At 42.8% G+C, this 72,089-nt stretch overlaps 3 protein-coding genes across 7 annotated transcripts in view; 1 reads left to right on the top strand and 2 right to left on the bottom strand.

The window, feature by feature from the left end:
- LOC131468315 (leucine-rich repeat-containing G-protein coupled receptor 6) overlaps positions 1–32,544 on the bottom strand; it is a 56,958-nt gene extending 24,414 nt beyond the window's left edge. The window contains exons 1-2 of one of the 2 annotated variants that reach the window (XM_058642405.1): positions 31,655–32,544; positions 9,372–9,443 (exon numbers count right to left, since the gene is read on the bottom strand). In XM_058642405.1, coding sequence (XP_058498388.1) covers positions 9,372–9,443; positions 31,655–31,884 — 302 coding nt within the window. In that variant the 5' untranslated portion in view covers positions 31,885–32,544. Of the gene's footprint in view, positions 1–9,371; positions 9,444–12,980; positions 13,120–31,654 lie in introns of those variants that run through there. The other variant, XM_058642406.1, reaches the window with a different exon arrangement.
- Positions 32,545–37,950: 5,406 nt separating this feature from the next.
- zgc:194242 (uncharacterized protein LOC100005854 homolog) lies at positions 37,951–40,608 on the bottom strand. 2 transcript variants are annotated; one of them, XM_058642408.1, is made up of 4 exons: positions 40,492–40,608; positions 39,569–39,825; positions 39,309–39,489; positions 37,951–38,341 (listed from the first exon to the last, which is right to left on the bottom strand). In XM_058642408.1, exons 2-4 carry the CDS (start codon positions 39,821–39,823, stop codon positions 38,142–38,144), a joined length of 636 nt encoding a protein of 211 aa, XP_058498391.1. In that variant the 5' UTR covers positions 39,824–39,825; positions 40,492–40,608; the 3' UTR covers positions 37,951–38,141. The 2 variants fall into 2 exon arrangements, with proteins under 2 accessions (XP_058498391.1, XP_058498390.1); XM_058642407.1 differs by lacking the exon at positions 40,492–40,608 and adding an exon at positions 40,036–40,482.
- Positions 40,609–41,223: 615 nt separating this feature from the next.
- On the top strand, positions 41,224–71,834 carry pnpla1 (patatin-like phospholipase domain containing 1). 3 transcript variants are annotated; one of them, XR_009241671.1, is made up of 9 exons: positions 41,224–41,386; positions 41,488–41,547; positions 42,401–42,565; positions 42,640–42,789; positions 43,096–43,245; positions 43,946–44,088; positions 61,323–61,423; positions 65,671–65,920; positions 68,346–68,420. XR_009241671.1 is itself a non-coding variant. In XM_058641934.1 (9 exons), exons 2-9 carry the CDS (start codon positions 68,358–68,360, stop codon positions 70,913–70,915), a joined length of 1,158 nt encoding a protein of 385 aa, XP_058497917.1. In that variant the 5' UTR covers positions 65,830–65,920; positions 68,346–68,357; the 3' UTR covers positions 70,916–71,834. The 3 variants fall into 3 exon arrangements, 2 of the variants coding, with proteins under 2 accessions (XP_058497917.1, XP_058497916.1); XM_058641934.1 differs by lacking the exons at positions 41,224–41,386; positions 41,488–41,547; positions 42,401–42,565; ... (2 more) ...; positions 43,946–44,088; positions 61,323–61,423 and adding exons at positions 68,659–68,891; positions 69,454–69,519; positions 69,586–69,798; ... (2 more) ...; positions 70,637–70,660; positions 70,744–71,834 and having other exon boundaries at positions 65,830–65,920; positions 68,346–68,565; XM_058641933.1 differs by lacking the exons at positions 41,224–41,386; positions 41,488–41,547; positions 42,401–42,565; ... (2 more) ...; positions 43,946–44,088; positions 61,323–61,423 and adding exons at positions 68,659–68,891; positions 69,454–69,519; positions 69,586–69,798; ... (2 more) ...; positions 70,556–70,660; positions 70,744–71,834 and having other exon boundaries at positions 65,830–65,920; positions 68,346–68,565.
- Positions 71,835–72,089: the final 255 nt, after the last annotated feature.

Raw genomic sequence — 72,089 nt, 5'->3', positions numbered from 1 at the left:
CAGTCAGTCTTGGTGGATATTACATTACATGTCATTTAGCAGACACTTTTATCCAAAGTGCAATAAGTGCAGTATTTTGGGTACAAACAAGAGCTAGAAGTGCCTCAAGTAAGCCAAGCTATAAAGTGCTAGTCATAAGTGCGATGCACAAGTAATTGCTTTTTTTTGTCGTTGTCGTCTTAGTCGAGGTAGAGTCAAAGAGATGTGTTTTTAGTCTGCGGCGGAAGATGTGGAGGCTTTCTGCTGTCCGGATGTCGATGGGGGGCCATTCAACCATTTGGGAGCTAGCACAGAGAAAACGGTTGTGAGTTTGGCGAATGCCTCTGCAATCCTCTCAGTGAGGGGGCAGCAAGCCGGTTTGCCGATGCAAAGTGGGCTGGGGTGTAGATTTTGATCATGTCTTGGATGTAGGCTGGACCGGATCTGTTTGTAGCATGGAACACAAGCACTAGAGTCTTGAAGCGGATGCGAGCAGCTACAGGAAGTGAGTGCAAGTGGAGGAGCGGTGTAGTATGAATGACAGAACCAAGAGAGTTGGTGTACAGAGAGAAGAGGAGAGGGCCCAGGACAGAACCCTCAGGGACCCCAGTAGTTAGAGGACAGGGTTCCGACACAGATCCTCTCCAGGTTACTCTGTATGTTCAGTTTTGAAGATAGGATGAGAGTAGGATAAGTGCAGATCCTGAGACACCTAGTTCCTGAAGGGAGGAAGTAAGGATCTGGTGGTTAACTGTGTCAAACACTGCAGAAAGGTCCAAGACGATGAGCACAGAGGAGAGAGAGGCAGCCCTGGCTCAGTGACAGCAAGAAGTGGTGAGATCAGGAGGTGGGGTTGAGAAAGAAGAGCGTCTACTTTTTTTGTGAAGTAGTTGACAAAGTGAATTGGTAGAAGGGAGGAGGGAGGAGGGGGAGTGGGGGGTCAAGGAGGTTAGAGAAGATCAAGAAAGGTTTTTTGGGGTTAGAGAAAGAGGATTGAATTTTAGTCTGATAGAAAGATTGTTTGGCTGCAGAGATCGAGGCAGTGAAGGTGGAGAGAAGAGAATGATAGGAAAGCAGGTCGTATCGTGGCTCTCTCAGCTCACAGTCAGACAACCACGAGGCTGGGGAGGACTTACGAACCCGATGTGAAGTAAGAGGACAGAAAGAGTCGAGAGAGGAGGACAGAGTAGAGAGGAAGGTGTCTGTGGCAGAGATTTGGGTTTTTCTTGCCAAAGTCCTGGGTCACATGTCTCAACTAACCAATCAGCAGCTACAAAGATAATTGGCAAATAAAAATGATTAATAATTGAGCTTTTTATGCAGGTCTGTAGATTAGTACTGTAAATCTGCTTCTTAAAATCAGAGGGTGTCCCTTTATTGTGGCTTATTTTTGCCATATTTTATAATCAGTAAAAGCTTTCTCCAATTTTATAGTGTGTATCTCAGAAACTTGAAGTTGGTCATTAAAATTGCAAAAAATTGGTTTTTTTCATCAAAATTGTCAACGTTTAAATGATTAATTACTCTTTCCATGTTTAATATTTATGATGATGATGATTTTTACTTAAAAAAAGTTAAAATCTCAATAAATAAGCAATTTTGTGTATAATTTAGTCTCGTAAAATGATTGCATTTGATCAGATAGATACAACAAAATTGGTTAAACATCTATTGGAAGAACTCATCAGTTCATCTCTACTTAAAATGAATATTTGAAGTTGTCTGAGAACATATATCTTTTGGAGACTGTTGATCTGCAAGTACAAATGCCAGTGCGACCTTTTTCACCCCGGGTCCATCAATAGAAATGTCTTCCCTCCTCCTCCCGTGTAGAGGTCAGGCCTCGCGGTCGACCACTTAACCTGGTGTTAACCTCTGAAATGACTGCAGTAAAATACAGACCGGTGGAAAGGGTCTGTGTGCGGGTGCATGTTTGCAAGAGAGAAAGATACAAAGCAGAGGAAAAACCAATGTTGGCAACGCAAAAAAGGAAAGTTTTAATTGGGCTAGATGGTTCCAGATGTGTTGTGCACCTGGAGAACCAATACAGCCAATGTTTTTAAGCTCTTAACCCTCACCGACGTCATCGCGCTGGACTATCAGCAGACAATCTTATCACCAGAGGGAAGACGAGCAGGGCAGCGCTGGCCTCCGCTCACCACTTCTCTCCTCTCACATTTGGATTTCATTTGTCTGATCGTTGGATCGTGTTTTTCTCGCGCAGCACTGGAAAGGCATCAGGCAGTGTCGAGGTTCTGAAGACAGCGGCACGGATTTATCGCAACTTCACTCCTGAGCTGATAACAAGAGCTACAGGCATATTCTTAACCATGCAGTGTGAACACAATTAGAATAAACTAATAACTGGATACATTTGATATCAAATTTAAGAACATATATTGAAAATCAAGCATAACTATTGTATTGAACCTTACGTTGAAGCAGGGGCCTCAAACTCAAATGACCTGGGGGCCACTACTGTGGTCAGGAGGTGGGGCTGGTCAAATGAAAAAAAAAGTTTATAAATTATATATATATATACATATATATGTTTGTCTGTATACATATATATATATATACAATATATGTATAAATACACATATCACACAATAAAAAAAATCCCAGTAAGGAAACTTGGCTTGTAATTTACTTGAAGCTCTTACTTATTTCTAGCTCTTATTTGTACCCAAATGTTTAAATGCACTTATTGTAAGTCGCGTTGGATAAAAGCGTCTGCTAAATGACATGTAATGTAATGTAATGTAATGAAAGGTTGCCAGTTCAAGTCAAGGGCTGGGGTACCCCGAGCAAGGCATCCACTCTCCATTGCTCATTGTTAATTAATTTGACACTCTAATTTGACCCCAGCCACAGGGGGGCGCACATCCAGTGTACTCCTAGAGCTGGTCCCAAGCCCCGGATAAATGGAGGGTTGTGTCAGGAAGATCTCAGCCAAATAAAATATGCAAATCATCCGCAGTGGCACCCCCTAGAGAGGAAGAAGCCAAAATATCAAAAAAGAAAAATCCTTAAATATTAAAATCCAAAACATTTAAGGTGATATTAAGAAATAGATTGGGGTGGGACACAAGTTTGAGACCCCTGCGTCAATGTAAATGTATCAAGAAGAGTCTTGAAGGTGACCCAAGAAAAAATGGACCACATGGTGACGGATGACATACGTTTGAATGTTAATCAGATAACCAGCGCTGTACGTTTGGCTACATCTTTGGACCCCTGAAGCACACCAGGCCGGTCATGTCAAGAAGAACATGGCACATTTTGAAGCTGATCCAGCCGTTTTTGAGCATTGGGTCCACCACTTCAAGCCATAGACAAAAGCTGTGTTTCCACCGTGAGAGGAACGGCTTCCATTAGAGATCGTACCAAAATAACCTCCCCTTGGCTCGGGGTAGCAGAATACCATGCCGAACCGTACCATGATGGAAACGGGCAAAGCATATGCTGATCAGGATCAGGATGAGGATGAAAGCTTCTAAACTGAGGGCTTCCAAGTGCTGCAACACCAATGGAAGAAGTATGTACACCTTATTTGGTCCAATTCGACGACTGCATCATGGTCAACGCTTTACCCCAATAATTCAGAATTCAGTGCCATTAAAAGCATTTCATTAGGTACCCAACACTCATCTCTTCACTATTATGTCTCTACTGATGGCGATAATAAGAGACTCGCATTGAATGTGTGATGGCTGAGGTGACACGTACAAACTCCCTGGACTTTGATACTGAAGAAAGGCGGAAACAGCTCCTGGAGGGACGGTTTTACTAGAACCAAGCCTGGGTATTAGTCCTTTGATATCAGAGCTGAACACTTTGGAGAGCGAGGATGTCTTTGATTTGTCAGGTCGATGAGTAACCAGAGTCAGAGCCTGTTTGTGAGCGCACACATGAGGCGTCGCTGCCCTCTCATTAATCTCCCGCCGTGCGGCGAGCGTCTCCGTCCTGTCGCCTCTCTCTTCACGCTCCGCCTGACTGACACTTGTGTGCAGGTTTGTGTGTGTGTGTGTGTTTAAGCTGAGATCAGACGGAGGCGTAATAAGAGGGAGATGTGAGATCAGTGAAGGCAGATTTACTCTGGGCGGGATGATTGCACTTAGTACGTCTTTATCAATATGAATGTGGGGGGGAGGGGTTTAGCCTAGAGAGTTGGAGACGGAGTTGAATAGCTTCATTTGAGGATCAGTGTGTATCAGACAACCTTTATTTATAGTCGGTAAAGTCATTGCAAGGATCATTGTAGATGTTAAACTCATCTACAACGAAAATGTCCTAAACTAACCAAACATTTTGACTTATAAATTGTTGAAATCGTCTAAGAAATGTTGGAGATATGTTGGCAAAGAAAAAACCAAAGGCATTAAAAGACATTAGTTTAGCTCAAAACATAGCATTTTCTTAATCTATTGTTTTATTTCTTACACTCATCTAAGCTTTTATCTATTTTTGTTCCTGTATTTTGTAATTAAACTTTTTTTATATGTGACCTGTTGAGCAGATTTTATTGCACTCTTGGCACCATATAAACAAGTTTGATTTGATTATAGTTGGAATTAATTAAAACATTTTGGATCACAATAAGTTGGCAGATCTCTAAAATGCGTCATTGAAACCTGGAAAATGTAAAAGTTAAAAACATTGCAATTATTATGAAGCACTTTCAAGTTGTTCCAGAAGTTGGAATGTTTAAGATCCTATTTCTAAAACGTTCAAAATGAGGAATTGCACTTCATTTAAGAGAGTGCAGGATTTCTTTTTTCTCCATGATTCAGCTTCTGCTGTAAAAACAGAAACCAGTTCATCCAAATTCAGAATTAAGTCATGGAACATGTAAAAAAAAACAAAGACATCTGACTAGTGAAGTAATATTGATATTCTGGTCGTTACCCAGATGAAGTTTTATATATAATTACATTCCGGCATAAATCACAGTTCTCTTGAAAATAACCAGGTCAGGACACGGGATTATCAATATGATATTTAAAAGTAAGTTTGTCCGGATGCCAAAGTATTTCTGCTCTGAAACCTTCTCAATCCTAAAACTATTAAAAGCATAAATTTGAGATTCATCGTGTCTAAACATTTGGCTCGAGAGAAGAGCGTAAACTTTGTTCTGTCAGATTTTGATTAAGGTCTGAGGCCTTTAAGTGCATTCTGCAGGATGCTAAAAGAACATTGTAAAGTACCAGCTGCTCAGAATCAACACAATAAAAGATTGTGTCATCTCCATATACGTGCTCATGACAGTTATCCACGGATTAAATCATACTGTTCATATAAAAAGTGAGGAGGAATCATAGGTTATTTATAAAAAATAAAATTGAAGCCAAGGACGTAGCAGTTAACCACCAGGGTGCTTGAATGGAAGTCTATGTGAAAATGAGCTTCTCGTTGTCACTTGATTAATAACATTAGTAAACATTTTCCTGATGAGTTGATTGTCTCCATCACAAGTCTCAGCTCTTCTTTACGAGAACATAATGTGAAGTTTGTATATTATGTTCGGCTCAGCTGAACCTCGTCAGAGCAGGAGCTAAAAAAACAGAAAGAACGAAGAACGAACACTAAGTGCTAGAACTGGATAATGTAAAAGTGAAATAAATGTGCTTTTCAAGTGAATATTGTAAATGTTTAACTGCCAGATGCACAGAATCAGCAACACAGTATAAGGCGGTGTCGTCTGCATATGAATGCATTTGAAAGTCAGACAGGAATGAGGTGATATTGTTGACATAAGTAGTGACGAGGACAGATGATTGAACCTTGTAGAGACATTTTATGAAAGTCATTCAAAAGATGTTGTTTCCTCTTCTCCCCGTACTGTAAAACAAGTTGAAAGCTGGACTCTCTTGTTTTGGTTTGGTAAGAAAAACTACTATCAAAGGTTGTGTCTACAGGCTGCAGTAGCCTGAAGTAAAATAGAGATGGGGAAGAGAAATGAATTTGAAAGGAGTGAGATAGAGGGAGGGAGGGAGAGAAGGGGAGGGAGGTTCCAACATCAAACAATTTATCGCTCAACCAGTCACAACATGCCAAGCCTTTGCCTCTCCCTGCACTACCAACAAGTGCTGCTGACCCACATCAAACAAGCTTCACGCAACCCGAGCATGTTTGAGTTCAGAGCCTCGCTTTGTTTTTCTAAGCACCGTAAGTTGTTGTAATTATAACGTGTTTACCATAATCTGCCCTGCCTCGTGTTTCCAAATATCACATGTGGCCGTTCTCGGAACATCGTCACCACCTCAGCAAGTCTCCAGAAAAATGAAAAATCAAAGTTTGTTTTGGGAGCAGGAACATCCTCTTCCTCACCTGGAAGAAGAACAGAGCAACAGAACATCTCCATCAAATGTCCGAACGTTAGAGAGACGCAAAGGAAACGAGATCAGCGTTTTAATCTCCAGACAAACCACTGCAGGTGGAGCTCAGTCCAACCAACAACTACCACTCACACAATCACTACTTTTACATGACGTCAGAAAAGAATCAAATTATCATTTTGAATCCAAATAAATCCTGACTTTTAAAACACAACAGAAGCTGAGATTGAATTTATGCTGAGTCATCTTAAACAAGTAAACATTTTGAAGTTAAAGGAAAAATCCAGACTTACAGACGTTCAAGGTCTATTTTCAGACAATAAAGAGTTCATATTTTGAATTATTATCATTATATTTTGAAATGTCATGTTTTGTGATGTTGACTGAATAAGCTACTGAACAACAGTGTGTCGCTATTTTTACCCAAAGTTGTTTTCAAAGTCCCTAAAAGTTGATTGTTGCGCCAAACTCTCAGTGGACACCAGTGCAGGACAGTAGAGGACAAAGGTTTGAAGGAAGCGTTCATGATGCTTTGAAGATGGTGTCACAGGAAGACAACTTCAGGTAAAGTACTGCTTCATAAACAGAATCTGTACTCTACACTAGCCCTAACCCACACAAGTGAAATGTTTTAAATAATGATTTTTGCCCCGTGCACTAATGTTTTAGCTCTTTCAGTCGAAATAGCAAAACACGACATTTCCCAAAAATCATCCGAAAATATCAACTTGTTATTATCAGCAAATAGACCTAGAATGTCTTTAACCCTCTAATGAGCATCATGAGGATTTATTAAGATTTTATGGCTGTGGAATTGTCAGAAAATGTTCAATAAGTGAGTTCTTTCTGCTCCTTTTTCCAAAAAAAAAAAATATATATATATATATATTCAACCGTTTAAGAATTACAATACTGAGAAGCTGATGTCACAAACGTGTGATGGTGAATCTCGTCACTAATGACAAGTTTATGAGAGCAAAGCTCTATTTCTCTGCTTTCTCTGACACAGTCACTGGTCTGTGATCAGCAGTCGCTAAATACACCAGACTCCTCTGTTCCCTGGACGTTGTTGGAGATTAACCCACGTTTTTAGGGTTAAGTAGTTTTAACTGATCTACAGTTCGGCTTGATTTCTGTGTCGGACGTCTCTGGAACCTCGCCAGAGCAGGTTCTAGAAAAAGTACCTGGTACCAGGTTCTATGCTAGTGCAGACACGACTTAACCGTGCCGTGGCGAGGTGAGGCGAGGCGAGTAGAGCCAGTGGAAACACGCCATCATTTACGTGCACAAAAACGTAAGTGCTGATTGGCCGATTGATCCAATGCAGGGATTCAAATGAAACAATACAAATTCAAATTTAGTTTTTTAATGCAATTATTCAAGTTTAGCTATTTAAATTCAAATATAAATGATTCAAATTCAGTTTCTGGTGGCACATATTTCAGCCCATAGCACTGAGTCAATCTCAGCTGACACAGGGGGATAGAGATTTTCTCTGTTGCATATCTGAAAATGAGTGCAACTAACTGCGTCTCCATTTCTGCCCGTCCTAACTGAAGCAACCACGGAGTTTTCCAAATAAAATAGCGTTTTTGGGCCTCGGCAGGCGTATCTGAGCAGAGTAGCCTGATGGCTCCACTCGTCACATGCAGTTTTCTCTCTGTGATTCAGAGTCGACTTCTCCGGCTCACCTTTGACTTTCAGCATCAGCTCATGCATCACAGGCTGCAGCTGCGAGAATTAGCAAAGAAAACAGCCAACTACTCAAACACACACACACTGCAGGCGTCAGAGTCAGGTGAAGGCTGACATACACACAAACTGTAATCCCCCTTCAACTACTACACACTTACACACATTCACACCCTCGGGGTAAATCTGTGGTCGGCCTTTGTCAAACTGAATTCTGCCGAGTGGTCGGATCAAATGTCGATGAGGTCGACTGAAAAACATGTTCAAAATCACTTTCTGCGATTCCTCCATGAGCCAGTTCTTAGTCCGGACCAAACCGGGTCCAAGTCGCGACTCGTGTTTGCTTTTGTTGCGATCAAATCACATTCACGTCAATTTTACGTATTATAGTCTGGCAACATATTTAAGTCACAGTTATAAAGCATAAAGGATCGTGTCTGTTTTATCAAAACATTTCAACTTCTATCCTTTTAATCACATCTTTACTTTAAGGGATAGTTTGGGGTTTTATATGAATCTGTCTCACATTCTGCTCCTATAAAGAGGAACTAGATTTCTTTGGTTTGTGTCGGAGTTAACATTTCTCTCTTTCCAATATCACCTCGAATGACTTTGACCACATATCTGTCACTTTTCTCATCCAAACAACGTCAAAGTGGCCAGTCTGATGTCCTGAGTGAGTCCCCTGTCTCATAGGGGACTCACAGTGAGTCCCCTTATAGTGAGTCCCCTGTCTCATTTGTAGCCCGTCAAGCAAACTGTTGGACAGTTGTGTCAAGAGAGACATTTATTGATGAGCTGTGGTCCTATATCTCTGAGTAAGTCACCTGCCAGGTTTGAAGCAGACAGACAGACAGAAAGACAGACAGATGTTGCTGGACGTCTATCAGAACCTGGAGAGAATTTCAACAAATAAGTAAACCTGCCATAAACCGCGAGCCTTTGCTTATTTAATTTCCCCCTCAGTGGTGTCCTGACGTCCTGACGTCCTCCTATAGCGCCTGTTTGTCTTGGCGCCGAGCGCCCGTGTCTACGTGTGTTGGGCTCCTGCTGCGCCGCGCGGCTGAAACAGTCGAGAACTCAGCAGCTCGGAGGCCGCACACAAATCCTGCTCTCCAAACACTTAAAGGACCATATATGTTTCTCTCCGGGCGAGTATCGGGTTCCCTTCGCCTCCCCTCTTGTTTGCAGACATCCCACGATAAACTCTCGCGTCGCTGCAGGCGGCTTCTCGGTAGGAGAGATCAGAACCAGGCCAGAGTCATCAATTCCCATCACCGGGGCCTGTGAACGTCAGCGACTCGCGGGGATGATGGATCTTTATTATGCTTATCAACTGGTTGTGTGATATTTTGTACTCACAGCTCTGAGAGCAGGTGCAGGCGGTGGAAGGCTCTGGACGGGATCTCGCTGATGTTGTTCATGCTCAGGTCCCTGTAGAGACAGAACACAAGAGCTGCATCACTGCGAGAGTATCAATCAGCCAATGTAACGGATCCACTTTCCTGTGGTTGAAAATTGCAGATGTTTTAAATGTTTTTCACTTGGCGATCAATCACGCCGAGTGGGAGTAGGAACACGGACAGAGGTTAGAGGGTTAGGTAGAGAGGTTGTACGAGAAAGGGAGGAGAAGGAGATATAGAAGAGAATTTTCCCCAATGAATCATTGCTGGGCAGCTGTAATTTCCTCCTCAATCCCAGTCACTCTTTCTCTTTTCCAGATGTCTCACTCTACCTTCTCTTAGATCTGACCCCTCATATCTGTCTCTCTCTCTCTCTCTCTTTCTTTCTTTCTTTTCTTCCTGCAGCTTCCTCAGGAGACCTGCCTCCTTCCCCTCTTTTGTTCAGAGCTGTAACGCAGACACACTCCATTTCTCCCCTGTGTCTTTGACACACACACTCCTGACCTGAGAGGGCGTGTTTTTGAGCGTGTGTTGATGCAGCTGCGTTGTGGTGTGAGGGTGAGGGTGAGGGTGAGGTGCAGGATGCTCAGAGACACACACACACACACTCACACACTCACATATCTAACCTTCAGCCTCAGTCATGTAAGGTCGTCCTCTTTGATAAACACAATGAAAGCGAGGAGGTGTTACGTCACCCCTTCTTTGCTTTCACAGCCCTTGGGGTCTCGTATGTATGAGTCTTCAGGAGTGAGTCTTGTGTGTGTGTGTGTGTGTGCGTGTGTGAGACACTAACCATTGCTCATAAAGCCAGACCACCGGGCTCGCGAGTGTAAACTCTGCTCTCAGAAGCCCTTTGCAGTTGGGAGTTTTGACACACTGGCTGTTTGTTTGTCAAAGCAGCCGAGCTGACGGAGGCTGGATGGATCTGTGAGGAGCAGTGAATGATGTGTGCGGTGGAGTCTGTCAGAACACCTCGTCAAAAAGATAAAGGCCAACGCTTGGCTCTGAGCTGCCACGTCAACACGTAAACATTATTTATTATCAGTGTAGGTTTAACAGATGGTCAGGTGGAGCTAACAGCTAAGCTAACAGGTGTGTGTCTTTGCCATTTATGGTGTAGAAGCCTTTAACTCATGTCCTCCATTATGGGGCTAGGAGGGCGTTCAACTGGAAACTGGAAGACAACAGGGTTCCCACGGTCATTGAAATCGTTAGTTTGTAAATTTGAGAAAAAAAAAAATTCAAATCCCTTCAAGGTTTTTTGAAAATGATCCCAAAATCACAGGATCCCACATACTGTATATCACATGCTTTACTCTTTTAGCTGAGTCATGTTTGGGCGCTGTATTTCTTTTTTTTTTTACTGCATGTTGTGCAGTAAAGAAGGGAAGTTGATATTTAGGTAAATGTCTCCCTTGTTTGTTATGACGCCACCTACTGTTTGATGTACATAGCTGAGACGGCGCAGGACAGACGTGGAGACATCATGACTCACTGTCCACTGTCTCTCTTCCGTGCAGAACAATGAGCGAGTAAAGTCAAGAAAGAGAGAGAAAATGACGACGTGATGTCTGGAAAATGAAAGTTTCTAGACGGTCCACGGTGAGATGGACGTGAGATGTGTTGTGGATATTTGATTATTAGGTGAGCTGACTGAGGATGGAGTGTCTGGACCACCACAGTTTAGACTTTGTCTCCTTCTACTTCAGGGTCAAAGGAGGACAGTTTGGTGCAGTAATCAGACTATGAATCACATTATCCAGGTATGATAGTCTGACTAAGACAAGCTCCATCATAGTCAGAATTACACGTTTACGGACTTTGAACATGGATGTAAACACACTGACTGTAGCGGGTTAGTGTGATATTAGTATCATAAAAACCACTAAAAAAACATCCTTTTCTTCTTCCTGTTGAAAGAGACGTACGATGAGCTCGCACTCTTTACCACGTCAGATCATCTCTCAGCCTGACATGGAATATTTTCCTTATGAAAGCATAATAATGGCACGTTCAGTTTCCTTTCCTGTTACGATGCCCTTCACCCCTCACCCCTCACCCCTTCCTGGGAGGTCTGACTGTGGGGAAAGAGAGAGAGCGGGCGGGCGTTCAAGGTGTTACTCAAGGACACAATTCCACACATACAAGTGCACTTACTGGGCGGATGCTTTCAATGAGTGTTGATGGAAAATGGTTGTTCAGAACAAAGTAGGAGGCCTGTGTTTCTTTTGTCTCTATCGCTGCTGACCTCGATGTATCGTACGTTCTATTATCTGCTCTCCTGGGAGAACATGAGCACAGGTGCTGGGATTGTTCCATGAAACAGGAAACAATGGACGAATGAAAGAGGCGATGAAAGATCTGCTGTTAAAGCTCGGGTCAGGAAATGTCCCTTTGGAAGAGAATTCCACCACTTTCTCGTAGGCCCTCTGGATAAAGCTCCGCCCCCAAAAACTTGGGTTGAATTTGTGTTCTTTGCTAACAAAAGGTATGAAAATAAGTGTGAATATTTTCATTAAAACTGAATCATTTTAGTTTGTAAACATTTCAATGACTCAATGTATCAAGAAATAATCTTCTCAGTTATGAGCAACATTTTTAGATTTTAAAATTGTCACAATATCTTTATGCAAATGTTAGTCACGCATTAGTCATCGAACACCTTGAAAAGCGAAATAGTCAAATAGATTTAAAAATTGACCCAAAAACCGTGGAGGTTTTATTTGTTGACGTGTGTGTGGAGACCGACGCTGAGATACTGTCACGGGACCTTGAGTCAGATTCTCTGCAAACTCACTGCGGTGATGTCATGTAAATTCTACGCCTCGTGTCAGTCCCAGGTTTGGCTCTGCGTTCTCTGGCTCCTGGCGGTAATTTGGGAATAAATACAAGTGCAACGCACTACTGCTCTGATTAAAGTCAGAGGTAAATACAAAGTGATAACAAAGTTGCCATGGAGACGTGAAAAGCAAACAAATTGACATAATGAGGACTGGGTGACATACACACACATACAGCTTAAAGGGATAGTTCTGGATATTTAAGTGCAGCATTACATGATAGTCCGACGTTCAACGGTGCAATAGAAGCAATCATGCCACTAGAGGGCATTCTATAAGGGTTAACGTCCCCTCAATGTCCAATTACCATTTCAATACGTTGTTATAATTGTAATTAAAGGTGTGGCTGTGACCGTAGACCACAGGAAAAACAGAATCTCATAGAATCCACACCAGCTTAAGCCCATGGTATCTTAAAAATGTCTTCACGTTTTTCTTATTTTGTATATTTGGCATTTCTAAATCTTCATACAAATTGATCTCAGTGACACAAAGTGACCACACGAGGCAGCAGAGGACCAGCATCTCCTGTGTCCCTATTTTCTCTATGGACTTTGGTGTGGGACAGTGAGTGGTTTATAAATGAACCAAAACCCAAAACTCAAAAACAAATCCCGTGTGTTAATACACTGTTAAGTAAAGTACTGATTGAAGTGTTCAAGTGGGAGCTTTAAAGCAAAGCTACACACACACACACACACACACACACACACACACACACCAACCATCTTGGACCGGATGAGTCCTGGGATCACGAAGACATCGCTCCACTATCTGGTCCTGATTAAAGACGCCATAAACAAACGTTGTGTGAAGTCCATAACAGCGGCCGCACTCAGACAGAATAAACACACAGGGAGGGAGAAGATGTTTAAAAATAAAGACACACGGTCGGCAGTGAGTCATGGGGGAAACGGGAGAGAGAGAGTGAGAGTGAGAGTGAGACAGAGAGAGAGAGAGAGAGAGAGAGAGAGGGAGAGGGAGAGGGAGAGAGAGCTGTATCTGCTGTGCAGGCCAAGGCCTCCGCTGACAACTTGACGTATCGTTGGAAGGCGCCGCGCTATGGCTTGTTTTTAAAATCAAATAACAGCTGTGGCTTTTTTAAACCATGATAATTATGATTGATGACTACCACATGTGCATTGTGTCGGCCGGCGCTGCGACGTGCAGATATTCTCAACGCAAATAAACGCCACAAAAAAGAAATGAGAAGGAGAGCGTTTGGGATTTCTGCGTCTCTGTTTTATGGGCATCTGTGTGTGCGTGTGCGTGTGTGTGTGTGTGCGTTTGCATGTGTGTGTGTGTGTGTGCGTGTGTGTGTGTGTGCGTGTGCGTGTGTGTGTGTGTGCGTGTGCGTGTGCATGTGTGTGTGTGTGTGTGTGTGTCTGGCATAAATACTGACCTTGTCAGGACCAGGGAGACCAAAACCTGGTCCTAATGAGGCCAGAACCTAATTTCTGAGGAACTATTAAAGATGTTAGGGATAAGGCTTTATTTTTTAACTTTCCTGTGTGGAGATGCAGGCGTTTTTAAATGTGAACCCAAATCGCATTATAAATGGAGCAAAGAGCAATTTTATTTTTCATGCAGTTACTCATTTGAAGTCATTTTGAGGTGTTTGGTACATCAATTAAAACTTAATGTGGCCTCAATATTCTTATTAAATATTATTATATTCAGGATGTTTTCACTGTGCTGGTCCCTGCGCAGGTACCATATGGTTTTCAGTGAAGTATAAACCATGGAAAATGGTGTTTGATGATCTTTTATCCACGTTCTTATGTCTCATTGACATGTATCTTGTCACCACGTTGAGCTTCTATGTCTTTTATTTATGATTGTGTACAGCACTCTGGTCCACTGTGGTTGTTTTAAAGTGCAAAAATAACCCTTATAACCCCACATGGACATGCTGCCTGGGATACATGTGGTTTAAAACATATACACACACTTAAATTCTGACTTTAAGTTTGTGTAAAATTTGGCTAATTCTGTTTTGGGGAAACAAAAACGCTCATGTGACCCATGTGGGGTTCAGTCTTTGGGAAGCACTGGTTTAGTGTGTACATGTGAACACGCCTGTTGATGGATTGACTGCATGTTTACAAGCGTGTTGCTTTGTGCTCTTCCTCTGCTGAGAGTATGTGTGTGACTGTGGTTTTATCCACCACTAAAATCCACACCAGCTAAAGTCTACAGTGTCTTTATCTCACTGTCAGACAGAAGTTTGTGAACCACACACTCTCTCTCCCCCCCCACACACACACACTCACTCTCTCACACCAAAGTCCATAGAGAAAATGAGTGATTTTAACATCACACACACACACACACACACACACACTGCTGCCTCATCACTAAGTTCAAATGTCTTATTTTGTCACTTCAGTGTTTGAAATCCAACGTTCAGATTGATCCTGTTGCAAAAAGACGTGTTTATAAGTGAGATGAATGTGTTTTCAGGAAGTTTCCTCTGGATCAGTGACAGCCGTCAGATTATAGCTGAAGGATATCACTGAGAATGGCTCTAATGCGGCTTATTTAAGAAACCTAAACAAGTCCGAGTCTTCAATCTGCGACTTCTGAACACGAGAAGCATCACGGTGACACACAGGAGCCCCGATGCCGCTTCCACAGAACAACACATCTGTCATCCGACACAGAGTCACAGAGGCCACATCCATCTCCTCCCCTCAGATCTGCATCTGCTGCTGAATGACGGACTAAAGACTCCCGAGCAGCTCTGGGAGCAGCTCTGGGAGCAGAGGACGCAGCGAGACACAGAGAGCCGTGTTCATCCCTCAGCAAACACGCTCTCTTTTCATCCTCCTCTGCTCTCAGTCACTGACAAAGCCCGCGGTGATCCCCACGTCTCTCTCTCTCCCCCCGGAGGGGAATTTTAGGTTCTTCATGTGCTCGCATGTAATTCGTGCGTTTAATCACGGTAGCTTGTGTGAAATGAGGGCCAATATTTAAACAGTTGCAGAAGAAAGAGAGAAAGAAAGAGAGAAAGAAAGAAAGAAAGAAAGAAAGAAAACAAAAAACTTAAATTTTTCTGTGACTTTTCTGTGAAAAACACAACATGCTGTGATAGTGTTTCTCGTCTTTGGCTCAGCATGAAGGTAAAGCCCTGGATATTTGACTGATTGATGCTGTGATTAATCGAGTAATCGTGGCAAACAGCAGGTCTTAAAGGGATCGTTTGGGGGGTTTTATAAGCGGGGTTGTGTGAGGTGCAGAAATACCCACTGTACATTTCTGGCTTTCTTTTAAAGAGACAAAAATGTACAATAATTGTCCAAACAATCATTATATTTTGACCATTCATTTGCACGAATAACAAGCTAAATCATGTGGTCAACTTAAAAAGGAATAATTATGTGGGAATGCCTTTGTGATTTGGGAACAGTTGAAGTGTTGTACCCCTGTTTTTGAGTGTGCAACAGTTTTCGTTAACGATAGATTAATATTTCTTTATTTTCTCTGAATTTAATCCAAAATTGAAGGTGAGAAAAGTCTTTGATTAGCAGCGAAAATATGGTCATCAACAGATCAATGAAATGATTCTGTATCATGTCAGACAACTTTATAATTGTTTTAACCAAAACAGAAACAGGAAGAAAACATCATTTTAGCTACTTAACAAAAGACTCAGTTAATAAAACCTACGTCAGTTGAAGGCTCTGATATCTAAGTCACATGTTCACGTCTTTATCGTTAGAGTGTTAGACACACTTTTCTAACAGGAAACTGAAGTTTGTAAACCACTCCCCCCCCCCACACACACACACACGAGTTGTTGATCCACTGCTGCCTCCATCACTAAGTTCAAATGTCTTATTTTGTCACTTCAGTGTTTGAAATCCAACGTTCAGATTGACCTCAGTGACACAAAGTGACCACTTGAGGCAGCAGAGGACCAGCAGCTAAAATCACTGATTTTCTCTCTGGATTTTGGTGTGGGAGAGTGAGTGCTTTACAAACGTCTGTCTAACCCATCTTCAAGTAGTGTATAGACTTAAAATGAGATAGATTATATCAGGTGAATCTTTTATTAAGTTGCCAAAAATCTGTTGTTGTTGTTGTTATTGTTGTTGTTGTTGTTGTTGTTGTTGTTGTTGTTGTTGTTGACTATACAAACCTCACACAATAACCACTTCAAAAACGAATGATCCCTTTAAGGCTGGTGGAACAGATGCATGACGAAGCAGAGGTTCACGTTCGTTCACTCTCACACTTTCCCTGCATCTGTGTTTCAGCTTTCAGCTGGAGCGTGTGTGTGTGTGTGTGCGTGTGTGTGTGTGCGTGCGTGTGTGTGTGTGTGCGTGTGTGTGCGTGTGTGTGTTACACAGTCCAGCAGTTACAATAATGCGATTCATCGCTGCGTTTCCTCCTCGCCGTCAACACGACTACTGAAGTATGTTATCAGCGCTGAGATCAAAGGAAATGTGTGTGTGTGTGTGTGTGTGTGTGGGTGTGAATGAGCCCGTAGCTCCATTGTAGCCAGTTTCAAACTGGAAGCCCGTCACACACACACACACACACACACACACACACAGGCTGCAGGCCTCTGGCTGGGATCTGTGCGGTGCTGTACAGTATGATGATGATGGTGATGATGATGGACCACCCTGGTGAGTGAATGTGCCCTGAGAGCAGCACAGATGTGATCAGCGCTCAGGTGTCTGACAGACACGACTCAATGTTTCACCTCAGACGAGGAAAATCTTTCAATCTAAAGTCAAAAAACAACAAGAAAAGAAGTGTTTTTGGAGAAAAGTTCCTGTTGTTGGAGCGAGAGCGTGGAAACAAACAGCATTACACTGTTTCTCATCATTATCTCTCTGACATATACCACACACACAATCATTACACCCCCAGGTCTTCCTTCCTTCCTTCCTTCCGTCCTTCCTTCCTCCTCTGCTCTCTCTCTCCTTCACTCAGGTGGAGACAAACATTTCAGTTTCCTCAGAACTCGAGAGTTGGGGTTAATCTGTGGATTCTTCTTTCAGCTTCTCTCTTTAGGGGTCGCCACCATCTGCCTCCATCTTGTCCTCTCACTTGTGTCCTCTTCTGTGACACCATCTGTCCTCTCACTTGTGTCCTCTTCTGTGACACCATCTGTCCATCTTGTCCTCTCACTTGTGACACCAACTGTCCTCGTGTCCTCCTTCCCAACATCCATGAACCTACTCTGTGGTCTTTCTCTGACCAAACCATCTCAACCTTGACTCTCTGACTTTAGAATGTTTAGAATAGAATAGCTCATTATTTGGCAGTCAGTCTGTTGGTGGATATAAAGAATAGCTCATTATTTGGCAGTCAGTCTCTGTGTCCAGACTTGTACCGCCACCTGATGGTAAAGTAAGATACTACTACTAATACAGTGTTGATGAGTCCAGTGTTCAGTGTTGATGAGTCCGGTGTTCAGTGTTGATGAGTCCAGTGTTGATGAGTCCGGTGTTGATGAGTCCGGTGTTCAGTGTTGATGAGTCCAGTGTTGATGAGTCCGGTGTTGATGAGTCCGGTGTTGATGAGTCCAGTGTTCAGTGTTGATGAGTCCGGTGTTGATGAGTCCAGTGTTGATGAGTCCGGTGTTGATGAGTCCGGTGTTGATGAGTCCAGTGTTCAGTGTTGATGAGTCCGGTGTTGATGAGTCCAGTGTTGATGAGTCCGGTGTTGATGAGTCCGGTGTTGATGAGTCCAGTGTTCAGTGTTGATGAGTCCGGTGTTGATGAGTCCAGTGTTCAGTGTTGATGAGTCCGGTGTTGATGAGTCCAGTGTTCAGTGTTGATGAGTCCGGTGTTGATGAGTCCAGTGTTGATGAGTCAAGTGTTCAGTGTTGATGAGTCCAGTGTTGATGAGTCCAGTGTTCAGTGTTGATGAGTCCGGTGTTGATGAGTCCGGTGTTGATGAGTCCAGTGTTGATGAGTCAAGTGTTCAGTGTTGATGAGTCCAGTGTTGATGAGTCCAGTGTTCAGTGTTGATGAGTCCGGTGTTGATGAGTCCGGTGTTGATGAGTCCGGTGTTGATGAGTCCGGTGTTGATGAGTCCGGTGTTGATGAGTCCGTTGTGTGTTGTGTGGAACATTAGAGTGATAGATCTTTAGACTCTGCACAGGTCTGGCCCGCGGGGCAGGAGCATGTGTGTGCGTTCAGCAGCGGTGTTGGAGCCACACCTGACAGTAATGTCTTCAGCTGGATTTAGACTGAATCTTTGCTGCTGAGCTCTTTCAAACAGTTAAGGCATCGATGAAAGGAGATCTTTGATCCACACAATGTGAGCGGGAGTCAAAGCTCGGGCGCCGCCTTAAAGACGGCCTAAGCGGTTGCCTGTGTGTGTGTGTGTGTGTGTGTGTGGGTGAGGTCTAATTGTCTTTGCTTTTTTTCAATCTGAATAAAATGACTTGCTTTGGCTTTTAGTTTCCCCCCTCACAGTCTCACACACACACACACAGGAGTTTACACACACACACGCACACACACACAAAGAGTCAGGAAGGAGGGTACAATGCTCCTCCTTCCTCTAAAGATTTCTCTCTCTCCTGCTCTCTCAGACTTCCTGGGAGGGGTACACCGCCTTTTGTGTCCGAAGCCACTCTCTCTCGCTTTATCTCTGCCTCTCTTATTCTCTCCCCGTCTCATTCACCGTGGCACAAAGGGAGAGCGAGGGAGGCGTCTTTCACCTGGACGTGGAGGGTTTCGCCGCCACAAAAGGCCAGGGACAGAGAAAACAGAGGGAGGGAGGGAAGAGACGAGATAACAAGGCCAGAGGAAAGAAAAAAGGGTGATGTGTGTGTGTGACAGGCGGATGTCTGGGTGGAGAGAGCGGCTGTTTAGTCTGAGTCCATGTCATGGGAAACACATTCATGCCCCTGGGACTGATTCATACGCTGGTACATACACACGTGCATGAACACACTCTTCTGTCCATTCCTTGTCCTCCCACACACACACACACTGTCATGCGATGGAGGAGGAGGGGTTGGGGTGAGTGGGGGTGAAAGGTCAAGCACTTAAGTAATGGAACAGGAAGCGTCGGAACAGTCGGCGCTTCACAACATACGACACTGACTCCAACATGTGGACGGACTGACAGGCAGCTGTTGTGGGTCGGACAAAAACCCTGGAAGCCAGCGAGGGAACTCGCAGTCCGTTAATCTGCAGTTTGGCCGTCATATATGTTTGTCACATGACATGTGCCAAACACGGAGTAAAAACAACCAGAAAAAACGTTTCATTATCTTTTCTTTCTTACTCCTACTCGTCTTACTTTGGTGAAATCTGTTGTTTTTTACCATCATAAAACCATAAAAATGATAATTCTACAAAAAAAGCACTGCGATCAGTCCATTATCAAAACAGTAATAATTATATCAACATTGTCCAACATGTCCAAGTCCATGACCAAGTCCATGTCCCTGTCCAAGTCCATGTTCATGTTCATGTTCATGTTCATGTTCATGTCCATGTCCATGTTCATGTTCATGTCCCTGTCCATGTCCATGGTACATATTACTAGTAATATAATGTAATATATGTACTAGTAATCATCATATATTAACTAATATATTAATAGTACCAAAATAACCGGCCCAAACTATTCCCTGTTAGCACGCTTCCTTTGAGTTAATAGTATGGTATGGTCCAGGTGGAGCTAGGCCAGCTAATACTGTTCCCAGTCGACACAAGCCTGAACCAGGACTTTACCAGTCCAAACCGAACCATGCTGGGATGGAAACACTGGTTATGTGAAGTGCTGTGAAGCAATTTGTGTTTCTCGCAAGACCTTTGAAAGACTTTGCGATCCGGGTCGGCAGCCCTGATCTTGCAAGGCTGGTTTTCCACTAACAGACAGTAGGGGGCAGTGGTGACAGCCCACAATAAGAATGCTTCATTTCCCCACTTTTCCACAAATCCTGAAAGGTGGATCGTGTGTGACTGTGTGTGACTGTGTGTGTTGATTTAAAGGCAGATTCTCAGCAGCAGTCAATGAAACGTGATGAGCGTTAGTGTCAGGCTCAGTTATGACTTCATTTGGTTGAATGGCAGAAACAGGAGGACACAGTGAGTGAGTCGCTGATCCACACTCGGCTCATCTGCTGCGTACATTCAACCGTATCCATGGATAACATCTAGAACTGATCCTAGATCAGCGCTCGCTGAAATGTTACCCCGTAGCAGTGAGGACATGTGGCTGCTGCTGCTGCTGCTGCTGCTGGTTTAAAGAGATTTAGTTTGGCTCTTTGCCACTCGTGTAAAAAGTCCAGATTTCCTCTTTTCACCGCTGCTTTTTAGACGTGTTATAGAGACCGGAGCATAATTCCCTTCAGCCTCCTTTAACAACAGATGGAAAATGCACGTGTGTTCTCTCTGCTCCTGTAGTAATAAGTAATCTGATTGCCTTATGCCAGCGCAGTGACCCTGACTGCTGTTTCTGCACTCAGGTCAGTTAAATTAAGACTCTCTTTATCATCAGTCTTTCCTTTTCCTTCCTCATTTGTCTCCTCACCTTCTGTTTTCTACATCGTCGTCCACCTTCTGGACATTCCTGTGAGGTTACACATGCATCAAGTGTGTGTGTGCACGTGTGTGCACGTGTGTGCACGTGTGTGCACGTGTGTCAGGGGTTAAGAGAATATCAAAACACTATGGATGATAATGCCACGTCTATTCATCTGAACATATTATAGTGATATATTGTACCTTCCTTACGTATTGGAATCAATATTCTTATTTGTTCCCTTTAGCTCCCACGAGTCACCGAAGTTACACAGCGAGATCGGACAGACCATTAACCATCAGTGTGGGTGGGTGTGTGTGTTTGTGTTTGTGTGTGTGTGTGTGTGTGTGTGTGTTTAGTCAGTTGGAAATGCCATTAAGTATCATTAGCTCTCACGAGTCATCACCTGCACTCTGCCAGCCGCAACACAACTGCTGCTGCTGCTGCTGTGCCACACACACACACACACACACACACACACACACGCACCATGACATAATGCATTCCCTAGCTTAACCTTAACCATCACAACTAAGAGCTTAACCTAACCATCACAACTAAGAGCTTAACCTTAACCATCACACCTAAGAGCTTAACCTTAACCATCACAACTAAGAGCCTAACCTTATCAATCACAACTAAGAGCTTAACATTACCATCACAACTAAGACCCAAACCTTAACCATCACAACTAAGAGCTTAACCTTAACCATCAAAACTAAGAGCCTAACCTTAACCATCACAACTAAGAGCCTAACCTTAACCATCACACCTAAGAGCTTAACCTTAACCATCACAACTAAGAGCTTAACCTTAACCATCACAACTAAGAGCTTAACGTTAACCATCACAACAAAGAGCTTAACCTTAACCATCACAACTAAGAGCTTAACCTTAACCGTCACACCTAAGAGCTTAACCTTAACCATCAAAACTAAGAGCCTAACCTTAACCATCACACCTAAGAGCTTAACCATCACAACTAAGAGCTTAACCTTAACCGTCACAACTAAGAGCTTAACCTTAACTATCACAACTAAGAGCTTAACCTTAACATCACATCTAAGAGCTTATCCTGAACCATCATAACTAAGAGCCTTACCTTAACCGTCACAACTAAGAGCCCAACCTTTACCATCACAACTAAGAGCTTAACCTTAACTATCACAACTAAGAGCGTAACCTTAACCATCACAACTAAGAGCTTAACATTAACCATCACAACTAAGAGCTTAACCTTAACCATCACAACTAAGAGCTTAACCTTAATCATCACAACTAAGAGCCTAACCTTAACCACCACAACAAAGAGCTTAACCTTAACCATCACAACTAAGAGCATCACCTTAACCATCACAACTAAGAGCTTAACCTTAACCATCATAACTAAGACCCTAACTTTAACCATCACAACTAAGAGCCTAACCTTAACCATCACAACTAAGAGCCTAACCTTAACCATCACAACTAAGAGCTTAACCTTAACCATCACAACTAAGAGCCTAACCTTAACCTTAACCTTAACTATCATAACTAAGAGCTTAACCTTAACTATCACAACTAAGAGCTTAACCTTAACCTTAACTATCATAACTAAGAGCTTAACCTTAACTATCACAACTAAGAGCTTAACTCCCTGAAAGGTTGCGAGCCCCAGATCAAATGTCCTCACTCCCTGTATAGCTTTTTTTGGTCCTCACAGAGATACTCAGACAGGAACACACACACACACACACAGATCCATGTTGATAGGCATGTGTCTTACACACACACACACACACACACAGACACACACAGACACACACATACACACATAATTGTATTATTCGTTTCTTTTGCTCATAACAAATGTGACTCATGACTCTTCAGCTCTTAAATTTTGGGCTGTTTAAATAAAGTTGACTTTGTAAAGCACTCACTCTCCCACACCAAAGTCCATAGAGATCCACTGCTGCCTCCATCACAAGCTGAAATCACTGACTTTGGTGTGGGAGAGTGAGTGGTTTATAAACCATGACAGTGTTTGTGGCTCGTGTATGTGCACCAGCACAGTTGGGGACATTTGTCCAGAACAGGACAATGGCTGCTCTGTTGTGGAAAACACACACACACACACACACACACACACACACACACATTCCCATAGACTTCCAAGGTTGGAAAGGGGGCTGACCAGGAATCTGGGCCATGCAGCCTTTCTGAATCCTCTCAGTCAGAAAACGACCTTTCACCCTTCAACCTCACGTCACCGGGAGCACATTCCTGCCCCGGTGTCGTCACACGGAACAAACACTCGCTGCCACTTTATTAGGTACAAGCACAATGTGACTTACAGTGACTTGTGTTATAACGATTGGTCCAAAAAAGACAAACTCACTGGAAACTTACGTTAAGTTTGTGTTACAGTGTAAACCACACACACACAAACACACACTCACTCACACACACACAGTGATTTTCAGGAGTTGTTGATCCACTGCTGCCTCCATCACTAAGTTCAAATGTCTTATTTTGTCACTTCAGTGACACAAAGTGACCACACGAGGCAGCAGAGGACCAGCAGCTAAAATCACTGATGTTCTCTGTGGATTTTGGTGTAGGAGAGTGAGTGCTTTACAAACTTGGAACATTTTGAACCACAAGATGATACTACTTTTATTTGCACTGTTCTTCTTGTGTTTACTGGTCCATTTAAATGGTCTCTCTCGTGGTACAGACCACATGACCTGAGGCGGAATCACGTCGCAAATCAAATCACTATTCGCTCACATGTCAGAGAAATATAATATAAATAGATATTGTCAGTTCGCTGGGTGAAAAATCAGACTGAACTCCTGTGTACCTAATAAAGTGGCTGTTGAGTGCAAACTCACCTATATTCAGTCAATAAACACCGTTTTTGTCCACTTAATCTCCACCTCCTCCACCCTAGTTCCCCTTCAGATCTGGTGTCGCGATTGCTTTCTCTGAGTTTTCTAAAGAACAGGATGTGGAGCGGCCGCGGCTCAGCCTGCCGCTCCCGGGGGAGCCGCCATTGTCCTCTACCTGCCTACCTGCCGTCTGTCCCCGAGCGACGTTTAAAAGCCTCCCAGGTTGTTCCCCGGGAAACCACCAACCCTCCGCGCTCCCTCTGGAACACGCTAACCTGCCGTCCCCCTCACAACACCCTCCTGGCATAAATATCACTTTTGTTGCGGGAGGAAGTGGATTTTTATTTCTCTGCCGGTGTTCGCTGTCACGACGAGGCCTCGGGGGAACAAGAGGCGAGGGAAGGAAGGAAGGAAGGAAGGAAGGAAGGAAGGAAGGAAGGAAGGAAGGAACACGAGACGAGAAAATGACGAGAAATCACTTGTGTGTCTTTGTCCGACGATGATCTGATGATGTGTAACTCAGGGACTCTGATCACAGGTGACAGGAAGCGAGCCAAGACACACACACACACACACACACACACACACACACACACAACCCGAGCTACATCATCCTCTCATTTAGATTTTCTCAGATTCACATCAGTGAACACTTGCACCTCACTTACTCACTCACTCATTCACTCACTCACTCATTCACTCGCTCACTCACGCATTCACTCACTTAACTGATCTGCAGTTGGACATTGTTGTCTTACAGACTAATAAAACTCTTCATAATCACAGTCGTTAATAATTAAACTCACTAATGAACATTTGTTGCACAGAATATTTATGTAATAGTCTGTAAAAACTCTCTGTCTCTCTCTCTGTCTCTCTCTCTGTCTCTGTCCCTGTCTGTCTCTGTCTCTGTCCCTCTCTCAGACATGTTGTTTACAGTCACTCGCCCATGATAGGAATCGTTCCATGGACATAATAATGTTTAAATGACACGCACACGACTGCCACCACCAGACAGACAGACAGACAGACAGACAGACAGGATGTGTGTGTCTCAAATTCACATTTTCCTGTCACAAAATTTCTCCTCCTCGTCACTTTTTTATCCTCTTTCTTCATCTTCCTCTGCTTCAATTTTTCATGCTTCACATCCATTGACTAAAAAAAACCTCTTTCAGCAGTCTGGGTGGTCTTCACACACACACACACACACACCGCTCACACATACACACACACACACCGCTCACACACACACACACACACACACACACCGCTCACACATACACACACACGCACACACCGCTCACACACACACACACACACACACACACCACTCACACACACACACACTCCTCGGTTTCCCTTCTGTCTGGTAAAGCGTTAGCTGTGGTTTTCTGGCCGAGGCCAAAACACTGTTAGAAGTTCACCACACTCACCGCTGCTGCCACCACACACACACACACACACACACACACACACACACACACACAGACTAAACAAAGCATTATCACTAACCTTAACCATAATCACAATTTAAATCTTAAGGCCTTTGCATACTGGGCGCGTGTTATTCATACAACTTATTGTTATTATTAATATTGTTATTATTATGTGTCCAATTAACGCAGCATTCACATGGACTTTGATTTTTCTGATTTTCCCTGTGAGCCAATCAGAGCGAGCATTGTTGTCATCGGTCGACGGAGCAACAAATAGTTTGCTCGATGTTTGTGGGCAGTGGCCAGGTTGACCATCAGGCCCCGGGGATGCTTCCCGGTGGCCTAATGGTCATCCTGGCCTGACTTGAACAGTCAGCGGACTGAGGGACTGACTGGAGTTACCAATCAAATCAATCCATCTACTGTAGTTACGTAATGACGCCGCTCGGCGACCTGTCGGCGTCACACAACAATCAATTAGCTCCGCTGTCTTCACTCTAGTAGTCGAGAGAGAAGAAAAGGTGGAGCAGAGAGAGAGAGAGAGAGAGAGAGGGAGAGAAAACGGAAAGCCCTTACCACAGACGCAGCGAAATGTTGCAAAAAGAGTGACATGTTGACCAGGAGGGAAGATCAGTCAAAAACGCTATAGCTTTCATTGCGTTTATCGTTCAATCACCGTCACCACCGCAGACTGTGTGTCTCACGGACACGGCAACAACAGTGAAGTCACATGCACCGCCCCAGCCCCCTACACACACACACACACACACACACACACACAGGCACACGGCCCGACAATCTATCCAGAATACCTAGAGATGAATGAAAAATATGATTTTGTTGCATAATGTTTGAGCCACTACAGGATCGTTTATACATGCGGAAATAATAAATCATTATTAAGACAGCTAGCTTTTTTGTTTACTCTTAATCTATTAGGCTGCAGCTCTGTGGCAGTTTTCTTTATTGTAATTCTGCACCATAAATGATAGTTTGACTATCATTATAATATATACAAGCTCTATATAGTACGACTATAAACTTTATAGGCTGTCTTTCTGGGTTGTGTGTGCAATCATTAATAATTTAAAATCAATCAATGAATATATATATATATATATAGATGTATACACAGAGAAGAGCTAGTATTTCTCTCTCTTTTTAAAAATATAGGCCCATTGTTTTGTGTGTCTTGCCTTGTACATTTGTGTATCCTATGGCTGCTGTCCTCATGAGTCTTTGAGGATTCACCCATTGCTATAACATTTGAAAACAGGGTTTTCAATGAAAATCGTATATTCAAATAGATAACTTATTGGTCACTCACAACTAGAATACACAACTAAGAGGTATGGTGGTCTGCATGAGAAGGGTGGCCTGGACTGGCATCCCGGCCTGAATTATTGTCCCAGTCCGCCACTGTATGTGGGAGCATGTGTCGTAGTTCACATCTCAATTATCCGGACTGCCATACCATAATATTCACATCACATATTTGTCAAGCAGATTTATTCACAGAATATTTTTTTCATTTTTAATTCAATGGACGGAAGAAAGTTTTTAGAAGAATTCCGTCTGACTTTAAGAAATTAATCAGTGAAATATCCACAAAAATCAGGTCAATGATTCCAAATGTAACAGTTTTTTATAACATGTATTTAACTCTTAGAACACGACTATGTTTAAACGTATATAAGAAACTATATTTACACCTGAGCAAAAAGTTCTTGGAAATGGAATTTGAAAAATACATCACAGTTAAAATGTGTTTAAACTCGTGCCATCAAACAATTCAAATATTTAATCGTGATGACTAATGTCTTAGTTAACTCGCGATTAATCGCAATTAATTGCACATTTGTATCTATTCTAAATGTCCCTAGATTTCTTTTGTCCCATTATTTGTTTTCATTTTAATGCTCTTATCATCATAGAATAGTGCATGTGCTTCCTTTATTGAGACAATATCTCTGTCACCTGCATATTTAGACTTATTCCTCTTATTGTGAGAGTTGCACAATAATAAGAGAGGCTGTGTATCACCTGCAGTGTGTGAATAAAGAATTGTTCTTCAACGCAGTCTGGTTTAATGTGTTGTTGCTGTAACAAGCTAATCCGAGATAAAGGGGCTATCGGTCTTCGGTGGTCTCCTTACTACGGTTTGGGGGTCTGCCAGCTTGGTTGGTAACACTGCATACATCCTTAATTGATGTGGGGAGTGCGTCGAGAAATGATCCACGCTGCGTTGGATAAGGCGAAGTGCACAGCGCTCGCCATCCACTCAAAATGTAATGTTAGCCTACGACTCTCTGGCCGGCTCGCGTGCCTGTCGTTTGTTTCTGGTCTAGCTAGATCCAGTGCGGTGTTGTAGTTTTTCTAACGTTACTAGTTGTTACAACAGCATGTGAAAAAAACTACAAAGTCTGCTCGGCCAAAAAGAACGTTAATCTCACGATAAAAAAATTGACGCCGTTAAAATGGGTTCGCATTAACGGCGTTAATAACGCGTTTAACTGACAGAACTAGTTTAAACGTTAAGATTTGAGCTTGTTTTTATTGAGGACACTGTATATAATTGTATAAATGTAGATTGGAGACAGTCAGCTCACAATCCCTGGTTTATACAGTAGAACAGTATTTCTGATTTTCCTCAAAGAACCACTAGAGGGAGCTTGCGTCCCACTGGTGGTACACGTACCTCACTTTGAGAATCATGGGTCTGGTTATATACTGTATTGTGTGACATCAGCGACCGGAGCTGTGACCTTTAACTGAGCTAAAATGTCCTGCCCTCCTGTGGTGTGTGAGTGTCACGGTCCCCACAAAGGCCTGTGTACAAGAACACAACCCTGGCAACTCCTTGAACTTTATTTAATTTCTTATATTAATGTTAATATTGTACATTTTTAGATACTTAGGACACTTTATAACGAGGCATTTTAAATGTGTAATTATTACTTTCTTTTCTTCATATTTCATTTTAAGCAGGAACAAGAAATTTCACTGGACATTGTGTATGATTGTGTGTGTGACAAATAAAACTATGTTATCGTAATCGTTTTCCATTGATAACTTTTTGCTGTGACTGTGTTTGCTGGTTGCCTGTGGTGATGACTTGGTGATGGACAACCTAGTTATTATGTCTCTGTGAAGTCAAAGAAGAAGATTCTCTTAAACGTACTGAGTGTTCCTGAACTCACACACTCACACACACACACTCACACACCCGTGAGGCCTCGGGCCGTGTTTTTCCTCTCTAATCTGATATCAAAGAGAAGTGCTTTCAAAGCTGCGTTTCATATGACAGCTCATTTTATGCGTTGCCCACGGAGACGGTTATTGTCATAAATCTCTGCTCACGTTGCCTCGCAGCATCTTTGCCTCGCTAATAAATAAATTCCTTAACTTATGCGGGTCCAATTCTGAAAAATGATATAATAGCAAACCTCTGTGACCTCTGTGACCTCTGTGGCCACCGGTCAGAACCGGACAGGCAGCAGAAGCACAGCAGGACGAGCGGACGCTGGGACAGATCCTGCTCGTGTGTGTGTGGGTGGAGTCAGGGAGGGAGGGGATGTTGTTGTTTTGTTTGTGTTTGATTTGTATCAATCAAAGCAAACGACAAATCTGTGACTCTTGTGTACAGGATCTCAATTTGTTACAGCATGTGCAGACCCACATGCCCTCTATCTGTGTGTGTGTGTGTGTGTGTGTGTGTGTGTGTGTGTGTGTGTGTGTGTGTGTGTGAGTCTGTGTGTGAGTGTGCGGTTGGTCTTCCAGGTTTATTTATCTTATTCTAAATCAGCCCTCAAACTCACTAATTGGTCCAGTTCCACTGTTAACGACGGGAAATGAACAATTAGTCTTGTGTTTGTAGGGAAAGACTGTGCATGTGTATGTGTGTGTGTGTGTGTGTGTGAGAGAGAGATCATAGTGGATCAGTTAAAGTGGTAGTTACGTTTTTTTTTATTCTTATTTTAGAAGTGTGGTTGTATGAGGAGCTGAAAAACACAAGGACCAATCTGATTTTGACCATTTAACAAAAGACTCGCCTCATAATATCTAAACCAGCCTAAGTCTATGTTGTCTAAAGAACATGTTCACGTCTTTATCTCACTGTTAGACACACTTTTCCAGAGATGAATCTGTACGGTTTTGAATTTCTGGAAAGTTTGATAATGTTTTGTGACGTCATCAGTGAGTTTATTCATCAGTGAGTTAATTCATCAGTGAGTTAATTTATTTTTGGGTGATCACAAAAAAAATCAGATTGATCTGTCAAAAAGTGACAGGAGACAGGAAGTTACAGATAAACCCAGAAAACTATCACAATAAGAGCGTGGTAGATTGAATGTAGATTTAAGAGAAAAAAACTGTCTCCTCTCCTCTCTCCTCCCCCTGGTGACTAACTGCTCTATCACACCCTGTTTCCTGGATTTGACTTCAATCGCTTCAATATCAGTTATCACAGAGTGTCTCTAATCTGTCCTCGGAGGATCGTCACGCAGCGGCGCAGGTTTTGGCTGAGCACCACGTCTCGGTGATGTAAGAGACTCCAGCACATCTGTCGCTGAGTGGAGAAGGTTCTGGAGTCTGGTGAAGGGATTCATGTGAATATGTTCTATGTGGACAAAAGTATTTGGACACACGTGTCCCTGATCTCCAGTGAGGGACAATCTGAACTCTTTTTGGACAATGACTGTGTTTCAGTGCACAAAGCAAGGCCCAGTCGTGTATAAAGTACCTTGAAGTAATACTTGAGTAAAAGTACAAGTATGTCACCACTTTTTGTAAAATGACTGAAGTAAAAGTCTTAAAGTTTAGGACATTTATTTAAGTATCAAAAGTCATTTTGTGATATAAAATGTACTTAAGTTTAAGAAGTAAAAGTAAAAGTCAGAGGAACAAAAAGGGAGAGAGTTAGGATTGAGCCATAGTGGCTCAGTGGTAGGGTGAGGAAGGTTGTGGGTTCAATTCCTGGCTCTGCTAGTCCACGTGTGTCCCCAAAGACATTTGAGCCCATGTTGCAGCGTGTGAATGGGTGAATGTGTGAATGTGTGAAAACTGTTGATTTGGTAGTAACAAGTAACAAATACAGTTAGAGGAAATGTAGTGGAGTAAAAGTACAAGATACTGGAAAAATAAATAAAGTAAAGTACAGATACGTGAACTTTGTACTTAAGAACAGTAACAAAGTACTTAAGAACAACAAAGACTTAAGTGACTGATCTGAACTTAAATTACTGACATTTTTGTTTTTACAACATGATGCTATCGAGAAATTCAGGGTGGGAGGAGCCTCTGCAGGAGCATGTGATGATTGGACCCCACCTTTAAACCTCAAACACATTTAGACATCTGTGCTCAAACTGTTCATCCTCTTTCTCACACACACACACACACACACACACACACACACACTAATGCTGGGTCTCCAGTTGGCGCTCAGAAACCTGACACTGAAAGAAGTAGTCAAGTCATTTTGCTATAGTGGTCAGAAAACACACACACACACACACACAGGTTTGTTCAGCTATTCTTCTCAGGACTCTGCATTGACTTCCATTCATTTGAACAACCTAAACAAAAGCCTTAACTTAAACCAGTTAATGACTAACCCATGACCGCAACCAAAACCACTATTCAAGTGGTCAAGGAAGGAAGTAGTGAGGACACAGGGAGAGGGAGAGAAGGTCTGGACGCGGAGAAGTGTGGAAGAAACCAGCGAGAAGTTTAGAAGAAACAGCGAGAAGTTCAGAAGAAACCAGCGAGAAGTTTAGAAGAAAGGAAAGGGGGAAAGGAAAGCATCTTTATTGTCATTACACAACAACTGGTATTGCACAACGAAATGTCGAGGTCGGATGGAGGGTTGATCAGAAGCGAGAAGTTTAGAAGAAACCAGTGAGAAGTTTAGATGAAACCAATGACAAGTTTAGAAGAAACCAATGAGAAGTTTAGAAGAAACCAATGACAAGTTTAGAAGAAACCAATGAGAAGTTTAGAAGAAACCAATGAGGTTTAGAAGAAACCAATGAGAGGTTTAGAAGAAACTGATGAGGTTTAGAAGAAACCCAGCGAGAAGTTTAGAAGAAACCAGCGAGAAGTTTAGAAGAAACCATTGAGAAGTTTAGAAGAAACCAGCGAGAGGTTTAGAAGAAACCAGCAAGAAGTTTAGAAGAAACCAGTGAGAAGTTTAGAAGAAACCGATGAGGTTTAGAAGAAACCGATTAGAGGTTTAGAAGAAACCCAGCGAGAAGTTTAGAAGATACCAGCGAGAGGTTTAGAAGAAACCAGCGAAAGTTTAGAAGAAACCAGCGAGAAGTTTAGAAGAAACCAATGAGAGGTTTAGAAGAAACCCAGCGAGAAGTTTAGAAGAAACCAGGGAGAAGTTTAGAAGAAACCAGCGAGAAGTTTAGAAGAAACCAGCGAGAAGTTTAGAAGAAACCGATGAGGCTTAGAAGAAACCAGTGAGAGGTTTAGAAGAAACCAGCAGCAGCAGCAGCAGTAGCAGCAGCAGCAGCAGCATAAGCAGAAGTAGTAGTAGTAGGGGTAGTAGTGGGATCATTAGCAGGATGTTGAGGTACTCACAGATACGTGGTAAGTGGACTCAGGTTCAGCGGCACAGATGATAGTCCTAACTCAGAACAGTCCACCATGACGTATATCCCATCGTCTTCACACTGACATGGAGACGGACAGAGGGACGTCTCTGCTGCTGACCCCCGTCTGCTCTGACCCCAAACTGCTGCCATCATGCAGAGCAGCAGGAGCACAGGAGACATGTGTGACCGTCCACCTGTCTGCATGTCCACCAGCATGGTGTCTTCAGATCAATGATCAATGAGGAAGGTGTCCGTCAGTCTGTCTGTGTGTCTTATTGTCTCCTGTCTCGTCTACCTCTTCATCTCCTCTTCATTTACACTCTCTCTCTCTGTGTGTGTGTGTGTGTGTGTGTGTGTTCCTCTCTCTCTCTCTCTCTCTCTCTCTCTCTCTCTCTCTCTCTCTCTTTACCTATTGTAGAGGAGCTGCATGAGCTGTGAATGAGCTTCACTCATTGGTCCATAATTTAGGGATGGGCTGGAGCATCTCCGGAAAGTAGGAGGAGCCTGAGATCCTCAAACTCTTCCCTCTTCTCTCTCTCTCTGTCTTTGGGAAAATAGAGCGAGGGAGCGCTTAGTTTGAGGACGGAAGAGAAGGAAGGAAGGAAGGAAGGAAGGAAGAAAGGATAGATATAAAGGAGGAGGAGGAAGCAGAGAAGTTCACACTGGTGTGAGGCAACATTTCTGAATGAAGCCGAGAGAAAGAGAGACAATGTTTACAACTGTGTGTGTGTGTGTGTGTGACACAGTGTGTTATTGGGAGCAACCGTTTTCTGGAAATTGGAATTCTGACACCTCAGCTCCCCTCGATCACCAGAAAGAGTCCCACCTTCTCAGGTTTCCACTGCTGGAATGTCACACACACACACACACACACACACACACACACACACACTTCAGGAGAAGAGGTTGGATTTTTGAGAAAGTGTCAGCTGTCATGTGATGAAAGCTGATCTTTAATTGAGTCTAAATTCTGGTTTATAGAGAAAATCAGTGATTTACAGGAGCTGCTGGTCCTCTGCTGCCTCGTGTGGTCACTTTGTGTCACTGAGGTCAATCTGAATATTGGATTTCAAACACTGAAGTGACAAAATAAGACATTTGAACTCAGTGATGGAGGCAGCAGTGGACGTTCTCTGGGATGTTCTCTGTGGACTTTGGTGTGGCAGAGTGAGTGAGTGAACTCTACTCTTTAGGCTTGAACACGGGTGAAGACACCAAATAAATCCTTGATTTTGATTTCAAGATCAACCACAATGTTTGGTATCATGACGACTTTGAAATTGAGTAAGTCAGTCAATTGTGTTGTTTAATGTTTTACTGGAGGGATTACATCGTGTGATAATAATCTGACAGCCACTTTGGCTCAGTCTTTTCAAATTTGACTGGATTACATGGGAGGAGCTTGTTCCTCGTCGTTCCTTGAACTGCGCTGAGTTTGTGCGGACGATCGAGGAGACGACGCTTGCTTCACAGCAGCAGAAGTGACTGACATGCATGGACAAGAACAAAGACGCAACACGTGAAGTCTATGATTGGGAGAAAAAAAAAGTGTGTTCTGCCTGCAGCCACTCTCTCTTTCTCCCTCTCTCTCTCTCTCGCTCCCTCTCTCTCTCTCTCTCCCTCCCTCTCTCTCTCTTTCTCTCTCTCGCACGCTCTCTCTCGCTCGCTCTCTCTCTATGTCTGTTCTCCACAATCTTCTGTGGGCTGAATAGTTTCCTCATTAATTAATTAACATTCCGATGTCAGTGTGTTTTGTGAGGAGTCTTTGTTACGAGCCCACAAAAACTCTTTCAGGGCAATTCTTCACATACTGTAGTCTCTCTCGCTCTCTCTCTCTCTCTCTCTCTCTGAATCATTGTTTTATGTTACGTTTTATGAAATGAGTTTCTCAGTCTTGTAATGTAACAAAGTACGACTACTTTGTTACATTACAAAGTATTTGTACTCTACTTAAGTCCAAAGTTCACATATCTGTACTTTACTTTGTTATTTATATTTACATTTCGTGTAACTCTCTTTGTTCCTTGTTACTACCAAATCAAATCAGAAGAAGAGTTGGTATTATGGTCTGTATTTATATCAAGCTTTTCTAGTGTTGAGCTGCTTTATACTACACTTTTCACTCATTCACACATCTTTTATACACATTCAGGACACATATGGATGAGCAGAGCCAGGAATTGAACCCACAACCTTCCTACCTTTAATACTTTTACTTCTAAAACTGAAGTACATTTTATATCAGAAAAGGACTTTTGATACCTAAGTAAATGTCATAAATCTTAAGACTTTTACTTAAGTAATATTTGAAAAAGTGACTTCAACTTCTACCAAAGTAATTTTCTGGTAACAGACTTGTACTTTTACTCAAGTATCACTTTAAGGTACTTTATACACAACTGCCATTAACTTCAGATGTGGGAACTATGGGAAATATTTACCATCAGTCCAATCTATGTTTCAGTTACTGCATCGTCTCGTGTTGCGGTCACAGTTCCCGACAAACGTAGACGAAGACATTATCTGTTGATAATGAGATTAACATTAAAACCAGCAAATATTGCGTAAAACTGACACCACTGATGTGGAGCTTTAGGAAAGTTGAGGTGAAAAAGGGGGCGGGGCGTTCAAAGGCTTCTTCAGAGGAAAATTATATAAAATACCGAAGTGGTCGGAAAAACACCGTGACTTCGATGTTGTTTTAACCACCTTAACGCCGTCTTATTCATTTTCTATGTATATATATATATATATATATACATATACAACAGGAAATATAGATATATCAGACATGTCTGATGCTATAATGCCTGTTTGTAAATAGGTGTTCGAGGACAACTGATTTTACCTCTGATTCATAAAGGAGGTCGTTACATAAGACGAAAACTTAAACTCTGTAACATAAGACCAAAACAAACTTTGTTACGTAAGACCAAAACTTAAACTTTGTTAAGCCAGAAGAAAACTTAAACTCTGTTAAGTCAGAAGAAAACTTAAACTTAGTTAAGTCAGAAGAAAACTTAAACTCTGTTACGTAAGACGAAAACTTAAACTTAGTTAAGTCAGAAGAAAACTTAAACTCTGTTACATAAGACGAAAACTTTAACTTTGTCAAGTCAGAAGAAAACAAACTTTGTTAAGTCAGAAGAAAACTTCAACTTTGTTACGTAAGACGAAAACTTAAACTTTGTTATGTAAAACGAAAACTTAAACTTTGTTAAGTCAGAAGAAAACTTAAACTTTGTTAAGTCAGAAGAAAACTTAAACTCTGTTACGTAAGACGAAAACTTAAACTTTGTTATGTAAGACGAAAACTTAAACTTTGTTACGTAAGACGAAAACTTAAACTTTGTTACGTAAGACGAAAACTTAAACTTAAACGTCTTCGCTGCTAACGTTAGCTGTGGCTGCACTCGCAACTGGGTGCTTTGCATTGACGTGGTAGGCTAAACTCGAGCTGCTTTGGTGGTAAGCTAACTGCTTCTATCACGTCGGGGCGTTTTTGAAATGTAAATGTTATTATAACTTAGATTAAAGTGAGTCTTACTGTCTTTGTCTTATGGCGCATTTCCACCGGCTCTACTTAGCCACGCCACGGCACGGTTTAAGTAGCGTTTCCACTAGCATAGTAACCTGGCACCAGGTACTATTGTTAGTTCCTGCTCAGGCGAGGTTCCAAAAGCGTGCTGAGTAGGTAACTATGCGATGACTTTGTTACGTAAGACGAAAACTTAAACATTGTTATGTAAGACAAAAACTTAAACATTGTTATGTAAGACTAAAACTTAAACTTTGTTATGTAAGACGAAAAATGTAACTCTGTTCTTATGGACATGCTGTCTCCTTATGGACATGCTGTCTTCTTATGGACATGCAGTCTTCTTATGGACATGCTCTGGTCTTCTTATGGACATGCTGACTTCTTATGGACATACAGTCTTCTTATGGACATACTGTCTTCTTATGGACATGCTCTGGTCTTCTAATGGACATGCTGTCTTCTTATGGACATGCTCTGGTCTTCTAATGGACATGCTGCCTTCTTCTGGACATAGTGTCTTCTTATGGACATGCAGTCTTCTTATGGACATGCTCTGGTCTTCTTATGGACATGCTGTCATCTTATGGACATACTGTCTTCTTATGGACATGCAGTCTTCTTATGGACATACTGTCTTCTTATGGATGGACATGCTGTCATCTTATGGACATACTGTCTTCTTATGGACATGCTGTCTTCTTATGGACATACTGTCTTCTTATGGACATGCTGTCTTCTTATGGACATGTTGTCTTCTCATCACAACTAAGTTAACCCTTAACCTAACCCTAAAACCAGCTCTTAACCCTGAAAAATACTTTTTTTTTATTGTCTTCCCAAAGATATTAATACAAGTACACACACAGACACACACAGGGAGAGAGTGTTTCATAAGTGTACAGACTTGAACATGCTGCAGTAAAGGTATGCATTTCTTTCTATCCCTTTTCTCTCCCTATTTTCTCACACTCACTCACTCACTCACACACATACACACTATCAAACAGTCTGCATCAGATCAAAGGCGTCTCTCTCTCTCTCTCTCTCTGTAAACACTATCCAAGCAACAGCAGCCTTGAAGACACAAAGACAAGTAGCTGCCTGACACCTGACACTAACCTGAGAGCATTCACTCACTCACCGTGGTCTACCTGAGAATCAAATCACACACACACACACATATTCACTCACTCACCGTGGTCTACCTGAGAATCAAATCACACACAAACACACACATATTCACTCACTCACCGTGGTCTACCTGAGAATCAAATCACACACATATTCACTCACTCACCGTGGTCTACCTGAGAATCAAATCACACACACACACATATTCACTCACTCACCGTGGTCTACCTGAGAATCAAATCACACACACACACATATTCACTCACTCACCGTGGTCTACTTGAGAATCAAATCACACACACACACATATTCACTCACTCACCGTGGTCTACCTGAGAATCAAATCACACACACACACATTCACTCACTCACCGTGATCTACCTGAGAATCAAATCACACACACACACATATTCACTCACTCACCGTGGTCTACCTGAGAATCAAATCACACACACACATATTCACTCACTCACCATGGTCTACCAGAGAATCAAATCACACACACACACACATACACATACAGTCTAAATCTCATATGTTAAACATCTTTAGGTCATAAAACCCTGGACCTTGTCAGGACCAGTCATCCTCATACAGACCAAAACCTGGTCCTAATGAGGCAGAACCTCATTTCTGACGGAACTCGTTAAAGTTTAGTACTAAAAGATTTCAATTATGGTTATGGTTAAGGTTAGTGATGTGGTTTTTGTCACTGCAGAGTCCTGAGAAGAAGAGCTGCACAAACCTGTGTGTGTGTGTGTGTCTCTCTCTACTTGTATATATGTCTTTGTGAGGTCCTCACATCGCCCGTTTAAAGGGTTAAGATTTGGTTCTAACTGGGTTTAGGTCAAACGTTAAGGGTTCGGCATTTAGGTGTGAGGCTTAAGGTAAGGGTAAGGCGTGTCCTCACTAGGCATGCTGTACAAGACTGGTGTGTGGCTGGAGACTTGTATTTATATCTTTGTGGGGACAACGATGTGTCCTCACTAAGAGGTGAAAACAAGTATGTGTGTGTCTCTGTTTGTTCATGGCAGGCAGCTAACAGCTAACGGCTAAACTCAGGTGAAAACTCAGTGAGACGCAGTGACCGTGTGTGTCTGTGTGTGTGTGTGTGTGTGCGCACGCTCCCTCCTCCCCCTCATCCTCTCTCTTCCCTATCATCTCACAGTACAAAGGAAAAGGAATGAATGAAAGAAAGAGAAGAAGAGGAGGGGGAGGGGGGGGGCCTGTGAGAGGGGGGAGGTAATATTACGTCGTAACAGGGAGTGACGTCGTGTATGTGTGTGTGTGTGTGTGTGTATATGTATGAGTGTGTCATTAGATACACCTGACAGGTAAAGCTTCCACTTCAGGGAATAATAAAATACAAATAAAGAAAGATTAGAGTGCTGTTAAACACAGTCTTGTCAAAAGATGGAAGAAAAAATATTTAAAAGGGAAATTTGTTTGAATTTTGCCTTCTAATATTCAAAAATAAAGCATCAGAGTTTATAAACTGTGATTCATCACCAGTTTAGCAAAACTAAATCCATGAAATGCTGCCATCTTCAGACCAACGATGGAACAGCAGCTCCCCCGAAAACACAACGCTGCCTCTGTTTTTCTCTCATTTTCTTTTTATATAAATGTTAACTCAACACATTTACGTGATTGAACATTTATAAAGTTTATAAAAGTGCTTTATTCACGGCTACAGAGACAGTTTGCCTGTGTTTTATCATCAAACTTCAGCCGTGATCACAAATCATTTGTTTCTTTCACTTTCGTATTTTCTCCGTCACGTCCTGCGAGCAAAGACCTTCACTTTTGCGCCGCTGTGGCGTAAATGACCTGGAAATGGACGTTTCGGCTGCGTTTGTCGTCCATGGTGACGTCGATAAAGCCGGCGTCTGTCAGAGCAGACATGTACGTCTGCGGGTTCCATTTCTCTGCTGCTAAAACCCCTCTGGACGACGCCTGAGCCAACGAGCTGAGCCTGAGCGTCGTCACCATGAGGCCTCCTGTGTGGAGTCATTATGAGAAGAAGAAGAATTACGACCTCCAAAGACTGAGTCCTGACGTTGTTTTTATAAGAAAATATGTGAAGAAAGCAAAACAGGAAGTGGAACTCCTGCTCACTTCCAAATTCAAAAATAAGGTGTTTACTCAATAAGGCTGCAGCGATGTTCGATTAATCGTTTACTAAATGAATCGTTTCATAATCAATGAATTTTTTTTTTTTTAATAATTTAAACTAAATCATTTCTGATTTTTCAACTTCTTAAATATTTTCTGGTTTCTTTGCTCCATGAAACAAAGAAATCATTCAAACTGCAGTAAAGAGCAGTTTTTAATGTCTGTCAGTCTTCGTGCTGTTTGTGTGCACGGTTTAAGTAGCGTTTCCACTATCATAGTAACCTGGCACCAGGTACTATTGTTAGTTCCTGCTCAGGCGAGGTTCCAAAAGCGTGCTGAGTAGGTAACTATGCGATGATTGGTCAGACTGCCGGCCACTGACTGGCCAGAGTGCCGTCACAGGAAGAGACGTCCCACACACAAATCAAGCCGAACAGTGCTGAACTGTAGATCACTTAAAACTACTTAACAATCCTAAAAAACGTGGGTTAATCTCCAACAACTACAGGAATCTGGTGTAAAGTAACTAGTCACTCGTGTGTGTGTGAGTGTGTGTCGCGTATAAAACCAAGTCACCGCAGTTTGCACTATTTTTTCCCACTGTTGCACATTTTACGTTTTATGTTTATAATATTTGTTGCATTGCTGCTATGTTAAAACAATTTCCCCTTGGGGATGAATAAAGTATTTCTATTCTATTTCACTCAGCCGTGCAGTGATGACTCCGCGCACGTAGGTACTTTTTTTGTAGTGGAGATGCAACCTAATCGTGCCGTGCCGAGGCGAGTAGAGCGGTGGAAATACGCCATTACTGTGGATTTCCTGCCAACATGGCGGCGTAAACAATCTCACCAGGTTTCATGACGCGGTGAATCTCTGTCGTTGCTTTCCTGAGGTTGGGCCAGAAGTAGTAGCAGTTACAGTGGAAGACTTTATCCACGGTGTTGTCTGTGATGGGCATCGCTGCGACGTCACTGAGGTGCAGCGTCACTTTCCCGCTCGACACCAGTCCCTTCAGTCGCTCGCCTGCCATCTGAACGAGGACACAAATACTCATTCAAAAGAGTCAAAAATAATAATAATAAAGTCCAGCTTGCTCTCCAGTCCCTCACCTGATGCATGTACTCGGAATAATCCACACCAATGACGTGGCCCAAGGGACTAGAGAGCAGTTTAGCCGCTGCCTGCAGACCCAGACCTGGGCCATGACCCAGCTCCAGGACTGTGTCTCCAGGCTGGATCCCACTCAGCTGCACAGCACTCTCCTCCAGGACCTGGTTGTGGTTTATCAGCAGCTTACTGACCAGCCACCCGAGGACCGAGCGCTCCGGGTTCCCCAGCTGTTTACCAATTTTTTTGGCCCACATCCCTGAAAACATGCGTACAACAGGAAAACAACGTCATTATCAGCACTAGAGCTGCACCTAAGCATATTTTCATCATCGATTCATCTCTTCTTGATTAAACGAGCACTTGTTTGTTGAAGTGTTTCTCAAAGCAAAATGATTTCTTTGTCTTAACAAGCAAAGTAACCAGAAAATATCCACATTTAAGAAGCTGAAAAATCAGAGAAACTTACTTTAGTTATTTAATTTGGTCATCGATATCAGAAGTTGGAGCTCTATTTTCTTCATTCTTAGTAAAACTAACTCATATTTTGCAGCTTATTTTCAATTCCTTCATCAAAACATTCCGCTGGCTGACGACGTCACATTTATTTTATACTTTTGGACATGTTTAGCTAATAATTAGCTCATTTTCTACCATAGTAAACTGAGAAGGCAGATCACATTAAACAGCAATAATTTAAGCTGATTATCATTATTTTAGCAAAGATTTACTCGATGAACAAACGACTCGGTAATCGATTAACTGTCGCAGCCTCGTATTCACGTAGTTTAAACGTAAGTTTGTCACGCAGCAGGCTAACGTTAGCGGTCAGTGTTTACGTCGTAGCTAAAACTACGTTAACGATGTCACTGTGGAAATATTTAAAATACTTCACTTTATCTTTATCTTTTTATTCTTTGTTTACCTTCTTTAGTTTGTTGTTTATTCTTCTATTTTATTTTATTTCACAACATTCATATGCATTCATCGAGATCACTGCTGCTAGTTTCACGTTTCCCTCTACGTCACTTCCGCCTCCTCCTCATCCTCCTCCTCGGTCTGGTTTTAACAGTCACACACACACGGTCTCCCCCTGCCGGTGAAAATATGCATGTTCCACATGTGCAGTATTTAGATTCATTCATTTAAACGGTTTGATTATTATTGAAACTGTTTTATTAACATTTAAACTGTAATATTTAACACGAACTTTCATTTTAAAACGTGTCTTGCGGGTTTTCTTAGCTCTTATTTTAATTTTATTTAATTCTATTTTAGTTTCTTTTGAACCCTGTCTCCTTTTGATTTGGTATTATTTCATGTAACATTTGTAAAATCCCGTCTCTGTTTTTTTTGACTGCTTTTCTTGACTGTTGTTTTTCGTCTATGTTAAAAAAAATCATCTTATTTTATTTTATTCTTGAACTCTTTGTGTTTTTTCTCGATTCCAGTTTTAATTTGTTATTATTATTGTTATTTTTGTTATTTTTATTATTATTATTGTCGTTGTTGTTGTTGTTATTATCATTATCATTAGTCATGATGTTTTTCGTGTATGAAAAGTGTTGAGTGTGTTATCGCTCATCACTTCTCCTCCTCTTTCTTCATCAGCGTTTTTTTCTTTTTCTTTTACTTTCGTTTTCATTTCCCGGAAAAGTGGAATGTGAAAGCAATCCGAGTTCACTTCAGTCGCGGTTTAACTTTAAGTTACGTTTCTTTTTCAGCGCATTTCATTCTGCGGAGGAAACAAAAAAATATTCATTCATTCATAAATTAATTCATTTATTTCTTTATTTACTTCCTGCTCACCTTCAGTTCAGGTAAATGCAAGCGCCGACGTCAGTTACCTGTTACACACATTTAGAAGAGGAGGACAAACGTGTGTCTGTGTCTGTGTGTGTGTGTGTGTGTCTGTGTGCAGACATGATTTCTGACCATCAGCTGCTTCATGAAGACCTGTGGTTTCTACCTGGACGACTCAGTGAGTCTCTGCGTGTGTGTGTGTGTCTGTGTGTGTGTCTGTGTGTCCGAGTGTGTCTGTTTATGTGTGTGTGTGTCTGTTTCTGTGTGTGTGTCTGTGTGTGTGTGTGTGTGTCTGAGTGTGTTTGTTTATGTGTGTGTGTGTGTTTGTCTGTGTGTGTGTCTGAGTGTGTCTGTTTATGTGTGTGTGTCTGTGTGTCTGTTTATGTGTGTGTGTGTGTCTGTGTGTGTGTCTGTTTCTGTGTCTGTCTGCGTGTGTGTCTGTGTGTGTGTGTGTCTGAGTGTGTCTGTTTATGTGTGTGTGTGTGTGTTGTTTCTGTGTCTGTCTGCGTGTGTGTCTGTGTCTGAGTGTGTTTGTTTATGTGTGTGTGTGTCTGAGTGTGTCTGTTTATGTGTGTGTGTGTCTGTTTCTGTGTCTGTCTGTGTGTGTGTGTTTATGTGTGTGTGTGTTGTTTCTGTGTCTGTCTGTGTGTGTGTGTGTGTGTCTCTGGGTTTGTTTAGTATTGTTTGTTTTCTCTTTTTTGTCCATTGTAAAGTCTGTTATATGGATTCTGAAGGTGTTTATGTGTTAGTTATATATACTTAAATGTACCGTGTAAAGTCTTATAGTTTGTTGTGTCGCTTTGTCTCTGTGTATCTTTGTCTCTGTGTATCCTTGTCTCTTTGTCTCTGTGTATCCTTGTCTCTTTGTCTCTTTGTCTCTGTGTATCTTTGTCTCTGTGTATCCTTGTCTCTGTGTCTCTGTCTCTTTGTTAGTTATATGTATATATATATATATATATATATATATACATATATATATATATATATATAAATGTACAGTGAAAAGTCTCACAGTTTTTGCTGCGTCTCAGGGATAAATCCGTCTCTGTGGGACAAAGACGACGTGTCTCACTGGCTTCACTGGGCTCAGAAAGAATATTCCCTGCGACGCCTGGAGCGAGGACACTTTGAGATGAACGGCCGAGCTCTGTGTCTGCTCACCAAAGACGACTTCAGGCGTCGCTGCCCAAACTCAGGTTTGTACAAATGAGTTCATCCGCAGAGAAAACGGCCAAGTCTGCGCTTTGTTCACGTTTGGTCTCATCTGTAGGCGACGTTCTGTACGAGATCCTTCAGTGTGTCAAACAGTCCAGGACAGGTCCAGTCCGTCCTCGGCAGACACCAGCTGACCTCACACATGTCCACACACAGAGTCCAATCATCTGCCAGGTCCACGCCCACGACGTCAGTGACACCAAAGGTCAGTCAGGTTACACCATGGATGTATAATAAGAACTGGATAGAGCTCCGCCCCCTCTGCCTTGAAGACAATGTTGTCATGGTGGCCACTCGTGGTACTGCAACTTATACTCATGCGGCCCAAAAAGCAATTTTCACGTTGAGCACAAAAGTGAAAGAGGCGCGTGTAAAACCTGAGACATGGACACATGCATGTATAGATCTTTATATTCTATATTCTTAATTATAATAATAATAATAATACGAATAAATTTAAGCCTTTTTTCTCTACATCCACAACATAAAGTGTCCATTTTCTGTCTCTCAGCTGTGCCCACGTCGTCCCACAGCGATGTACAGAGCGACGTCCAGAGGGACGTACAGAGCGACGTCCAGAGGGACGTCCAGGAGCCGCTCAACCTGTCCAACCAGGAGAAGACGAGGACGACGCTGCACTCGGTCAACGGACGAATCCCAGGTTCTCTTTCATCTTACCTTACCTTACCTTACGTAATCTTACCCTTACCTCACCTTACCTTAACTTATCTTACCTTAGCTTACCATATCTTACCTTACCTTATCTTACTTTACTTTACTTTACTTTACTTTACTTTACTTTACTTTGTCTTATCTTACCTTACCTTACCATATCTTACTTTATCTTATCTTACCTTACCTTATTTTAAGTAACAAATGCAGTCGGAAATGCTGAGTCATCTCGCTGTGTGTGTGTGTGTGTGTGTTGGAAATGCTGACTCTTCATATTTTCATATCATATGGATTTATGTAATTCACTCAGTTTTTATCGTCCTCATCTTTATTTAATTACATGTATTAAGGTAAGGTAAGGTGGGGTAAGGTAAAATAATGTTATTTTACCTTACCTTACATAATCTTACACATATGAAGACATGACTCAGCATTTTCTACTTGTAAATAACTAGTTATTGGGATTATTAAAACTTGTGAATGCAAACAAATCAAATAAAAGCAGTATAACACAGTGGCCACTAGAGGGCAGAAACGCTCTTCTATGAGATTCAGGAATGAATGAATGAAAATAAGTTTTTACTGCAATTTAACATTTTATTTATTCACAGACCAGGTTGTGAAAAGTGCTTCATAAATAAAGTTTGTATTGAATCTCTGTGTGTGTGTGTGTGTGTGTGTGTGGTCAGAGTGTAGACTGCTGTGGGACTACGTGTATCAGCTGCTGTGTGACGACCGTTACCATGACTACATCCGCTGGGAGGACGAGGACAGCCTGGTGTTCAGAGTGGTCGACCCAGATGGGCTGGCTTCTCTGTGGGGAAACCACAAGGTGAGAAGAAGCGTCAGCCCAGTCATTGAAGATGATCCGCGATAAACAGCTGATTCTGAACTTGTGACGCGTTCTCACGCAGGTTTGAAATGTAAACACAACACAGAACAAAGGTCATTGTGTTGTAGAGTTCCAGGTGTTTTTGCTCCGTCTGAACAGTCAGTCACATAATCTGAACACAGTCAGTCACATAATCTGAACACAGTAAGAGAATCTGTACACAGTCATAGAATCTGAACACAGTCACAGAATCTGAACACAGTCACAGAATCTGAACACAGTCACAGGATCTGAACACAGTCAGTCAGAGAATCTGAACACAGTAACAGGATCTGAACACAGTCACAGGATCTGAACACACTCACAGGATCTTAACACAGTCACAGAATCTGAACACAGTCACAGGATCTGAACACAGTCACAGGATCGGAACACAGTCATAGAATCTGAACACAGTCAGAGAATCTGAACACAGTCACAGGATCTGAACACAGTCACAAGATCTGAACACAGTCAGTCAGAGAATCTGAACACAGTCAGAGAATTTTTTTTATTTTTTTTATTTCTCCTTTATTTAACCAGATATAAGACCCATTGAGGTCAAGATCTCTTTCACAAGGGTGACCTGGCCAGGAAAGGCAGCAGCACACATCAAAGTTAAATAAAAAACAGGAAAGCAGCAACTACAATACAAACATTGAAATACAAAAGTATAACTAAAACAAACATAAAGTGCAAGAGTTGTGGTCACAGTAACAATTTAAGAACACAGGCACTGTTCAATGGATTTCTGTTGCCTGTCTTTTAAGATGGAGCGGAAAGCTCCCAGTGAAATAAAAGCTTGCAAATTGAGTTCAGTTTGGAGGGTATTCCAAGCAGAGGGGGCAGAGAAACTGAAAGCTTTTTTTCCCATTTCGGTCTGAACGTGTGGAGCAGACAAGTGCAAAATGTCATTGGAACGTACGGCATAATGGCTTCTGGTCCGCTGAAGAAAAGTACTTAAATAGGTAGAACCAAGCCGAGAAGAGCCTTATAGACCAGAGTCATCCAGTGTGTGTAGAGTCTTACAGACAGAGAATCTGAACACAGTCAGTCACAGGATCTGAACACAGTCAGAGAATCTGAACACAGTCACAGGATCTGAACACAGTCAGTCACAGGATCTGAACACAGTCACAGGATCTGAACACAGTCAGTCACAGGATCTGAACACAGTCACAGAATCTGAAAACAGTCAGTCACAGGATCTGAACACAGTCAGTCACAGGATCTGTACACAGTCAGAGAATCTGAACACAGTCAGTCACAGGATCTGAACACAGTCACAGGATCTGAACACAGTCACAGAATCTGAACACAGTCAGTCACAGGATCTGAACACAGTCACAGAATCTGAACACAGTCAGAGAATCTGAACACAGGATCAGGATCTGAACACAGTCAGAGAATCTGAACACAGTCACAGGATCTGAACACAGTCAGACACAGGATCTGAACACAGTCACAGGATCTGAACACAGTCAGACACAGGATCTGAACACAGTCAGAGAATCTGAACACAGTCAGTCACAGGATCTGAACACAGTCAGAGAATCTTAACACAGTCACAGAATCTGAACAAAGTCAGACAATCTGAACACAGTCAGTCACAGGATCTGAACACAGTCAGACAATCTGAACACAGTCACAGGATCTTAACACAGTCACAGAATCTGAACACAGTCAGTCACAGGATCTGAACACAGTCACAGAATCTGAACACAGTCAGTCACAGGATCTGAACACAGTCACAGGATCTGAACACAGTCATCACAGGATCTGAACACAGTCAGTCACAGGATCTGAACACAGTCACAGAATCTGAAAACAGTCAGTCACAGGATCTGAACACAGTCAGTCACAGAATCTGAACAAAGTCAGACAATCTGAACACAGTCAGTCACAGGATCTGAACACAGTCACAGAATCTGAAAACAGTCAGTCACAGGATCTGAACACAGTCAGTCACAGGATCTGAACACAGTCAGAGAATCTGAACACAGTCAGTCACAGGATCTGAACACAGTCAGAGAATCTTAACACAGTCACAGAATCTGAACACAGTCAGTCACAGGATCTGAACACAGTCAGAGAATCTTAACACAGTCACATAATCTGAACACAGTCAGTCACAGGATCTGAACACAGTCACAGGATTTGAACACAGTCACAGTGTCTGAACACAGTCAGAGAATCTGAAGTCACAGAATCTGAACACAGTCAGTCACAGGATCTGAACACAGTCAGAGAATCTTAACACAGTCACAGAATCTGAACAAAGTCAGACAATCTGAACACAGTCAGTCACAGGATCTGAACACAGTCAGACAATCTGAACACAGTCACAGGATCTTAACACAGTCACAGAATCTGAACACAGTCAGTCACAGGATCTGAACACAGTCACAGAATCTGAACACAGTCAGTCACAGGATCTGAACACAGTCACAGGATCTGAACACAGTCATCACAGGATCTGAACACAGTCAGTCACAGGATCTGAACACAGTCACAGAATCTGAAAACAGTCAGTCACAGGATCTGAACACAGTCAGTCACAGAATCTGAACAAAGTCAGACAATCTGAACACAGTCAGTCACAGGATCTGAACACAGTCAGACATCTGAACACAGTCACAGGATCTTAACACAGTCACATAATCTGAACACAGTCAGAGAATCTTAACACAGTCACAGAATCTTAACACAGTCACAGAATCTGAACACAGTCAGTCACAGGATCTGAACACAGTCAGAGAATCTTAACACAGTCACAGAATCTGAACACAGACAGTCACAGCATCTGAACACAGTCACAGGATCTGAAAACAGTCACAGAATCTGAACACAGTCACAGAATCTGAACACAGTCAGTCACAGGATCTGAACACAGTCACAGGATCTGAACACAGTCAAAGAATCTGAAGAGTCACAGAATCTGAACACAGTCACAGGATCTGAACACAGTCAGTCACAGGATCTGAACACAGTCACATGATCTGAACACAGTCAATCACAGGATCTGAACACAGTCACAGAATCTGAACACAGTCAGTCACAGGATCTGAACACAGTCACAGAATCTGAACACAGTCAGTCACAGGATCTGAACACAGTCAGTCACAGAATCTGAACAAAGTCAGACAATCTGAACACAGTCAGTCACAGGATCTGAACACAGTCACAGGATCTGAACACAGTCATCACAGGATCTGAACACAGTCAGTCACAGGATCTGAACACAGTCACAGAATCTGAAAACAGTCAGTCACAGGATCTGAACACAGTCAGTCACAGAATCTGAACAAAGTCAGACAATCTGAACACAGTCAGTCACAGGATCTGAACACAGTCAGACATCTGAACACAGTCACAGGATCTTAACACAGTCACAGAATCTGAACACAGTCAGAGAATCTTAACACAGTCACAGAATCTTAACACAGTCACAGAATCTGAACACAGTCAGTCACAGGATCTGAACACAGTCAGAGAATCTTAACACAGTCACAGAATCTGAACACAGACAGTCACAGCATCTGAACACAGTCACAGGATCTGAAAACAGTCACAGAATCTGAACACAGTCACAGAATCTGAACACAGTCAGTCACAGGATCTGAACACAGTCACAGGATCTGATCACAGTCAAAGAATCTGAAGAGTCACAGAATCTGAACACAGTCACAGGATCTGAACACAGTCAGTCACAGGATCTGAACACAGTCACATGATCTGAACACAGTCAATCACAGGATCTGAACACAGTCACAGAATCTGAACACAGTCAGTCACAGGATCTGAACACAGTCACAGAATCTGAACACAGTCAGTCACAGGATCTGAACACAGTCAGTCACAGAATCTGAACAAAGTCAGACAATCTGAACACAGTCAGTCACAGGATCTGAACACAGTCACATAATCTGAACACAGTCAGTCACAGGATCTGAACACAGTCACAGAATCTGAACACAGTCACATAATCTGAACACAGTCAGTCACAGGATCTGAACACAGTCACAGAATCTGAACACAGTCAGAGAATCTGAACACAGTCAGTCACAGGATCTGAACACAGTCAGAGAATCTGAACACAGTCACAGGATCTGAACACAGTCAGACACAGGATCTGAACACAGTCACAGGATCTGAACACAGTCACAGAATCTGAAAACAGTCAGTCACAGGATCTGAACACAGTCAGTCACAGGATCTGAACACAGTCAGAGAATCTGAACACAGTCAGCCACAGGATCTGAACACAGTCAGAGAATCTTAACACAGTCACAGAATCTGAACAAAGTCAGACAATCTGAACACAGTCGGTCACAGGATCTGAACACAGTCAGAGAATCTTAACACAGTCACAGAATCTGAACACAGTCAGTCACAGGATCTGAACACAGTCAGAGAATCTTAACACAGTCACATAATCTGAACACAGTCAGTCACAGGATCTGAACACAGTCACAGTGTCTGAACACAGTCAGAGAATCTGAAGTCACAGAATCTGAACACAGTCAATCACAGAATCTGAACACAGTCACATGATCTGAACACAGTCACAGATTCTGAACACAGTCAGTCACAGGATCTGAACACAGTCACAGGATCTGAACACAGTCAGTCACAGGATCTGAACACAGTCACAGAATCTGAAAACAGTCAGTCACAGGATCTGAACACAGTCAGTCACAGAATCTGAACAAAGTCAGACAATCTGAACACAGTCAGTCACAGGATCTGAACACAGTCAGACATCTGAACACAGTCACAGGATCTTAACACAGTCACATAATCTGAACACAGTCAGAGAATCTTAACACAGTCACAGAATCTTAACACAGTCACAGAATCTGAACACAGTCAGTCACAGGATCTGAACACAGTCAGAGAATCTTAACACAGTCACAGAATCTGAACACAGACAGTCACAGCATCTGAACACAGTCACAGGATCTGAAAACAGTCACAGAATCTGAACACAGTCACAGAATCTGAACACAGTCAGTCACAGGATCTGAACACAGTCACAGGATCTGAACACAGTCAAAGAATCTGAAGAGTCACAGAATCTGAACACAGTCACAGGATCTGAACACAGTCAGTCACAGGATCTGAACACAGTCACATGATCTGAACACAGTCAATCACAGGATCTGAACACAGTCACAGAATCTGAACACAGTCAGTCACAGGATCTGAACACAGTCACAGAATCTGAACACAGTCAGTCACAGGATCTGAACACAGTCAGTCACAGAATCTGAACAAAGTCAGACAATCTGAACACAGTCAGTCACAGGATCTGAACACAGTCACAGGATCTGAACACAGTCATCACAGGATCTGAACACAGTCAGTCACAGGATCTGAACACAGTCACAGAATCTGAAAACAGTCAGTCACAGGATCTGAACACAGTCAGTCACAGAATCTGAACAAAGTCAGACAATCTGAACACAGTCAGTCACAGGATCTGAACACAGTCAGACATCTGAACACAGTCACAGGATCTTAACACAGTCACAGAATCTGAACACAGTCAGAGAATCTTAACACAGTCACAGAATCTTAACACAGTCACAGAATCTGAACACAGTCAGTCACAGGATCTGAACACAGTCAGAGAATCTTAACACAGTCACAGAATCTGAACACAGACAGTCACAGCATCTGAACACAGTCACAGGATCTGAAAACAGTCACAGAATCTGAACACAGTCACAGAATCTGAACACAGTCAGTCACAGGATCTGAACACAGTCACAGGATCTGATCACAGTCAAAGAATCTGAAGAGTCACAGAATCTGAACACAGTCACAGGATCTGAACACAGTCAGTCACAGGATCTGAACACAGTCACATGATCTGAACACAGTCAATCACAGGATCTGAACACAGTCACAGAATCTGAACACAGTCAGTCACAGGATCTGAACACAGTCACAGAATCTGAACACAGTCAGTCACAGGATCTGAACACAGTCAGTCACAGAATCTGAACAAAGTCAGACAATCTGAACACAGTCAGTCACAGGATCTGAACACAGTCACATAATCTGAACACAGTCAGTCACAGGATCTGAACACAGTCACAGAATCTGAACACAGTCAGAGAATCTGAACACAGTCAGTCACAGGATCTGAACACAGTCAGAGAATCTGAACACAGTCACAGGATCTGAACACAGTCAGACACAGGATCTGAACACAGTCACAGGATCTGAACACAGTCACAGAATCTGAAAACAGTCAGTCACAGGATCTGAACACAGTCAGTCACAGGATCTGAACACAGTCAGTCACAGGATCTGAACACAGTCAGAGAATCTGAACACAGTCAGCCACAGGATCTGAACACAGTCAGAGAATCTTAACACAGTCACAGAATCTGAACAAAGTCAGACAATCTGAACACAGTCGGTCACAGGATCTGAACACAGTCAGAGAATCTTAACACAGTCACAGAATCTGAACACAGTCAGAGAATCTTAACACAGTCACATAATCTGAACACAGTCAGTCACAGGATCTGAACACAGTCACAGTGTCTGAACACAGTCAGAGAATCTGAAGTCACAGAATCTGAACACAGTCAATCACAGAATCTGAACACAGTCACATGATCTGAACACAGTCACAGATTCTGAACACAGTCAGTCACAGGATCTGAACACAGTCACAGGATCTGAACACAGTCATCACAGGATCTGAACACAGTCAGTCACAGGATCTGAACACAGTCACAGAATCTGAAAACAGTCAGTCACAGGATCTGAACACAGTCCGTCACAGAATCTGAACAAAGTCAGACAATCTGAACACAGTCAGTCACAGGATCTGAACACAGTCAGACAATCTGAACACAGTCACAGGATCTTAACACAGTCACAGAATTTGAACACAGTCAGTCACAGGATCTGAACACAGTCACAGAATCTGAACACAGTCAGTCACAGAATCTGAACACAGTCACAGGATCTGAACACAGTCAGTCACAGGATCTGAACACAGTCAGAGAATCTGAACACAGTCAGAGAATCTGAACACAGTCAGTCACAGGATCTGAACACAGTCAGAGAATCTTAACACAGTCACAGAATCTGAACACAGTCAGTCACAGCATCTGAACACAGTCAGTCACAGGATCTGAACACAGTCACAGGATCTGAACACAGTCAGAGAATCTTAACACAGTCACAGAATCTGAACACAGTCAGTCACAGGATCTGAACACAGTCACAGGATCTGAACACAGTCACAGGATCTGAACACAGTCACAGAATCTGAAAACAGTCAGTCACAGGATCTGAACACAGTCAGTCACAGAATCTGAACAAAGTCAGACAATCTGAACACAGTCAGTCACAGGATCTGAACACAGACAATCTGAACACAGTCACAGGATCTTAACACAGTCACAGAATCTGAACACAGTCAGTCACAGGATCTGAACACAGTCAGTCACAGGATCTGAACACAGTCACAGGATCTGAACACAATCAAAGAATCTGAAGAGTCACAGAATCTGAACACAGTCACAGGATCTGAACACAGTCAGAGAATCTTAACACAGTCACAGAATCTGAACACAGTCACAGAATCTTAACACAGTCACAGAATCTGAACACAGTCAGTCACAGGATCTGAACACAGTCAGAGAATCTGAACACAGTCACAGAATCTGAACACAGTCAGTCACAGGATCTGAACACAGTCACAGGATCTGAACACAGTCAAAGAATCTGAAGAGTCACAGAATCTGAACACAGTCACAGGATCTGAACACAGTCAGTCACAGGATCTGAACACAGTCAAAGAATCTGAAGAGTCACAGAATCTGAACACAGTCACAGGATCTGAACACAGTCAGTCACAGGATCTGAACACAGTCAGTCACAGGATCTGAACACAGTCAATCACAGGATCTGAACACAGTCACAGAATCTGAACACAGTCAGTCACAGAATCTGAACACAGTCAGTCACAGAATCTGAACAAAGTCAGACAATCTGAACACAGTCAGTCACAGGATCTGAACACAGTCAAAGAATCTGAAGAGTCACAGAATCTGAACACAGTCAGTCACAGGATCTGAACACAGTCAAAGAATCTGAAGAGTCACAGAATCTGAACACAGTCACAGGATCTGAACACAGTCAATCACAGAATCTGAACACAGTCACATGATCTGAACACAGTCAATCACAGGATCTGAACACAGTCACAGAATCTGAACACAGTCAGTCACAGGATCTGAACACAGTCAGTCACAGGATCTGAACACAGTCCGTCACAGAATCTGAACAAAGTCAGAGAATCTGAACACAGTCAGTCACAGGATCTGAACACAGTCAGACAATCTGAACACAGTCACAGGATCTGAACACAGTCACAGAATCTGAAAACAGTCAGTCACAGGATCTGAACACAGTCAGTCACAGGATCCGAACACAGTCAGTCACAGGATCTGAACACAGTCAGAGAATCTGAACACAGTCAGCCACAGGATCTGAACACAGTCAGAGAATCTTAACACAGTCACAGAATCTGAACAAAGTCAGACAATCTGAACACAGTCGGTCACAGGATCTGAACACAGTCAGAGAATCTTAACACAGTCACAGAATCTGAACACAGTCAGTCACAGGATCTGAACACAGTCAGAGAATCTTAACACAGTCACATAATCTGAACACAGTCAGTCACAGGATCTGAACACAGTCACAGTGTCTGAACACAGTCAGAGAATCTGAAGTCACAGAATCTGAACACAGTCAATCACAGAATCTGAACACAGTCACATGATCTGAACACAGTCACAGATTCTGAACACAGTCAGTCACAGGATCTGAACACAGTCACAGGATCTGAACACAGTCATCACAGGATCTGAACACAGTCAGTCACAGGATCTGAACACAGTCACAGAATCTGAAAACAGTCAGTCACAGGATCTGAACACAGTCAGTCACAGAATCTGAACAAAGTCAGACAATCTGAACACAGTCAGTCACAGGATCTGAACACAGTCAGACATCTGAACACAGTCACAGGATCTTAACACAGTCACATAATCTGAACACAGTCAGAGAATCTTAACACAGTCACAGAATCTTAACACAGTCACAGAATCTGAACACAGTCAGTCACAGGATCTGAACACAGTCAGAGAATCTTAACACAGTCACAGAATCTGAACACAGACAGTCACAGCATCTGAACACAGTTACAGGATCTGAAAACAGTCACAGAATCTGAACACAGTCACAGAATCTGAACACAGTCAGTCACAGGATCTGAACACAGTCACAGGATCTGATCACAGTCAAAGAATCTGAAGAGTCACAGAATCTGAACACAGTCACAGGATCTGAACACAGTCAGTCACAGGATCTGAACACAGTCACATGATCTGAACACAGTCAATCACAGGATCTGAACACAGTCACAGAATCTGAACACAGTCAGTCACAGGATCTGAACACAGTCACAGAATCTGAACACAGTCAGTCACAGGATCTGAACACAGTCAGTCACAGAATCTGAACAAAGTCAGACAATCTGAACACAGTCAGTCACAGGATCTGAACACAGTCACATAATCTGAACACAGTCAGTCACAGGATCTGAACACAGTCAGAGAATCTGAACACAGTCAGAGAATCTGAACACAGTCAGTCACAGGATCTGAACACAGTCAGAGAATCTGAACACAGTCACAGGATCTGAACACAGTCAGACACAGGATCTGAACACAGTCACAGGATCTGAACACAGTCACAGAATCTGAAAACAGTCAGTCACAGGATCTGAACACAGTCAGTCACAGGATCTGAACACAGTCAGTCACAGGATCTGAACACAGTCAGAGAATCTGAACACAGTCAGCCACAGGATCTGAACACAGTCAGAGAATCTTAACACAGTCACAGAATCTGAACAAAGTCAGACAATCTGAACACAGTCGGTCACAGGATCTGAACACAGTCAGAGAATCTTAACACAGTCACAGAATCTGAACACAGTCAGAGAATCTTAACACAGTCACATAATCTGAACACAGTCAGTCACAGGATCTGAACACAGTCACAGTGTCTGAACACAGTCAGAGAATCTGAAGTCACAGAATCTGAACACAGTCAATCACAGAATCTGAACACAGTCACATGATCTGAACACAGTCACAGATTCTGAACACAGTCAGTCACAGGATCTGAACACAGTCACAGGATCTGAACACAGTCATCACAGGATCTGAACACAGTCAGTCACAGGATCTGAACACAGTCACAGAATCTGAAAACAGTCAGTCACAGGATCTGAACACAGTCCGTCACAGAATCTGAACAAAGTCAGACAATCTGAACACAGTCAGTCACAGGATCTGAACACAGTCAGACAATCTGAACACAGTCACAGGATCTTAACACAGTCACAGAATTTGAACACAGTCAGTCACAGGATCTGAACACAGTCACAGAATCTGAACACAGTCAGTCACAGGATCTGAACACAGTCACAGGATCTGAACACAATCAAAGAATCTGAAGAGTCACAGAATCTGAACACAGTCACAGGATCTGAACACAGTCAGTCACAGGATCTGAACACAGTCAGAGAATCTGAACACAGTCAGAGAATCTGAACACAGTCAGTCACAGGATCTGAACACAGTCAGAGAATCTTAACACAGTCACAGAATCTGAACACAGTCAGTCACAGCATCTGAACACAGTCAGTCACAGGATCTGAACACAGTCACAGGATCTGAACACAGTCAGAGAATCTTAACACAGTCACAGAATCTGAACACAGTCAGTCACAGGATCTGAACACAGTCACAGGATCTGAACACAGTCACAGGATCTGAACACAGTCACAGAATCTGAAAACAGTCAGTCACAGGATCTGAACACAGTCAGTCACAGAATCTGAACAAAGTCAGACAATCTGAACACAGTCAGTCACAGGATCTGAACACAGACAATCTGAACACAGTCACAGGATCTTAACACAGTCACAGAATCTGAACACAGTCAGTCACAGGATCTGAACACAGTCAGTCACAGGATCTGAACACAGTCACAGGATCTGAACACAATCAAAGAATCTGAAGAGTCACAGAATCTGAACACAGTCACAGGATCTGAACACAGTCAGAGAATCTTAACACAGTCACAGAATCTGAACACAGTCACAGAATCTTAACACAGTCACAGAATCTGAACACAGTCAGTCACAGGATCTGAACACAGTCAGAGAATCTGAACACAGTCACAGAATCTGAACACAGTCAGTCACAGGATCTGAACACAGTCACAGGATCTGAACACAGTCAAAGAATCTGAAGAGTCACAGAATCTGAACACAGTCACAGGATCTGAACACAGTCAGTCACAGGATCTGAACACAGTCAAAGAATCTGAAGAGTCACAGAATCTGAACACAGTCACAGGATCTGAACACAGTCAGTCACAGGATCTGAACACAGTCAGTCACAGGATCTGAACACAGTCAATCACAGGATCTGAACACAGTCACAGAATCTGAACACAGTCAGTCACAGAATCTGAACACAGTCAGTCACAGAATCTGAACAAAGTCAGACAATCTGAACACAGTCAGTCACAGGATCTGAACACAGTCAAAGAATCTGAAGAGTCACAGAATCTGAACACAGTCAGTCACAGGATCTGAACACAGTCAAAGAATCTGAAGAGTCACAGAATCTGAACACAGTCACAGGATCTGAACACAGTCAATCACAGAATCTGAACACAGTCACATGATCTGAACACAGTCAATCACAGGATCTGAACACAGTCACAGAATCTGAACACAGTCAGTCACAGGATCTGAACACAGTCAGTCACAGGATCTGAACACAGTCAATCACAGGATCTGAACACAGTCAGAGAATCTGAACACAGTCACAGGATCTGAACACAGTCAGACACAGGATCTGAACACAGTCACAGGATCTGAACACAGTCACAGAATCTGAAAACAGTCAGTCACAGGATCTGAACACAGTCAGTCACAGGATCTGAACACAGTCAGTCACAGGATCTGAACACAGTCAGTCACAGGATCTGAACACAGTCAGAGAATCTGAACACAGTCAGCCACAGGATCTGAACACAGTCAGAGAATCTTAACACAGTCACAGAATCTGAACAAAGTCAGACAATCTGAACACAGTCGGTCACAGGATCTGAACACAGTCAGAGAATCTTAACACAGTCACAGAATCTGAACACAGTCAGTCACAGGATCTGAACACAGTCAGAGAATCTTAACACAGTCACATAATCTGAACACAGTCAGTCACAGGATCTGAACACAGTCACAGTGTCTGAACACAGTCAGAGAATCTGAAGTCACAGAATCTGAACACAGTCAATCACAGAATCTGAACACAGTCACATGATCTGAACACAGTCACAGATTCTGAACACAGTCAGTCACAGGATCTGAACACAGTCACAGGATCTGAACACAGTCATCACAGGATCTGAACACAGTCAGTCACAGGATCTGAACACAGTCACAGAATCTGAAAACAGTCAGTCACAGGATCTGAACACAGTCAGTCACAGAATCTGAACAAAGTCAGACAATCTGAACACAGTCAGTCACAGGATCTGAACACAGTCAGACATCTGAACACAGTCACAGGATCTTAACACAGTCACATAATCTGAACACAGTCAGAGAATCTTAACACAGTCACAGAATCTTAACACAGTCACAGAATCTGAACACAGTCAGTCACAGGATCTGAACACAGTCAGAGAATCTTAACACAGTCACAGAATCTGAACACAGACAGTCACAGCATCTGAACACAGTCACAGGATCTGAAAACAGTCACAGAATCTGAACACAGTCACAGAATCTGAACACAGTCAGTCACAGGATCTGAACACAGTCACAGGATCTGAACACAGTCAAAGAATCTGAAGAGTCACAGAATCTGAACACAGTCACAGGATCTGAACACAGTCAGTCACAGGATCTGAACACAGTCACATGATCTGAACACAGTCAATCACAGGATCTGAACACAGTCACAGAATCTGAACACAGTCAGTCACAGAATCTGAACACAGTCAGTCACAGAATCTGAACAAAGTCAGACAATCTGAACACAGTCAGTCACAGGATCTGAACACAGTCACAGGATCTGAACACAGTCATCACAGGATCTGAACACAGTCAGTCACAGGATCTGAACACAGTCACAGAATCTGAAAACAGTCAGTCACAGGATCTGAACACAGTCAGTCACAGAATCTGAACAAAGTCAGACAATCTGAACACAGTCAGTCACAGGATCTGAACACAGTCAGACATCTGAACACAGTCACAGGATCTTAACACAGTCACAGAATCTGAACACAGTCAGAGAATCTTAACACAGTCACAGAATCTTAACACAGTCACAGAATCTGAACACAGTCAGTCACAGGATCTGAACACAGTCAGAGAATCTTAACACAGTCACAGAATCTGAACACAGACAGTCACAGCATCTGAACACAGTCACAGGATCTGAAAACAGTCACAGAATCTGAACACAGTCACAGAATCTGAACACAGTCAGTCACAGGATCTGAACACAGTCACAGGATCTGATCACAGTCAAAGAATCTGAAGAGTCACAGAATCTGAACACAGTCACAGGATCTGAACACAGTCAGTCACAGGATCTGAACACAGTCACATGATCTGAACACAGTCAATCACAGGATCTGAACACAGTCACAGAATCTGAACACAGTCAGTCACAGGATCTGAACACAGTCACAGAATCTGAACACAGTCAGTCACAGGATCTGAACACAGTCAGTCACAGAATCTGAACAAAGTCAGACAATCTGAACACAGTCAGTCACAGGATCTGAACACAGTCACATAATCTGATCACAGTCAGTCACAGGATCTGAACACAGTCACAGAATCTGAACACAGTCAGAGAATCTGAACACAGTCAGTCACAGGATCTGAACACAGTCAGAGAATCTGAACACAGTCACAGGATCTGAACACAGTCAGACACAGGATCTGAACACAGTCACAGGATCTGAACACAGTCACAGAATCTGAAAACAGTCAGTCACAGGATCTGAACACAGTCAGTCACAGGATCTGAACACAGTCAGTCACAGGATCTGAACACAGTCAGAGAATCTGAACACAGTCAGCCACAGGATCTGAACACAGTCAGAGAATCTTAACACAGTCACAGAATCTGAACAAAGTCAGACAATCTGAACACAGTCGGTCACAGGATCTGAACACAGTCAGAGAATCTTAACACAGTCACAGAATCTGAACACAGTCAGAGAATCTTAACACAGTCACATAATCTGAACACAGTCAGTCACAGGATCTGAACACAGTCACAGTGTCTGAACACAGTCAGAGAATCTGAAGTCACAGAATCTGAACACAGTCAATCACAGAATCTGAACACAGTCACATGATCTGAACACAGTCACAGATTCTGAACACAGTCAGTCACAGGATCTGAACACAGTCACAGGATCTGAACACAGTCATCACAGGATCTGAACACAGTCAGTCACAGGATCTGAACACAGTCACAGAATCTGAAAACAGTCAGTCACAGGATCTGAACACAGTCCGTCACAGAATCTGAACAAAGTCAGACAATCTGAACACAGTCAGTCACAGGATCTGAACACAGTCAGACAATCTGAACACAGTCACAGGATCTTAACACAGTCACAGAATTTGAACACAGTCAGTCACAGGATCTGAACACAGTCAGTCACAGGATCTGAACACAGTCACAGAATCTGAACACAGTCAGAGAATCTGAACACAGTCAGTCACAGGATCTGAACACAGTCAGAGAATCTTAACACAGTCACAGAATCTGAACACAGTCAGTCACAGCATCTGAACACAGTCAGTCACAGGATCTGAACACAGTCACAGGATCTGAACACAGTCAGAGAATCTTAACACAGTCACAGAATCTGAACACAGTCAGTCACAGGATCTGAACACAGTCACAGGATCTGAACACAGTCACAGGATCTGAACACAGTCACAGGATCTGAACACAGTCACAGAATCTGAAAACAGTCAGTCACAGGATCTGAACACAGTCAGTCACAGAATCTGAACAAAGTCAGACAATCTGAACACAGTCAGTCACAGGATCTGAACACAGACAATCTGAACACAGTCACAGGATCTTAACACAGTCACAGAATCTGAACACAGTCAGTCACAGGATCTGAACACAGTCAGTCACAGGATCTGAACACAGTCACAGGATCTGAACACAATCAAAGAATCTGAAGAGTCACAGAATCTGAACACAGTCACAGGATCTGAACACAGTCAGAGAATCTTAACACAGTCACAGAATCTGAACACAGTCACAGAATCTTAACACAGTCACAGAATCTGAACACAGTCAGTCACAGGATCTGAACACAGTCAGAGAATCTGAACACAGTCACAGAATCTGAACACAGTCAGTCACAGGATCTGAACACAGTCACAGGATCTGAACACAGTCAAAGAATCTGAAGAGTCACAGAATCTGAACACAGTCACAGGATCTGAACACAGTCAGTCACAGGATCTGAACACAGTCAAAGAATCTGAAGAGTCACAGAATCTGAACACAGTCACAGGATCTGAACACAGTCAGTCACAGGATCTGAACACAGTCAGTCACAGGATCTGAACACAGTCAATCACAGGATCTGAACACAGTCACAGGATCTGAACACAGTCAGTCACAGGATCTGAACACAGTCAAAGAATCTGAAGAGTCACAGAATCTGAACACAGTCACAGGATCTGAACACAGTCAGTCACAGGATCTGAACACAGTCAGTCACAGGATCTGAACACAGTCAATCACAGGATCTGAACACAGTCACAGAATCTGAACACAGTCAGTCACAGAATCTGAACACAGTCAGTCACAGAATCTGAACAAAGTCAGACAATCTGAACACAGTCAGTCACAGGATCTGAACACAGTCAAAGAATCTGAAGAGTCACAGAATCTGAACACAGTCAGTCACAGGATCTGAACACAGTCAAAGAATCTGAAGAGTCACAGAATCTGAACACAGTCACAGGATCTGAACACAGTCAATCACAGAATCTGAACACAGTCACATGATCTGAACACAGTCAATCACAGGATCTGAACACAGTCACAGAATCTGAACACAGTCAGTCACAGGATCTGAACACAGTCAGTCACAGGATCTGAACACAGTCAATCACAGGATCTGAACACAGTCACAGAATCTGAACACAGTCAGTCACAGGATCTGAACACAGTCAATCACAGGATCTGAACACAGTCACAGAATCTGAACACAGTCAGTCACAGGATCTGAACACAGTCACAGAATCTGAACACAGTCAGTCACAGGATCTGAACACAGTCACAGAATCTGAACACAGTCAGTCACAGGATCTGAACACAGTCACAGAATCTGAACACAGTCAGTCACAGGATCTGAACACAGTCAGTCACAGGATCTGAACACAGTCACAGAATCTGAACACAGTCAATCACAGGATCTGAACACAGTCACAAAATCTGAACACAGTCAGTCACAGGATCTGAACACAGTCACATGATCTGAACACAGTCAATCACAGAATCTGAACACAGTCAGTCACAGGATCTGAACACAGTCACAGAATCTTAACACAGTCAGTCACAGGATCTGAACACAGTCAGACAATCTGAACACAGTCACAGGATCTGAACAGTCACAGAAATCCTCATTAAAATTATATTTTTTAATATTAGTTCATAGTACATATAAGACAGACATCTGTGTGACGGTACATTCACGTCGCCTCACACCTGCACCTGAAATGATTTAAAAAGAATGAACGAGTGAATGTGACGTAGTGACACTGCTGACTTTGATCACTATGGAAGCTCGTTTAGGACAATTAAAGAGCAAAGTTTTATGTTGAATTCATGTCCGTGTCATTTTAAGACTTCACAGAAGTTCTGACCTCTTTGTTGTTTTATTTACAGCTCTGTGGTTGTTTTTAAAGTGCTTTACAAATAAAGTTGGATTGGACATGAATGTCCTTTTAAGACTAAATTCAGCACATTCCTGACACACAGACACTTTGATCATCATTTGTTTCCTTTTTCTAGAATCGAGACAATATGACGTACGAGAAAATGTCTCGTGCTCTGCGTCACTACTACAAACTCAACATTATCAGAAAGGAGCGAGGACAGAAACTGCTCTTCAGGTTCGTGCTTTTGTCTTTGTCTCTCTGTCGTCTTTGTCTCACTATCAGTAGTCTTTGTCTCTCTGTTGTCTTTCTCTCTCTCCCTCTCTCTCTGTCGTCTTTGTCTCTCCCTCTCTCTCTCTGTCATCTTTGTCTCACTCTCTCTCGTCTTTGTCTCTCTCTCGTCTTTGTCTCTATCGTCTTTATATCTGTCGTCTTTATCTCTCTCGTCTATGTCTCTCTGTCATCTTTGTCTCTCGCTCTCTCTGTCGTCTTTGTCTCTCTCTCTCTGTCTCTGTTGTCTTTCTCTCTCTGTCGTCTTTGTCTCTCTCTGTCCCTGTTGTCTTTCTCTCTCTCTCTTTCATCTTTGTCTCTCTGTCGTCTTTATCTCTGTCGTCTTTGTCTCACTCTCTCTCGTCTTTGTCTCTCTTTCTTCTTTGTCTCTGTCGTCTTTGTCTCTCTCTCTCTCTCGTATTTGTCTCTCTCTCTGTCGTCTTTGTCTCTCTGTCGTCTCTGTCTCTCTTTCGTCTTTGTCTCTCTGTCGTCTTTGTCTCTCTCTCCTCTTTGTCTCTCTGTCATCTTTATCTCACTCTCTGTCATCTTTGTCTCTCTGTCATCTTTGTCTCACTCTCTCTCGTCTTTGTCTCTCTGTCGTCTTTGTCTCACTCTCTCTCGTCTTTGTCTCTCTTGTCTTTGTCTCTCTTGTCTTTGTCTCTCTGTAGTCTTTGTCTCTCTCTCGTCTTTGTCTCTCTTGTCTTTGTTTCTCTCTGTCTGTCTGTCTGTCTCTCTCTCTGCACTAGTGATGGGAAGTTGGACTCTTCTTACTGACTCAGATCTTTTACTCTCGGGCAGTAAATTGAACTAATCTTTTTTTGAGTCATTTCGTTCATTTTGTTCATTTTTACAGCGGTTGGCGCTGTATCCCTCTTGTGGGCGTTGTAAAAAAAAGACTGCGGTTCTCAAACACTTAACATCGTTTGCTTCAGCCGACAAAGTATAATAAACAAAATGCCACAAGCAATTCAAACCATATGAAACCCTAGGAAAGCAAATACACACCTCAATAAAGTGACTTGTGTCCTGTATCCTCTCTGCCATTGTTGTTTAACAGCACGACAGTGACTAGGTAGCTGTCACGTGACCTGAGAACCGACTCTCAGTTGAGTGAATCCTGAACTAATCATTTCTGTTTCCTTTCCTGCTGAGCTTATGCAGCTGTCTGCCAAGTGGCGAAAGAAGGTACTGCATGAAAATGAACGAATCACTCACTGAGATGACTCATTACTCCCGAGTCATATAAAAGATTAGTTCATTTTGAACGTAACGTTCACGAGCGACACATCACTAGTGGAGAGCGTGGTGAGTGTGTCTGAGAGTTTGTGAAGTTTCAAACTTTTCTCTTCGTCTTTGTGTTTTTTGTGTGATAGTGTAGTGTAGTGTGTGTGTGTGTGTGTGGTGTCGGTGTTCCGTGTTTCACGGTGGAGACGCCGTCTCGTCTCTGTCTCTGAGACACGGTGTGCGGCTGGTGCCGCAGCCGAACACCACGGTGGAGCAGGTGTTGTTGGCGGTAGGAGAGCAGCTGGGACACGGGAACATCTCGTACGCGTCCCGCATGAACAAGGCCGTGGTTGTGTTTTTAAAAGAGGCGGCTTTTGTTTCTCCGCTCATAGGGAGCGGCTTATTTGTAAATGAGGAGTTTATACAGGTCTCTGCTCTGGCGGTTCCTTCCACCCGGGTCACTGTGTCCGGGGTTCCCCGTTCATCCCCAACGAAGCGCATCGGGAGGATGGCGAGTGGATTCCGGTCTGTGACTCTGGGCTGTAAGGACCAGAAACTGAAACATGTTCAGTCTCTGAGGAGACAGGTCTTTATGTTTGGACTCTCCCACTCACGGCTTTTATATGGTCTATGGTTCCTCTGGAAACATGAAGTGTTTTGAGTGTGGTGACGTGGGACATAAAAAAATCGTGTGTCCTCATAGACAGAGATCAGCTGTTCAGGTGAACACAGGGGAAGGTGCAACTGCCGAGGTCGGCGGTCCGGTGTCCGTGGCTCCTGGTATCGGTGGTCGCCTCAGGTGATGTCTCAGGTGTCAGTACAGGTGTCAGCTGAAGCTGTGGTCAGGGAGGAGCAGGCTGAGGCTGAGTCAGATGTTGTGTCTCTCACTGACAGTGTGTCTCAGAACATTGATTTATATTCTCTGGAGGAGATCAATCATTTCTTAGAGACACTTTTGGCCAAACTATTTCCCTGATACAGGGAAGTTTATAACCTCTGCCACCGCCCTTCAGAAAGTGGTGGGCTTAGATCTGCTGAACGTGAAGAAAAGATTTTGTTTAAAGAAACTTGCGACTAACCTGCGGAAAAACTTTGCTAATGTTAAAAAAAGGAAATCTTCTAAATAAAAGGTCATGATCAATTATCACTTGGTGTCTCTTCTTCTCTGGTTTTTACTGTCATGAAGGTCTTGAGAGCAGACTCTTTAAATATTAATGGAGGTAGAGACGCACATAAAAGAGCTTTAGTTTCTGAAACTATTCAACAGGAAAGACTGGATGTAATTTTTCTCCAGGAAACACACAATGATAGTGGGAATGAAGTAGACTGGGCTTTATGGTGGAGAGGACAGTACGTCCTCAGCCATGGCACCAACTTAAGTGCAGGAGTGGCTGTTTTATTCTCTCCCCTTTTAAATGTTTAGATTATTTCAAGCTCAGAGATCATCAAAGTTTTTAAAACACTCCAAGAAGAAGTAAATAAACTTATTTTAGGAGGAGACTGGAACTGTTGTACAGATTTTACTTTGGACAGAACAGTAAAATCTCATCTCATCTCAGCTTTTAGAGAAAAGTCATGTGGTGGACGTGTGAGGATGAAACACCCTCACGTCAAACACTACACGTGGGTAAAGATGTCACATGGTCGAGTCAGTGCTGCTCGTTTAGACAGATTTTATCTTTCTGATTTTTTACTGCGCATGTTTTAAACTGTCAGATCCTCTCTGTGGTTTTAACAGACCATCACTTAGTTTTAATGGAGCTGGTTTTATCTCACACGCAGAAATCCAACTCCTTTTGGCATTTTAATCTTAAATTGTTACAGGATTTTAATTTCTGTGAGGATTTTAAATTGTTCTGATAGTACTGGAGATCTAAAAAGGCAGATTTTAACTCTTTTAGTCAGCGGTGGGCGGTGGGAAAGGTCCAGATCAGGGTCTACTGTCAGCAGTACTCGGCCTACTCCTCTGTGAAAACTCAGAAAGCTGTGCAGGAGTTAGAGGAGGAGATCAGGGACATGAAAGTGTCTCTGTCTCACACAGTGACTCCCAGAACATTTTAATAAAAGAAAAAGAAAACGGCTGAACTCCCTTTTTAAATGAGAGAGCTAAAAGAGCTCTAGTCCGAGCTCATTTTATTAAAACTCCACGACATGGACGCTCCGACCTCCTCCTTTTTTAACCTGGAGAGATCTGTGGTTGAGAGGAGGAGGAGGATGGTGTGTCTTCGTCTTCCTGATGGAACAGTGACCACAGAGGCGGCGCAGACGAGGAAGCATGCATTGGACCTTTACACAGACCTGTTCAGGGCGGACGGTTGTGATGAAGCTTCTGCTGCAGAGCTTCTTCATCATCTTCCTCAGCTCAGTGTGGGAGACCAGGAGGTGCTGGACTGTGGCATCAGGTTAGAGGAGGTGACCTCTGCTGTGTTCAAGATGGCATCAGGGCAATCTTCAGGGGTTTTAAACATATTCTGGGACAGGACTTATTAGACGTTTTTAAAGAGTCTTTTAAAAAAGGGACACTTCCTGCTTCCTGTCGGCGTGCGGTCCTCTCACTGCTCCCCACTGTCTCTGTCGTCTTTGTCTGTCTCTGTTGCATTGTCTCTCTCTCTGTGTTGTCTTTGTCTCACTCTCTCTCGTCTTTGTCTCTCTCATCTTTGTCTCTCTGTCATCTTTGTCTGTCTCTGTCATCTGTCTCTCTCGTCTTTGTCGCTCTCTGTTGTCTTTGTCTGTCTCTGTCGTCTTTGTCTCACTCTCTCGTCTTTGTCTGTCTCTGTCGTCTTTGTCTCACTCTCGTCTTTGTCTCACTCTCTCGTCTTTGTCTCTCTGTCGTCTTTGTCTCTCTCTCTTCTTTGTCTCTCTGTCAGCTTTGTCTCTCTCTGTCATTTTTGTCTCTCTCTCTGTTGTCTTTGTCTCACTCTTTCTCGTCTTTGTCTCTCCGTCGTCTTTGTCTCTTCCTCACGTCATGTCCATCGCTCTGTCTCCGGCAGGTTTCTCAAACTCCCAAAGGACATGAGGAGACATGAGTTGGACGTGGTGGAGTCCCCAGAACACGGCTGCACAGAGACCAGTCCCACATATGAGTTCAGCAACGACCGCTTTGAGGTTTCGCCAGATCGCGCTTCCCCTCCGTCTCCTCCAGGTGGCGCTCCACTGAGATAGAAGCAGAAGAATTGTCGCTCGGTCTTTTCATTTTTATTTCAGCTTCAAGAATGAACCCAGGCATATAATGGCTTAAAGGTATAGTATGTGATTTTTGGCTGTTACCGGGAAACAGATTTGCCTCTCTGCCGCTGGACTTGATTTTCCAACAGGAAAGTGAAGTTTGTGTCACTTTGTGTCACTTTGTGTCACTTTGTGTCGCTTTGTTTCGCTTTGTGGCACTTTGTGGCACTTTGTGGCGCTTTGTGGCGCTTTGTGTCACTTTGTGGCGCTTTGTGGCGCTTTGTGGCACTTTGTTTCGCTTTGTGTCGCTTTGTTTCGCTTTGTTTCGCTTTGTGGCACTTTGTGGCACTTTGTGTCGCGGCTCATTCTCACACACAAAAGTCCATTGATAAAATCAGCAGATTTATATCATGGCCGACAGGAGTTGTTGATCCACTTCTGCCTCCATCACTAAGTCCAAATGTGTTATTTTACAACTTCAGTGTTTGAAATCCTTCATTTGGATTGACCTCAATGACACAAAGTGACCACACGAGGCAGCAGTGGACCAGCAGCTCCCGTGTCCCTGTGAGCTAAAATCGCTAGTTTTCTCAATGGGCTTTGGTGCGGGGGTTAACAAAGCAGCACAAACTAACCCTTTCCTGTTGAAAATGAGATTTCTAATGGTGAGATAATGAGGTCAACATGGTTTTAAGACAGTGTACACTGTATATCTTCTGAGGGGAGTCTTTTGTTAAATGGCTGAAATCAGTTTTCCCCTCAGGCAGCCATGTTTTCATGGCTCTGTGAGGCTACTTTAAGCTATTTTTGGAGGTTTTTATGACATAGGACAGAGTTGTGAAAGGCAGTGAGACTAAAGGAACCTAATCCATGCCTCAGCAGGACCAGCACAGACCAAAAGAGCTTTCCCAAAAAGATCTGAATTCTACCACTTAACAAAATGAACTTCAGCAGCTTGTTTGTGTGTTAAATAAACAGCCGGACGTTTTCCTAAAAGATCCTGGACTGAACATAATGTAGATCTGTAAGAAAAAATGACCACTTTGAATGTTTATCTTACCTTTAAATGTCCTTCTGTCCCGTAATCCTCGCTGACAGCCATTTTTCACCTGTAATCCCAGATTATCCCTATAACAGAATACACTCGTAGATCTGTTTTAAACTGTGAGGTTGCTTTTTGAATCAATACACAAACAACTGTGATCAGAGTGAACACTAACAAAGAAAATCACAACAATTAATTATAATTTAATAACAGTTCATTCACATATTCTCCTGCATTAGTTGCTGTAACTGTAACCAAGTAAGAATATATCCATATATCTAATATTTATGTGAATAATACTAATGTTGATGTTGAGCCACATGTCAGACAAATAAAGTTCTATTCTATTCTAATAGTTTGTGTAATGCTCTTGGAATTAACGCAATGGTCCTTTTATCTTACTATACAAAAGTCTAAAAATGACTCTTTTTTAAAGTGCTTGTTGTTGCTGAATGAAATTTTTTTGTCTCAAACATTTTTCTTTTCACGTAATAAAATTTGATGTGAACTTTCTGCAGTTTTTCACCCAAATTTCGTTTTTACAGAATAGAAATTGAAGGACTCGTGAAATGACCCAAAATCTCTCTAAATATAAATTAAACAAAGTTTAAATGTCATTTTTTGAATTCCAAAAAAAATTAATTCAAGGCCCTTGAAAGTTTTTGAAAATGGCCCTAAATAGACATGGGTTCTTGAAAGTGCTTGAATGTTGTGCAGTAAAGAAGTGAAGTTGATATTTAGGTAAGTGTCTCCCTTGTTTGTGACGACGCCTACTGTTTGATGCCCTGCGTTGCTTGATGTACGTAGACGAGACGACGCAGGACAGACGTGGAGACATCATGACTCACTGTCCACTGTCTCTCTGCCGTTGACGTGAGATTCCGTGCAGAACAATGAGCGAGTAAAGTTAAGAGAGAGAGAGAAAATGACGACGTGATGTCTGGGAAATCTCTGTCTCACCAAAGACAAAAGACAAAGACGGACTTTGAGGACAATCACTTGTCCAGATGCAGAGCTGCTGCACATCAATAAAAGAGGATGCCATCATGGACCGAGACGCTCTTGAAAGTTGTTCTCTGTCTTAAGCTGAGTCAGCACATTCTGTCCTTGCATTTGTGGGAATTGGTCCTGGAAAGTCCTTGAATTTGATGTCAACCAGGTGTGGGAACCCGGTCAAACATTTATTTGAGACGTACTGACGGTATAGTTTGACTTGACTTGACTTTTGAGTGAAACAAAGTTCTTTCCAAAGCTCTTCATCTGTGTCTTCATCGTAGCGTCACGTGCGTCAGTGTGAGATAAGAAAACCAAAGTGGTCTCAGCTTTCAGGACGAGACACAGAAAAAGCTCATTGACGGTGCTGCGCTGCCTCACGTGGGTGTGACCAACATCCTGTGTCTAATTCAGTCTCTTCACTGCACTCACTCATTGCACTCACTCACTTTAACTCCACAGCAGCTAAGAAAAATGGCTTCTAGTGTTTTCACTGGTCGTTATGGCAAAGCTCCTCCGTCCATCTCCTTCTCTGGCTCTGGATTCATGGCCACGTACCAATTAGGTGCCGCCCAGTGCCTCCTGAATTACGTGCCGTGGATGCCGCGTGCAGCTCCGTACGTTCTGGGCGCCTCTGCCGGGTCTTTGGTGGCCGCTGCCGTCGTCTGTGAAATGAGCCCAAGTAAGTGATTCTGTGGTCAGATCTGTGCGCTGTGGTCAGATCTGTGCTCTGTGTGTTTACCAGCTCTGAGTTTGGGACGCTCTCTGTTTTCAGTCACAATTCGGGACGAGATCATAACCTTTGCCAGACAGTTGAAGGCTTTGAGACTGGGACCGTTTAACCCGTCCATTAACGTCTTCCACTGGCTGGAGTATGTTTTAAACAAACATCTTCGCGCTGACACTCACCAGCTGGCCAGCGGTCGCCTCGCCGTGGCCATGACGCGTCTCAGTGACGGCAAACATGTCGTGACCACTGACTTTCAGTCCAAAGACGACGTGGTTCAGGTGAGTTTACTTCACTCCCAGGCTTCCCATGGCTCCTTGAAATCCTTGAAAGTTTGTAAATTTGCTTGGGTTGAATTTTGTGCAAGAAAGAAGTGAAGTTGATGACGTGGAGACGACGTGAGATTCTGTGCAGAACAATGAGCGAGTAAAGTTAAAGTCCTTGAATCTGATGTCCACAACTTACTGTTTCCTGAAAGGTCACTTTAAAAGGACACATCAGGGTTTTTTCAGTGGCCACAAAAGAATCACAATCTTATCTATAATCATTGAAATGTTTGTTTCTGTACATTTGACTTTAGACTGTTTGTGACTTCTTTGCTTTTACAAAGACTTTAGTGCCACTATTTCCCCGGTGAAGCAGCTGCTGATCCACGGCTGCCTCGTTCACTGAAGGAGGCAGCCGTGGACCAACAGCGCAAACCGTTAACAAAATGGCCGTTTCCTGTTGGCAAAAAGGCTAAAAGATAAAGTGTAATCTTACGATATCTGAAAATGTGTTCCAGTGTCTGAGGTGCTTTCAAACCCCTGACGTTCCCTTTAACGCTGTGGTGTTGTGTTCCAGGCTCTTCTTTGCAGCTGCTTCGTACCTGGATACTGTGGGATTCTGCCTCCGTCCTTCAAAGGAGTGGTGAGTGTTCGAGTGTCACACGCTCTCACAACACTGAGTCATAATAACGGGCGTCTTATTTTGTAGTATTATCTGGACGGGGGTTTCAGTGGCATGCAGCCCGTGCCGCCCGCTCCCTGCAGTGACACCTTGACAGTGTCTCCGTTCTCTGGAGAGACGGACATCTGCCCGTCAGACCGGTGCAGCAAGTGGGACATGGTGGTGAGCGGAGCCACGCTGAAGGCCAACATGGAGAACAGCGTCAGGGCCCTGAACGCTCTGTACCCCATGACTTTAGAGGTCAGATCTGAGTTCTGTTTATTTATTTATGGTATTTTCTGTTGGTCAGTGTTTGTTCATGCAGACTCTTGTTGTTGTCCTGTAGACACTTGAAGAAGCCTACTACAGAGGCTATAAAGACACCATTGATTTTCTTCAGCGTAATGGTGAGTAAAAACACAGCGCGGCGGACATGAGAGTCACGTCCGTCTCTGAAGTCTCATTGTCTTGTGTCCAGATCTCGCCCCGTACTTAATAATGTCCCAGGGTTCACTGAACTGTCCTCCGGATAACACGTGGACTCATCTGGAGACCAGCGTGGAGGAAGAAGACGAGGTGAAGGTGGAGGACGAGGCTGCGCCGGCGTCTTTTATCAGCGATGGACAGAAGGACAACATCGTCCTCCAGAGCACACAGAGGTCAAAGTTCATGTCTACGTCTACACACTTCCTCAGAGTTCAGTTTTCAGTCATCTTCATTTTCACTGCTTTATTTCTCAGTGAGGAAACTAAGTTGTAGTTCACTTGGACACGAGAGTCCATGATGCATCATTTTCAACACTCTTCTGTGTTTTCAGACACAGAAGAGACAAAATCAGACATTTGAACTTAGTGATGGAGGCAGCAGTGTGTGTGTGTGTGTGTGTGTGTGATGTTAAAAACTTTGGTGAGGGAGAGTGAGTGTTTTTACAAAGTGACACAAACGTCAGTTTCCTGTTGGAAAACACTGTCTAAGAGTAAGACATAGATGTCTCACGTGTCCTCTCTGTGTCCCTCAGAAAGGCAATGTTTCTGTTGTTGTTGACGTGGCATTGCCTGAGACATTCCGTCTTCTTCTTTTTGGACGTATTTTTCAGCAGCGTGAAGAAGAACATGCAGGACAGGTAAGAGACGCCGTGTTTGTCTCTGGTGTTTCCTGCTGATCTCACCCTGAGTGGACTGGACTTGATGCGTCTCTGTGTTTTAGGCTCATGCCCGTCTTCATGTTGTTGAAGTGGCTGAAAATTCAGACGCAAGCAGAGGGTGAGTCAGAGTCTTCTTCCTCTTCACCCGGCCTTCATCACTCCATCACAGGATTACAAGAACCAAAAACTGTAGAGAAAGTCCATCCATCTTCTACCGCTTTATCGCCCTCATGAGGGTCACAGGGGGCGGGGCAAGTGCCAATCTCAGCCAACAGAGGGCGACACAAATAAATTCTTTGAGTGTCTGGTCACATGTATTTTGTCAATTTGACTTTCTTTGACATTAGAGCATCACAAAGTTTGTTATTATTATTGTTGTTATTATTACACACCATCGATTATTCACTGATTACTAAATCACTATTTAATCGTTTTTTAATAATAAAACAAGTTTATTCAGCTTCTTAAATGTGAATATTTTCCGGTTTCTTTGCTCCATAAAAACAAAGAAATCATTCAAAGTGAATCATTTTGGTTTGTGGACAAAAACAAGACGTTTGAGAACGTCATCATTTCCACGTTTGATCCACGTTTTCTGTCATTTTCTGAACCTTATGACAGTAATTGTTAGTTGCAGCTGTAGAGGATGGATGACGGAGACGGTGGAGGTGAATCACAGCGAGCAGACGGAGTAAAGATGAAGATGAAGAGGTCAGGATGCTGCAGCTCTGGAATCAATAGAACGATCACAGATATTCATGTTTGCGATGTATCCGTTGATGTTTGTGGTTCCCGTTCATTAACTCTGAGTCATGTTAAATTCAAGATTACATTCAGATTTAAAGAAATCATCTTCACTTTCTTCTCATAAAGTCTCAAGTCTTCTTCTTACGTAACAAAAGTCTTCAGCATGGAGTGTTTCACTGGCAGGGATTGGATGTTTTTTCATTATTCTAATTGTTCCCAGGAGGTGACAGCTGATCCTGTCACGTCAGCACACACTGCTCAACTGTTCCTGTAAAAAACACTGTGGCCATTTTAGATTTTCCTGAAATTGCTGCAGGGAGTTTGTCCATGTGAGATTTGTCCATATTTACTTTATTTGATCTCACCTTATGTTTGTAACATTAAATGTAAATGCTGATAACCTGAATAAAAAGTATGATAAAAGACATTTACTAACTCTACGTCACGCTTTTGTACGTTGTCACTCGGGAAGTTTCTGACCTTTGTGACAAGAAATCTCACGACCGATCAAAAGAAAGTGACCTTTGTGATCAGTGGAAATGAAGGAGCGATAGAGGAAGACGTATTCTGGATTAAATAGTTCTATATTCTGGCAGAAGACTGCACCAGCATGTTCACTCCTTCATCTCACTGTCCCACAGAAAACTGACGTTTGTGTAAC

Source organism: Solea solea, chromosome 11 (assembly GCF_958295425.1).
Source record: "Solea solea chromosome 11, fSolSol10.1, whole genome shotgun sequence".
NCBI classification, from domain to species: domain Eukaryota; kingdom Metazoa; phylum Chordata; class Actinopteri; order Pleuronectiformes; family Soleidae; genus Solea; species Solea solea.
This window is presented reverse-complemented; position numbering and strand designations above follow the sequence as displayed.

What these genes read in the sequence shown, in the direction of transcription:
- zgc:194242 (XM_058642408.1), bottom strand. Translation starts at nt 39,823, where the DNA reads ATGTGGGCCAAAAAAATTGGTAAACAGCTGGGGAACCCGGAGCGCTCG. An exon ending in ATTCCGAGTACATGCATCAG is followed by an intron (nt 39,490 to 39,568) that starts GTGAGGGACTGG and finishes GTCCTCGTTCAG; the next exon opens with ATGGCAGGCGAGCGACTGAA. An exon ending in TCACCGCGTCATGAAACCTG is followed by an intron (nt 38,342 to 39,308) that starts GTGAGATTGTTT and finishes GACTCCACACAG; the next exon opens with GAGGCCTCATGGTGACGACG.
- pnpla1 (XM_058641933.1), top strand. Translation starts at nt 68,358, where the DNA reads ATGGCTTCTAGTGTTTTCACTGGTCGTTATGGCAAAGCTCCTCCGTCC. An exon ending in CCAAAGACGACGTGGTTCAG is followed by an intron (nt 68,892 to 69,453) that starts GTGAGTTTACTT and finishes GTTGTGTTCCAG; the next exon opens with GCTCTTCTTTGCAGCTGCTT. An exon ending in TGTACCCCATGACTTTAGAG is followed by an intron (nt 69,799 to 69,883) that starts GTCAGATCTGAG and finishes GTTGTCCTGTAG; the next exon opens with ACACTTGAAGAAGCCTACTA.